This window comes from Scyliorhinus canicula, chromosome 28, assembly GCF_902713615.1.
Source record: "Scyliorhinus canicula chromosome 28, sScyCan1.1, whole genome shotgun sequence".
Classification (NCBI taxonomy): Eukaryota; Metazoa; Chordata; class Chondrichthyes; order Carcharhiniformes; family Scyliorhinidae; genus Scyliorhinus; species Scyliorhinus canicula.
In genome coordinates this window covers 5115894-5171044 of record NC_052173.1, presented here as the reverse complement: position 1 = coordinate 5171044, position 55151 = coordinate 5115894, and the positions used below count along the sequence as shown (strand labels likewise).

General features: G+C 52.0%; 1 protein-coding gene across 3 annotated transcripts; it reads right to left on the bottom strand.

Moving 5' to 3' along the window:
- Positions 1-3429: 3429 nt before the first annotated feature.
- On the bottom strand, positions 3430-44677 carry LOC119958218 (tachykinin-3-like). Of its 3 annotated transcripts, none has more exons than XM_038786611.1 (7): positions 44570-44677; positions 38884-39019; positions 17628-17730; positions 16834-16863; positions 11076-11129; positions 5765-5833; positions 3545-3662 (listed from the first exon to the last, which is right to left on the bottom strand). In XM_038786611.1, exons 2-6 carry the CDS (start codon positions 38980-38982, stop codon positions 5766-5768), a joined length of 354 nt encoding a protein of 117 aa, XP_038642539.1. In that variant the 5' UTR covers positions 38983-39019; positions 44570-44677; the 3' UTR covers positions 3545-3662; position 5765. The 3 variants fall into 3 exon arrangements, with proteins under 3 accessions (XP_038642541.1, XP_038642539.1, XP_038642540.1); XM_038786612.1 differs by having other exon boundaries at positions 44575-44666; XM_038786613.1 differs by lacking the exon at positions 5765-5833 and having other exon boundaries at positions 3430-3662.
- Between the last annotated feature and the right edge of the window lie 10474 nt (positions 44678-55151).

Genomic DNA, 55151 nt, shown 5'->3' with positions numbered 1-55151 from the left:
CACACACACTCATCCCAGCCGCACACACACATTACACTCCCCACACACGCTCATCCCAGCCGCACACACACATTACACTCCCCACACACACTCATCCCAGCCCCACACACACATTACACTCCCCACACACACTCATCCCAGCCGCACACACACATTACACTCCCCACACACACTCACCCCAGCCGCACAGACACATTACACTCCCCACACACACTCATCCCAGCCGCACACACACATTACACTCCCACACACACTCATCCCAGCCGCACACACACATTACACTCCCCACACACTCTCATCCCAGCCGCACACACACATTACACTCCCCACACACACTCATCCCAGCCGCACACACACATTACACTCCCCACACACACTCATCCCAGCCACACACACACATTACACTCCCCACACACACTCATCCCAGCCTCACACACACATTACACTCCCCACACACACTCATCCCAGCCGCACACACATTACACTCCCCACACACACTCATCCCAGCCACACACACATTACACTCCCCATACACACTCATCCCAGCCGCGCATACACATTACACTCCCCACACACACTCATCCCAGCCCCACACACATTACACTCCCCACACACACTCATCCCAGCCGCACACACACATTACACTCCCCACACACACTCATCCCAGCCCCACACACACATTACACTCCCCACACACACTCATCCCAGCCGCACACACATTACACTCCCCACACACACTCATCCCAGCCACACACACATTACACTCCCCATACACACTCATCCCAGCCGCGCATACACATTACACTCCCCACACACACTCATCCCAGCCCCACACACATTACACTCCCCACACACACTCATCCCAGCCGCACACACACATTACACTCCCCACACACACTCATCCCAGCCCCACACACACATTACACTCCCCACACACACTCATCCCAGCCGCACACACACATTATACTCCCCACACACACTCATCCCAGCCGCGCATACACATTACACTCCCCACACACACTCATCCCAGCCCCACACACATTACACTCCCCACACACACTCATCCCAGCCGCACACACACATTACACTCCCCACACACACTCATCCCAGCCGCACACACATTACACTCCCCACACACACTCATCCCAGCCCCACACACACATTACACTCCCCACACACACTCATCCCAGCCCCACACACACATTACACTCCCCACACACACTCATCCCAGCCGTACACACTCATTACACTCCCCACACACACTCATCCCAGCCACACACCCACATTACACTCCTCACACACACTCATCCCAGCCGCACACACACATTACACTCCCCACACACACTCATCCCAGCCACACACCCACATTACACTCCTCACACACACTCATCCCAGCCGCACACACACATTACACTCCCCACACACTCATCCCAGCCCCACACACACATTACACTCCCAGACACACTCATCCCAGCCTCTCACACACATTACACTCCCCACACACACTCATCCCAGCCGCGCACACACATTACACTCACCACACACACTCATCCCAGCCCCACACACACATTACACTCCCCACACACACTCATCCCAGCCGCACACACACACACATTACACTCCCCACACACACTCATCCCAGCCTCGCACACACATTACACTCCCCACACACTCATCCCAGCCGCACACACACATTACACTCCCCACACACACTCATCCCAGCCTCTCACACACATTACACTCCCCACACACACTGATCCCAGTCACACACACATTACACTCCCCCCACACACTCATCCCAGCCACACACACATTACACTCCCCACACACACTCATCCCAGCCGCACACACACATTGCACTCCCCACACACACTCATCCCAGCCTCACACACACATTGCACTCCCCACACACACTCATCCCAGCCGCGCACACACATTACACTCCCCACACACACTCATCCCAGCCGCACACACACATTACACTCCCCACACACACTCATCCCAGCCGCACACACACATTACACTCCCCACACACACTCATCCCAGCCGCACGCACACATTACACTCCCCACACACACTCATCCCAGCCTCACACACACATTACACTCCCCACACACACTCATCCCAGCCACACACACACATTACACTCCCCACACACACTCATCCCAGCCGCACACACACATTACACTCCCCACACACACTCATCCCATCCGCACACACACATTACACTCCCCACACACACTCATCCCAGCCGCACACACACATTACACTCCCCACACACACTCATCCCAGCCGCACACACCTTACACTCCCCACACATGCTCATCCCAGCCGCACACACATTACACTCCCCACACACACTCATCCCAGCCGCACACACACATTACACTCCCCACACACACTCATCCCAGCCGCACACACATTACACTCCCCACACACACTCATCCCAGCCGCACACACACATTACACTCCCCACACACACTCATCCCAGCCGCACACACATTACACTCCCCACACACATTCATCCCAGCCGCACACACACATTACACTCCCCACATACACTCATCCCAGCCGCACATACACATTACACTCCCCACACACACTCATCCCAGCCACACACACACATTACACTCCCCACACACACTGACCCCAGACAACAAGATGGCACTGGTGCTGGAGCGCGTCCATACAGCTGATGGGTCGGCTGGGGTCAGAGGGCACCTAGGGGGGTGTCCTGGGGGGGGGGGGGGGGGGGGGGAGGATACCTACACACCCCGTGACCCTAAGTTCACAGTGGGCAATCAGTGAGGTGCGCAGCTGCATGGCTGCCTTGCTGGCTGCAGCAATGGTGCTCTGTGCACAACTGTCAGCAAACTGTGGCGATGTTGGACACCTTCCGTACCCCCCCTCCCTGAGCAGCCACGGTACTTTTTTCTCTCCTCTGTTGAAAGCATCTTGGAGACTCTTCGAATTGTCGCCATCGGCGAGAATGAGAGAGCCCGTGTGGGTATGAATGGGAAAGGAATCGCGTAAATGTGACTGCCTGCGTTAGAATGGAAGGGAAATTCGACGACCCTTTGAAATTCGGCGGGGAATTGAAGCTCAAATGGAAATGTCTGTCGGGGTGATGCAAGTGTGCTGGCCAATTTCTGGAAAATTAAATGCCTAAATAGGCCATTGTGTGGAAAGGCAGTGGTCAGGAGGTGTGATTGGGGTGTGGAAGATCCTATTCTGTGTGACACTGGGGCCGGGGGGGGGGGGGGGGGGGGGGGCAATAGCTGTCCGCAGAAATCAAAGCAATACTCATCTCCAGATTGCTAGAGGTACAAGGACGAGCGGCAATAACGAGCTTGGGAATTTTAGCGCTGAATTTCAAAACCAAAAACATTAGTTGGGAGTCGACAACACAGGAGGGGGGGGGGGGGGGGGGAAGCAGAACACCAAGTCAAACTGCCAAGTGATAAATATTTGGCTCCGAATCCCCCTCGCCTGTGTCTGTCAATTCGAATCGGCTTTGAATACAAATGCAAATCTACTGCCAACATACTGTACAGAACAAATTTCGGGGTTTATTTAGAACGGTGCGCGCTTTGGTAGATGGAGCCCATCGCTTTATGTTTAATTCTTCGAATGGTCCCAATTTCTTTGAAGGTTTAGAGGACCTGCAAATCCGAAAGACAGAAAAATACTGTTTAGTTGATCTTTGTCTGTGAGAAACATCCCACTTCAACCTCGTTTTTTATTTATTTCACAGAATCACACAGTGTAGCAGAGGCTCTCCAGCCCATCGAATCTGCACTGACATGAAAAGCACCTGACCTGTCTGCCTAATCCCATTGGCCAGCACTTGGCCCATAGCCTTGAATGTTATGACGTGCCAAGTGTCCATCCAGGTACTGTGTAAAGGATGTGAGGCAGCCCCCCTCTACCACCCTCCCAGGACGTGCGTTCCAGACCGTCACCATCCTCTGGGTACATAAGAACATAAGAACTAGGAGCAGGAGTAGGCCATCTGGCCCCTCGAGCCTGCTCTGCCATTCAATGAGATCACGGCTGATCTTTTGTGGACTCAGCTCCACTTTCCTCAAAGGTTTTTCCTCAAATCCCCCCTAAACCTCCCACCCCTCACCTTGAACTTGTGTCCCCCTCATAACTGACCCTTTAACTAAGGGCAACAGCTGCTCCCTATCCACCCTGTCCATGCCCCTCATAATCTTGTCCACCTCGATCAGGTCACCCCTCAGTCTTCTCTGCTCCATTGAAACCCTCCCATCAACACGTACGCACATGCTTACACGTATGCACACGCGTAAACATGCGCACACGTATGCACGCGCACACTCGTACACGTCCATATGTACACGTGCACACACAGACACATACACACGCACACATGTCCAAGTCCCACATACGATTGGTGCTGACATATGAAAAAGCAAGCCACAAGTCAATCTGCAACCGTATGCAACTCTAACTGACCAACCTTGGATATGCTCTGACAGAGATTCATGACTAGAGCTCTGAGCACTTAGTGACCTGAAACATCAACTCTCTTCACACGTGTATGGTGAATGTAAGATTTTTCAAATATAGATTGTAAATATATGATATATCTGTTGCAGTAATGTTATTTAAAAACCTGGGTTGAGGTGTATATATGCAGCAATATATTTTTTTAAAATCTTGGTTTGACCTACAGGCAGTCTGTGTCTGCAAAAGGTGCAATTAAAATGCTTTAAAAGTAAGTCCATCATTCATTCCAACCGTGTATGTGTCAACAAAGAGAGGCCTAATGAAATTTAGTTATGTTTGCTGGAGAGTCCCTGGAGAGTAGATAACATGAGACGTTGTGTTTAGACTTGGGTAAGCAGGTCAGGGGATCCGAGTGAGATGAAGATAATGTCATTAATGGGAGGAGCCAGGTCTGTAGCAGGCAGTTTAGCTGGGAGTGTGCTCGGAGATTTAAGGTGAGCAGCAGCTTTTGCTCAAGTCTGTCAAGATTAAGTAGTAGTGTGGCAGCACGGTGGCGCAGTGGTTAGCATTGCTGCCTCACGGCGTTGAGGTCCCAGGTTCGATCCCGGCTCTGGGTCACTGTCCGTGTGGAGTTTGCACATTCTCCCCGTGTTTGCGTGGGTTTCACCCCTACAACCCAAAGATGTGCAGGCTAGGTGGATTGGCCACGCTAAATTGCCCCTTAATTGGAAAAAATGAATTGGGTACTCTAAATTTATATTAAAAAAAAGATCAAGTAGTAGTCTGACGCAGGCAGAAGGTCGTTTCCCTCCCTTCAAGCAGTCTTTCCACAAAATCTCTATTCAAGTATACAGCAAGTAGCCCTGTGTTTGCGAACTTTATTTATAAGTGGCTTTTGACATGTGATGTGCTTGGCTTGATTGGAGGTAGAGTATAAGTTAGTCCTAAAAAGGGTTTCCTTTAATTATTGAGAATTGTTTAACTGTTAATTGTAAGCTATTTTCTATGATGTGTTTCATCCTGTGTTAATAAAAGTTTGTTTTAAATAAAAGATACCTATTAGTCAGATGCATCACTGCCGGAGCGAAATATCTTTTCCTCACGGTTTAAAATTTAAAAAAAAATATTTGTGGTTCTTGTCCGGTATCCGAAACAAGTGTTAGTGTGTGGACCGGGAATTTAACAAGTGCTGCCTGATTCTCCGAGTATTTCCAGCATTTTCTATTTTCATAATGGTTTGCTGTCAAATTGTCACTTTTAATGAAACATTTGAAAGATGTAAAATAATTACCTCAGTGCTTGGACGGAGTTCTGGGTCCTTTTCTCTCTGAAATATCTTTATTTAGAGTTGTTGATGTATCTGTTTAAATGTGACATTTGAAATTATTATTTCAATGTTTTTTTTTGTTAACCACCCCTCAAAGTTTTCAGCTGTGCATCAATGCGACCACACTTGCCTCTGAATCAAAAGGTTGCAGATTCCTGTGCTATTCCTAAGCTTTTGTGCACAGATCGAAGGCCGGCGCTCCGTACTGAGGGAGTGCTGGGCTGTCTGAGGCACTGACTTTCAATGAGACGTTAAACTCAGCTGATGGCTCTTGTAGATGTTACGGATCCTCGCGCACCATTTGAAAAGCAGGAATTTCTGTCTCCGAGCCAGGAGACCCCTTTGTTAATCAACACGATCAAAACAAATCGCAACTCTCACTGAATATGGCTGGCACAGTGGTTGGCACTGCAGCCTCACAGCACCAGGGTCCCAGGTTCGATTCTGGCCTTGGGGGACTGTGCGGAGTTTGCACGTTCTCACCGTGTCTGCGTGGGTTTCCTCCGGGTGCTCTGGTTTCCTCCCACAGTCCAAAGATGTGCAGGTTAGGTGGATTGGCCATGCTAAGTTGTCCCTTAGTGTCCCAAAACATTAGGTGGGGCTACGGGGATAGGGTGGAGGTGTGGGCTTAAGTAGGGTGCTTTTTCCAAGGGCTGGTGCAAACTCGATGGGCTGAATGGCCTCCTTCGGCACTCGGTGATGAGGCCGCACGTAACACTGTTTTATGGACTAAGGAGGTCCAGCCGCTGAAACACCTCAGTGCACTGAGAGATCGGGGGTCCTGATCTCTCAAGCCCCTGACAGGATCCACAAACCCCACACTAATTATAAGGGGGTCTCCAGGCCCCCCACACCTAATCAGGTCACCCCCACCGTCCCAGTCCGATCACTGCCGCACAAAAAGTACCAGCTTGGCACCTTCAGCCGAGCACCCTGCCCAAAGGGCATGCACCTGGGGCTCTCCTGTCCCCTGGTAGACCCCCATGAGTGCTGTTCCATCTCATTCTCATCACAACGTCGCAGGAGATCGCGTTGGACCTAGTGAGGTGTGGCGATCCGGGTAGTTCCCGGAAGTTGGATCTCCCGGTATCTACCGGTCTCATTGCGCTGTACTGCACTGCTTTTTGGGCACAACGCGACAGGTAGATCCTGCCCTATATGTTTTATTAACTGCCCTCACCAGCTGCCCTGCCACCTTTAATTACTTATTCCCATATATATGCACATCACTCTGTTCCTGCATCCCTTTAAGAATTTTACCCCTTATCTCTCCATGTTCTTCCTCCCCAAATGCATCACCTCACACTTCTCCGCATTGAACTTCATCTGCCATCTATCTGCCCACTCCAACAACCTGTCCATGTCCTTTTCAAGAGCACCCTACCTAGGCTGACTCCCCCACCCTATCCCTGTAACCCCTCCTAACCTGCACCTCTTTCGTCACTAAGGGACAGTTTAGCATGGCTAATCCGCCTAACCTGCACATCTTTGGACACTAAGGGACACTTTATCATGGCTAATCCGCCTAACCTGCACATCTTTGGACACTAAGGGACACTTTATCATGGCCAATCCACCCAACCTGCACATCTTTGGACACTAAGGGACACTTTATCATGGCCAATCCACCCAACCTGCACATCTTTGGACACTAAGGGACAATTTAACATGGCCAATCCACCTAACCTGTACATCTTTGGACACTAAGGGACAATTTATCATGGCCAATCCACCTAACCTGCACATCTTTGGACACTAAGGGACAATTTAGCATGGCCAATTCACCTAACCTACACATCTTTGGACACTAAGGGACAATTTATCATGGCCAATCCACCTAACCTGTACATCTTTGGACACTAAGGGACAATTTAACATGGCCAATCCACCTAACCTGCACATCTTTGGACACTAAGGGACAATTTAACATGGCCAATCCCCCTAACCTGTACATCTTTGGACACTTAGGGACAATTTAACATGGCCAATCCCCCTAACCTGTACATCTTTGGACACTTAGGGTCAATGTAACATGGCCAATCCACCTAACCTGTACATCTTTGGACACGAAGGGACAATGTAACATGGCCAATCCACCTAACCTGCACATCTTTGGACACTAAGGGACAATTTAACATGGCCAATCCACCTAACCTGCACATCTTTGGACACTTAGGGACAATTTAGCATGGCCAATCCACCTAACCTGTACATCTTTGGACACGAAGGGACAATGTAACATGGCCAATCCACCTAACCTGCACATCTTTGGACACTAAGGGACAATTTAACATGGCCAATCCACCTAACCTGCACATCTTTGGACACTTAGGGACAATTTAACATGGCCAATCTACCTAACCTGCACATCTTTGGACACTAAGGGACAAATTATCATGGCCAATCCACCTAACCTGCACATCTTTGGACACTAAGGGACAATTTAGCATGGCCAATCCACCTAACCTGCACATCTTTGGACACGGGGACAATTTATCATGGCCAATCCACCTAACCTGTACATCTTTGGACACTAAGGGACAATTTAACATGGCCAATCCACCTAACCTGTACATCTTTGGACACTAAGGGACAATTTAACATGGCCAATCCCCCTAACCTGTACATCTTTGGACACTTAGGGACAATTTAACATGGCCAATCCCCCTAACCTGTACATCTTTGGACACTTGGGGACAATGTAACATGGCCAATCCACCTAACCTGTACATCTTTGGACACGAAGGGACAATGTAACATGGCCAATCCACCTAACCTGTACATCTTTGGACACGAAGGGACAATGTAACATGGCCAATCCACCTAACCTGCACATCTTTGGACACTAAGGGACAATTTAACATGGCCAATCCACCTAACCTACACATCGTTGGACACTAAGGGACAATTTAACATGGCCAATCCACCTAACCTGCACATCTTTGGACACTAAGGGACAATTTAACATGGCCAATCCACCTAACCTACACATCTTTGGACACTAAGTGACGATTTAACATGGCCAATCCACCTAACCTGCCCCATGACATTCGATGGCATTACCATCGCTGAATCCCCCACTATCAACATCCTGGGGGTTACCATTGATCAGAAACTGAACTGGACCCAGCCATATAAATACTGTGGCTACCAGAGCAGGTCAGAGACGAGGAATCCTGCGGAGAGTAACTCACCTCCTGACTCCCCCAAAGCCTGTCCACCATCTACAAGGCACAAGTCAGGAGTGTGATGGAATACTCTCAACTTGCCTGGATGAGTGCAGCTCCAATAACACTCAAGACGCTCAACACCATCCAGGATAAAGTAGCCCCGCTTGATCAACACGCTAACCACCAACATTCACTCCCTCCACCACCGACTCACAGTGCCAGCCGTGTGTACCATCTACAAAATGCACTGCAGGAACTCACCAAGGCTCCTTAGGCAGCACCTTCCAAACCCACAACCACTACCATCTAGAAGGACAAGAGCAGCAGATACCTGGGAACCCCACCACCTGGAGGTTCCCCTCCCAGTCACTCACCATCCTGACTTGGAAATATATCGGCCGTTCCTTCACTGTCGCTGGGGCAACATCCTGGACCTCCCTCCCTAACAGCACTGTGGGTGTACCTACACCACACGGACTGCAGCGGCTCAAGAAGGCAGCTCACCACCACCTTCTCAAGGGGCAATTAGGGATGGGCAATAAATACTGACTTAGCCAGCAACGCCCACATCCCGTAAAAATGAATTTAAAAAAAGGCAGGTTAGCACAGGAGAGGCAGGAAAAGATGGCAAAACTACGTTGGTGCCTTTTTCGATACCAACCTGCCCCCAAACACCAGGCTGACATTTAATGGGCGCTGATTGAGGCCTCCTGTGGCCGACCCTCTCACTGGTTTCCATTTAATTGGTTAGTGCCGCCCAACTGCAGATTCCCAGCCAATGGGGAGGGGCAGGAGGTCACCATTGTGTGGGAGGTCAAATTGGTGGTCAGTGGGTGGGGTGGGGGGGACGGGGAGGAATAACCCATTCTCCAATGGGTGGGGTGTGTGGTCCCACCTCTCCTCCCCCACCCCAGGGAGAAGCTGAGAGCTTTCCCAACAGGTCCCTGGCTCTTTGCTACAACGGGCTACATTCCGAGCGAAAGGCCACCCCCCCCGCGGGTGCTATGCCAATCCGGTTTGTTGGAAGCTCCTGGGAGACGGGACTTCTACCCATTGTGGGAGGGTCTCGCCTTGAGCCACTTAAAGCTCCAAGCAGAGGAATGGCCCATGGCAACGGGAGGGCTGGTTTCACAGTGATCCTTTGGCAGAAAGGGGGGGGGCAGATGTTCCCCCCCCCACCTGTGAAATCCTGCCCATCTCTGCAAGCTCCAATTTGCGTGATCGATGGCTGGCTAACTCTACGTCAATGCCTTAACAATACACCACGTGCATTGTGGGCTTTAACCTTGCCTGCTTATTGGTAAAATAGTACGGTGAAAATTCAAGTGAGCGAGGGCCATTTGATCATCGGGTTACTGAGTGGTGAGAGACGGTTGTCAAGTACATGTGCACGTGTTACGTTGTGTGAACACGCGAGGCATTTTCTCCCAGAATTATTGCACGTGGTTAAAATGGTGTCCGCGATCTCTGGCCAACACCAGGTTTCAATGCCAATTCAACCAAGTATGAAACGTGATTAGCTAATCGGAAATTTGTGCAACTTTCTGCGTACTAAATGAGGCCGGGTCAACACTGGACAAATGGATGGAGCAAATCGGCCCTGTGTACTCTACAAGTGGCATACAGATGACTATGCTTCCATGTTCACTAGTCACACAGCGAGAGAGAATATGTATTGCTTGTGGGAAGATGACATATCTAGGTCACACTCTGATGTTTTCCTAGATTGGAGAGGATGGGTGAATCATGCCTGAAGATCATAGAATCCCAACAGTGCAGAAGGAGGCCATTCGGCCCATTGAGCCTGCACCAACCCTTTTCAATGAGCTACCTATTTGCACTCCCCCGCCCTATCCCCGTGACCACACACACCTGCACATCAAGGGGCAATTTAGCTTTTGTCGGGAACCTTTGCCGTAGTTTTAGTCATGAGTGTGGTTTGCTGTAGTTCATCGAGAGTATCGTCTCCCACAAGCCCCGCCCCACCTCCAGCCCATTGGCTGATACAGCATTGCCGATGCTCAAAGATTTTTCAGATCGAAACACAAAACTGCCAAGGAATTGAAAAGTTAGAGCGAATAAAAAGCATCGAGTTTCATCCTCACCATATTCCAGGTTCCGCCTTCCCATCAGGCTAACAAAGAAATCATTCATGTCCCCTGCAGAGAAAAAGGACATTTAATTCCTGTAATAAAGTATTACTTTCCCAGTGGGCTCCTCTTTTGTGCTTTTTCTTCCCAATTGCACTCGAGTTTGCCAATATCCATTCCAGGTATGATCAGTGTTAACAGGTCAGAGGTCAGCTGCGAGTGACCTCGCAATCCGACAAATACCCGAGGGGTCAATTTCCCAATCCCACTCATTGTGGAAATCATCGCGGGCAGAGCGGATGACATAGGCTGCTTTCCCCTGTGAGAGGGGAGAGCTGACAGGTGGTAATTTAACCTCAGGGTCACCACACCTCAGGCAAGGGTCAAGGTTGAGAAGGCGGGGCCTTCATGAATAACCTCAGCCGGAGCAGGGAATTGAACCTGTGCTGTCTTATAAAGGCAGTTAGCGAATTAAAATTTGCTTCGTTAATACATTTGTAATGGGAAATCTAGTCCCAGATATGGTTAACATGAAATTGTCATTAAAAAAACATCTGCTTCAATAATGCCTTCATGCTAATGTGGTTGACTTGTGTTCCAGAACTTGCCACAACCCCAGCCAAGCTGTTCCAGTGCAGCTACAACACTGGCATCTACCTGGCAATGTGGGAAATTGCCCAGGTGTGTCCTGTACACAAGAAACAGGTCAAATCCAACCCAGCCAATTACCGCCCTATCAGTCTACTCTCCATCATCAGTAAAGTGATGAAGGAGTCATCAGCAGAGCTATCAAGCGGCACTTACTCAGCAATAACCTGATCACAGACACTCAGTTTGAGTTCAGCCAGGGTCACTCAGCTCTGACCTCATTACAGTCTTGGTTCAAACATGGACAAAAGAGCTGAACGCCAGAGGTGAGGTGAGAGTGACTGCCTTTGACATCAAGGCAGCATTTGACCGAGTGTGGCATCAAGGAGCCCGAGCTAAACTGGAGTCAATGGGAATCAGGGAAAACTCTCCGCTGGTTGGAGTCATACCCGGCACAAAGGAAGATGGTTTTGGTGGTTGGAGGTCAATCATCTCAGCTCCAGGACATCACTGCAGGAGTTCCTCAGGGTAGTGTCCTCGGCCCCAACCATCTTCAGCTGCTTCATCAATGACCTTCCTTCCATCATAAGGTCAGAAGTGGGGATGTTTGTGGATGATTGCACAATGTTCAGCACCATTCAGAATTCAGATAATGAATCTGTCCTTGCTTGCAAGCAAGACCTGGACAACATTTATGCTTGGACAGATGTGGCAAATAGTATTAATGATGTACAAATGCCAAAGAATAACAAAATAGCACTACCATTGCTGAATTCTGCCATCATTAACATCCTGGGCTGCAAGAGCAGGAATCTTCTGGCGAGTAACTCACCTCCTGACTCCCCAAAGCCTGTCCACCATCTACAAGGCACAAGTCAGGAATGTGATGGAATACTCTCCACTTGCCTGGATGAGCGCAGCTCCAACAACACTCAAGAAGCTCAACACCATCCAGGATAAAGCAGCCCCGCTTGATTGCTCCTCCTTCCACAAACATTCACTCCCTCCACCACCGACTCACAGTGGCAGTCGTGTGTACCGTCTACAAGATGCACCGCAGCAACTCACCAAGGCTCCTCAGGCAGCACCTTCCAAACCCACGACTGTATTATTCCTTGTGTCTGAATAAAGCTCGTAGTCTTACAAGTAGATGCTTTGTTGTGAGTTTGTTCTCTCTCCAGTGCCTGTGTCCTGCTCACCAGCTACCGTTCCTATTTGTCTATGCATATATACATCTCTGGTGCTCCCTCTAGTGGCTACTTAGTTGTAGTGTATTTACCTTAACCTCTTGTGTATATACAGTGATGCAGATCACTACATCCCCCCATTTTTCTTTTTACATATTTTCTGTACTTTGTTAAAGAAAATTGTACAAAACAGGTAGATAAATGATGATATGTACAAGTTGTGATGATATTGATGATTATACAAAGCCAATTAATATTTATGAGTCCAATCTTAATTAAAAAAAATTATGAGTCCAAACTTTATGAATTTATTCGGTTGAGTTGCTTTCTTCTTCTGTTGTTGAAGTGGTGATGGCGATCTTGTCATTTCTTTGTGAACGTCGTCAGTGTTCTTGTGTTCAAGTAACCAAGAAGTCATCATGAGGTGTTCGAATGGTCGAATCACTTTGTTGTCTGATTTAGACTATTTTTCCTGTGTTTGTGGTATTGATTCTGTATGTCATCTTTGTTGTCTGACATGGACTTTTCCATGTGCTTGCGGTATTGATTCTGTATGTCATCTGCCTTGAAAGCTGGTTTGCTGGTTTGTAGTGGAGCAAATGTGAACTTGTGAGATTTGTTGTCATGCCGTGGTATTTTGGACTCTTACCATTGATTTGATCTGTGGCTGTTACATTGTCCTTCATGTGCAGAGTTGTACCATGTTGTACAAGTTGTTGTTTCATTGTTGTTGTTTTTGTCGTTTCTGTCTTTGTTGTTTCCGTTGTTGTTCTTGTTGTTTTTGTCGTGTTTGTTTTTGCTGTTGTTGCCTTTGTTATGCTTCTTGTTGTTGTTTTTGTTGTTCTTGTAGTTTTTGTTGTTGTGCTTGTAGTTTTTGTTGTTGTTCTTGTGCTTCTTGGTGTTTTTGTTGTTGCTTTTTTTGTTCTTGTTTCTGTTGTGCTTCTTGTGGTCTTTGTTCTTGTTGCGCTCAATCACTGTTTGTTTCGTGTGGATAATTCGAGTCATTCTCAAAGTTGTTTGTGTCAGTGTCCTTTGTGAAATCTGATGTTTCATTGAGCGTTTCTTCTTGAGGATTGTGAGAATGATCTGATGTTGCATTGATCTTGGTGACCTCACTCTTTTGTGGTTGATGTGATTCCTCTTTGATTCTAGAGTCATTTCTGGTTCACTTGAATCATCATTGATTTCTTGGTGCTCCTCTTCTGGAGTAAAAATCTTCAAGATTTCATTTTCTTGTGGGTAGTTAAGAGTAGATGAGGTTTTAATTGAAGTGGTCTCACTGGACTCATGAGTAGCAGTCCTCTGATTATTGAGGGCTTCTGTACATACAAGCTGAGATCTGTCAGTCTTGCCGTGATCTTGCACATCCTGTATGGGAATTGTGATTTCTTCGTCACTTGTCTCACATACAGTGGGTAGACTTTCAGTGTCTTCTTGTTGGTTAAATGAGCTGGGTAGACTTTCATAGTCTTCTGGTGGCTCAAATAAGCTTGGTCGACTTTCATAGTCTTTTTGTTGTTCACGTGAGCTTGGTAGACTTTCATAGTCTGCTGCTGGTTGCTCAGATAAGGTTGATAAACCTTCATAGTCTTGTTCATGCATGGACTTCACTCTGGAGTCTTTAGTTGCTTCCATTTTGGAGTCTGTCACCGAACTCTCTGTGGAGGTTTGTATCGCTCTCTCCGTGGAGTCTTTCATCGCTCTCTGTGTAGAGTCCTGCAGTGGCCTCGCTGTGGAGTCGATCTGTGCTCTCTCAACGGAATCGTTCAGTACTCGCTGTGTGGCATCGTTTTCTTCTTGGGTATTTGACAGGTTGCTGTCATCCAATGTATTGACGATCTCCCATTGCATCATGGTATTGGATTCATCTATCATGAGTAGAGTCGTGTTGCGCTTTTCAACCGCGGCACTGATGCTTTTATGATCATATCCGAATAACTCAGCCATGTCTGAGTAGTATACTTCGATAAACAAATCATCTTTTTTTGTTTTGGATTTGTTATCGTTCTCTTCACTTTGGGTGGTGCAAACTGCTTGTTCCAGGGTGCTGTGGAGATTATTTTCAACTGCTGGTAGAAGTTCAGGCATTGTTGTGCCTTTTGAGGTTACATTTGTTTGTTTTGTGCCTTTAAGAGTCTTGTTTGCGATTTTCGGGTATTTCCCCTTTAAGTGGGCGTGGTCTGAGTTGTCTGACATCAGGCATGCGCAGACCCAGATTTGCGTCTTCTGTTCCCCGGGCAGTTTAAAATGTGCTCAGACGCCATTTTAACTTCTTCAGACCTGTGGAAAAAAACTTTATCAGCGTTTTTTCTTGTTAAAAACTTAAGGTTATTTGTTTCTTGCGATCTGCACTTGTCAATCTTAATTTCCAGCATTAAACCTCTATGTTCTGATGATTGTTTGGGTTTCACAACACTCATTCCCTGTGCAATTTGGTCTCTGAGCATCGGATGTCTTAAAGCAGCATTGTTACTGGTGTTACAGTAATCTTCAAATGTTTTAAGTATTACTTCTAATTTGGTGTTGTCCTCACCTTTCAAGTAATTAAAGCAGTTATAGATTTCTCGAGCTTCATGTCCTGCTAGGATAAGTGCTATTTTCATTTCTTCTGACGCCGTGCTCAACTCATTAGCTATGATATACAGTTCAAACGTTTATTTAAAGATTTTCCATCTATGACTCAAATTACCAGTTGTTTTCAGCTGCGGTGGAGTTCCAAGGAGTTTCATCGACTCAGTGAAGTCTCCCGACGTCCGAGTTTTCTTCTGTTTTCTATCTTGCTTTGACTGCATCTTGTATAAACTTTCTAGTAAGCGTTCTGAAGGCACCTGGTACCATGTATTATTCCTTGTGTCTGAATAAAGCTCATAGTCTTACAGTTGAAGTAGATACTTTATTTGTATCAGTTTATTCTCTCTCCAGCGCTTATACTATGTTACATCTGAGCTGCCTGTCTGTGTCCTGCTCACCAGCTGCCATTCCTGTGAAGAGAGCTGACTTCCTGTTTGTCTATGTATATGCATCTCTGATGCTCCCTCTAGTGGGTACTTAGTTGTAGTGTATTTACCTTAACCCCTTGTGTACATGCAGTGATGCATATCACTACAACGACCACTACCATCTAGAGTGACAAGGGCAGCAGATACCTGGGAACCCCACCACCTGGAGGTTCCCCTCCAAGTCACTCACCACCCTGACTTGGAAATATATCGGCCGTTCCTTCACTGTCGCTGGGGCAACGTCCTGGAACTCCCTCCCTAACAGCACAGTGGGTGTACCTACACCACATGGACTGCGGCGGTTCAAGAAGGCAGCTCACCACCACCTTCTCAAGGGGCAATTAGGGATGGGCAATAAATGCTGGGGCCAGCCAGCGACGCCCACATCCCATAAATTAATAAAACAATTCAAATGCCCTATTTACCTATACCTCAATTTATTAAAAATCTGGATTCGTCTAGCTTTTGTTCATCCCTGGTGAAATAAATACATTTTCCACCCATTAGAAACTTGATCTGGAAAAATTTCTCCAGAACTACGTGCAGCCTTGTTTTCCTGCCTTCTCGAGTATCTGCTGACAGATTCCCGAAGCTGGACCAAATTGTGGAAATGAAGCTGGGGCAAGCAAAACCTGCCCCAATGGGTGTGGGAGTGTGATGCGCAATCGATGGACACGGAAACGAAGGAGTAGTCCGAACCGAAGGCTTTAATCTACAAGAAGTGAGCCCAGCAACACGAGTACAGAAAGAACGATGGCTGCTGGGGTACACGGGTTCTTATACCCCGCCTCGTAGGCGGAGCTACCTTCCTCTCGACCAATGAGAATGCAGAGAACACAACACTTGGGCCAATGGGCAACGAGCCCTCTGCACCAATGGCAGCTCACACTCCCAGGTACCGTAATACCCCTAGTCATACTACCACAGAGTGGACGGCTCTGCGTTGCGAAACAATGATTGACCAGCGACTAATAGAAAAATCTGTGCAGGCAGACTTACGTTTCTGCGCCCCAGGAATTTCCTTTGCACCTGCAAGAAGTAATAAAGTTCTATTTGTGCACAATCGCCGCATTTCTGTGAGCATTTTTACAATTTTTATCATCTCTTTTTTGCGCAACGAATATGATACTGGTTTCAAATGTATTTTTCTCTCCTTTATCCTGAAGGCCTTGATTTCTTGGAAGAGATCACTTATCTCCATTAGCTCACCCCTGAATATCTATTCTTCCTGTATGAACCTTGACCTTGACCCATGGTGGGTTATGGCACTGTGGGACATTAATGCAAAAGTTCGACTTGTCTTCACAGCACGCTACCAGCAGGTGTCGCTAGAGAGCAGTCAGGAGTGGGAAACTTGGAGGAGCCGCTGACTGCAAAAGTTTGCTGCATCACTAGGGGGAGCCACATGCACTGCCTCTCAGGGGTCCGCTGCTCTCTGTCCAGTTTTTGTCACATGCTTGGTGACGGCGCACTCCCCTGTGCCCAGTTAAAGGTGACAACCTGAGGGCATCCAGTGGCCCATACATCCAAAACAGCCACAGTGAGCCAAGCTGCATAATGTTAGCAATGCCAGATACTTTTCCCTTTTAATGTGCCATCTTTACGCAGTGACTCCAGTCAATCACCAACTGCCTGAACTGCCCTCTGAATTGGCCAAGTGTGCCACTTTGTGCCAGTGGCGTAGTGTGCCACTCAGTTTGAGCGCTGGGCAATTGACTACAGCCAGTCAGGTCCGCTCCAAGAATGAATTGAAAACATTTGATTCTCGACTTGCGACTTGATTTTGTACTTGCCAGCCATTCGCCTTCCCATCAACCCCACAAACCCATCGTAGGAAAGACCATCGTAGAAACGCTTCAGGAAGAGGAGAGGCAGTTTGTCAGCATTCACGTTCCCCTGTAACAAAAGGATGGGAGATTCAGTGCGCCAGAGTGTACACACCTCCCCCAGAGTGTACACACCTGCCCCCAGAGTGTACACACCCCCCCAGAGTGTACACACCCCCCCAGAGTGTACACACCCCCCCAGAGTGTACACACCTCCCCCAGAGTGTACATACCTCCCCCCAGAGTGTACATACCTCCCCCCAGAGTGTACACACCTCCCCCAGAGTGTACATACCTCCCCCCAGAGTGTACATACCTCCCCCCAGAGTGTACATACCTCCCCCCAGAGTGTACATACCTCCCCCCAGAGTGTACATACCTCCCCCCAGAGTGTACACACTTCCCCCAGAGTGTACACACTTCCCCCAGAGTGTACACACTTCCCCCAGAGTGTACACACTTCCCCCAGAGTGTACACACTTCCCCCAGAGTGTACACACTTCCCCCAGAGTGTACACACTTCCCCCAGAGTGTACACACTTCCCCCAGAGTGTACACACTTCCCCCAGAGTGTACACACTTCCCCCAGAGTGTACACACTTCCCCCAGAGTGTACACACTTCCCCCAGAGTGTACACACTTCCCCCAGCGTGTACACACTTCCCCCAGAGTGTACACACCTGCCCCCAGAGTGTACACACCTCCCCCAGAGTGTACATACCTGCCCCCAGAGTGTACATACCTGCCCCCAGAGTGTACACACCCCCCCAGAGTGTACACACCCCCCCAGAGTGTACACACCCCCCCAGAGTGTACACACCTCCCCCAGAGTGTACATACCTCCCCCCAGAGTGTACATACCTCCCCCCAGAGTGTACACACCTCCCCCAGAGTGTACATACCTCCCCCCAGAGTGTACATACCTCCCCCCAGAGTGTACATACCTCCCCCCAGAGTGTACATACCTCCCCCCAGAGTGTACATACCTCCCCCCAGAGTGTACACACTTCCCCCAGAGTGTACACACTTCCCCCAGAGTGTACACACTTCCCCCAGAGTGTACACACTTCCCCCAGAGTGTACACACTTCCCCCAGAGTGTACACACTTCCCCCAGAGTGTACACACTTCCCCCAGAGTGTACACACTTCCCCCAGAGTGTACACACTTCCCCCAGAGTGTACACACTTCCCCCAGAGTGTACACACTTCCCCCAGAGTGTACACACTTCCCCCAGAGTGTACACACTTCCCCCAGAGTGTACACACTTCCCCCAGCGTGTACACACTTCCCCCAGAGTGTACACACCTGCCCCCAGAGTGTACACACCTCCCCCAGAGTGTACATACCTGCCCCCAGAGTGTACATACCTGCCCCCAGAGTGTACACACCTGCCCCAGAGTGTACACACCTGCCCCAGAGTGTACACACTTCCCCCAGAGTGTACACACTTCCCCCAGAGTGTACACACTTCCCCCAGAGTGTACACACTTCCCCCAGAGTGTACACACTTCCCCCAGAGTGTACACACTTCCCCCAGAGTGTACACACTTCACCAAGAGTGTACACACTTCCCCCAGAGTGTACACACTTCCCCCAGAGTGTACACACTTCCCCCAGAGTGTACACACTTCCCCCAGAGTGTACACACTTCCCCCAGAGTGTACACACTTCCCCCAGAGTGTACACACTTCCCCCAGAGTGTACACACTTCCCCCAGAGTGTACACACTTCCCCCAGAGTGTACACACTTCCCCCAGAGTGTACACACTTCCCCCAGAGTGTACACACTTCCCCCAGAGTGTACACACTTCCCCCAGAGTGTACACACTTCCCCCAGAGTGTACACACTTCACCAAGAGTGTACACACTTCACCAAGAGTGTACACACTTCACCAAGAGTGTACACACTTCACCAAGAGTGTACACACTTCCCCCAGAGTGTACACACTTCCCCCAGAGTGTACACACTGCCCCCAGAGTGTACACACTTCCCCCAGAGTGTACACACTTCCCCCAGAGTGTACACACCTCCCCCAGAGTGTACACACTTCCCCCAGAGTGTACACACCTCCCCCAGAGTGTACACACCTGCCCCCAGAGTGTACACACCTGCCCCCAGAGTGTACACACCTGCCCCCAGAGTGTACACACCTGCCCCCAGAGTGTACACACCTGCCCCCAGAGTGTACACACCTGCCCCCAGAGTGTACACACCTGCCCCCAGAGTGTACACACCTGCCCCCAGAGTGTACACACCTGCCCCCAGAGTGTACACACCTGCCCCCAGAGTGTACACACCTGCCCCCAGAGTGTACACACCTCCCCCAGAGTGTACACACCTCCCCCAGAGTGTACACACCTCCCCCCAGAGTGTACACACCTCCCCCCAGAGTGTACACACCTCCCCCAGAGTGTACACACCTCCCCCAGAGTGTACACACCTCCCCCAGAGTGTACACACCTCCCCCAGAGTGTACACACCTGCCCCAGAGTGTACACCCCCCCCCCCCAGAGTGTACACACCCCCCCCAAAGTGTACATACCTGCCCCCAGAGTGTACACACCTGCCCCCAGAGTGTACACACCTGCCCCCAGAGTGTACATACCTGCCCCCAGAGTGTACATACCTGCCCCCAGAGTGTACACACCTGCCCCCAGAGTGTACACACCTGCCCCCAGAGTGTACACACCTGCCCCCAGAGTGTACACACCTGCCCCCAGAGTGTACACACCTGCCCCCAGAGTGTACACACCTGCCCCCAGAGTGTACACACCTGCCCCCAGAGTGTACACACCTGCCCCCAGAGTGTACACACCTGCCCCCAGAGTGTACACACCTGCCCCCAGAGTGTACACACCTGCCCCCAGAGTGTACACACCTGCCCCCAGAGTGTACACACCTGCCCCCAGAGTGTACACACCTGCCCCCAGAGTGTACACACCTGCCCCCAGAGTGTACACACCTGCCCCCAGAGTGTACACACCTGCCCCCAGAGTGTACACACCTGCCCCCAGAGTGTACACACCTGCCCCCAGAGTGTACACACCTGCCCCCAGAGTGTACACACCTGCCCCCAGAGTGTACACACCTGCCCCCAGAGTGTACACACCTGCCCCCAGAGTGTACACACCTGCCCCCAGAGTGTACACACCTGCCCCCAGAGTGTACACACCTCCCCCAGAGTGTACACACCTCCCCCCAGAGTGTACACACCTGCCCCCAGAGTGTACACACCTGCCCCCAGAGTGTACACACCTGCCCCCAGAGTGTACACACCTGCCCCCAGAGTGTACACACCTGCCCCCAGAGTGTACACACCTGCCCCCAGAGTGTACACACCTGCCCCCAGAGTGTACACACCTGCCCCCAGAGTGTACACACCTGCCCCCAGAGTGTACACACCTGCCCCCAGAGTGTACACACCTGCCCCCAGAGTGTACACACCTGCCCCCAGAGTGTACACACCTGCCCCCAGAGTGTACACACCTGCCCCCAGAGTGTACACACCTGCCCCCAGAGTGTACACACCTGCCCCCAGAGTGTACACACCTGCCCCCAGAGTGTACACACCTGCCCCCAGAGTGTACACACCTGCCCCCAGAGTGTACACACCTGCCCCCAGAGTGTACACACCTGCCCCCAGAGTGTACACACCTGCCCCCAGAGTGTACACACCTGCCCCCAGAGTGTACACACCTGCCCCCAGAGTGTACACACCTGCCCCCAGAGTGTACACGCCCCCCCCCCCCAGAGTGTACACGCCCCCCCCCCCCCAGAGTGTACACGCCCCCCCCCCCCAGAGTGTACACACCTGCCCCCAGAGTGTACACACCTGCCCCCAGAGTGTACACACCTGCCCCCAGAGTGTACACACCTGCCCCCAGAGTGTACACACCTGCCCCCAGAGTGTACACACCTGCCCCCAGAGTGTACACACCTGCCCCCAGAGTGTACACACCTGCCCCCAGAGTGTACACACCTCCCCCAGAGTGTACACACCCCCCCCAGAGTGTACACACCCCCCCCAGAGTGTACACACCCCCCCCAGAGTGTACACACCTCCCCCAGAGTGTACACACCTGCCCCAGAGTGTACATACCTCCCCCCAGAGTGTACACACTTCCCCCAGAGTGTACACACCTGCTCCAGAGTGTACACACCTCCCCCAGAGTGTACACACCTCCCCCCAGAGTGTACATACCTGCCCCCAGAGTGTACATACCTGCCCCCAGAGTGTACACACCTCCCCCAGAGTGTACACACCTCCCCCAGAGTGTACACACCTCCCCCAGAGTGTACACACCTCCCCCAGAGTGTACACACCTGCCCCCAGAGTGTACACACCTCCCCCAGAGTGTACACACCTCCCCCAGAGTGTACACACCTCCCCCAGAGTGTACACACCTCCCCCAGAGTGTACACACCTCCCCCTGGGTGTAACTATCTGCCCCTGGGTGTATGTGCCTGGCCCTGGGTGTATGAGCCTGCCCCTGGGTGTATCTATCTGCCCCTGGGTGTATCTATCTGCCCCTGGGTGTATCTATCTGCCCCTGGGTGTACGTGCCTGCCCCTGGGTGTATCTATCTGCCCCTGGGTGTATCTATCTGCCCCTGGGTGTAACTATCTGCCCCTGGGTGTAACTATCTGCCCCTGGGTGTATCTATCTGCCCCTGGGTGTATCTATCTGCCCCTGGGTGTAACTATCTGCCCCTGGGTGTATCTATCTGCCCCTGGGTGTATCTATCTGCCCCTGGGTGTAACTATCTGCCCCTGGGTGTAACTATCTGCCCCTGGGTGTATCTATCTGCCCCTGGGTGTAACTATCTGCCCCTGGGTGTATCTATCTGCCCCTGGGTGTATCTATCTGCCCCTGGGTGTAACTATCTGCCCCTGGGTGTAACTATCTGCCCCTGGGTGTAACTATCTGCCCCTGGGTGTATCTATCTGCCCCTGGGTGTATGTGCCTGCCCCTGGGTGTAACTATCTGCCCCTGGGTGTATCTATCTGCCCCTGGGTGTATCTATCTGCCCCTGGGTGTAACTATCTGCCCCTGGGTGTATCTATCTGCCCCTGGGTGTATCTATCTGCCCCTGGGTGTATCTATCTGCCCCTGGGTGTATCTATCTGCCCCTGGGTGTATCTATCTGCCCCTGGGTGTAACTATCTGCCCCTGGGTGTAACTATCTGCCGCTGGGTGTATCTATCTGCCCCTGGGTGTATCTATCTGCCCCTGGGTGTATCTATCTGCCCCTGGGTGTATCTATCTGCCCCTGGGTGTAACTATCTGCCCCTGGGTGTATCTATCTGCCCCTGGGTGTATCTATCTGCCCCTGGGTGTATCTATCTGCCCCTGGGTGTATCTATCTGCCCCTGGGTGTATCTATCTGCCCCTGGGTGTATGTGCCTGCCCCTGGGTGTATCTATCTGCCCCTGGGTGTATGTGCCTGCCCCTAGGTGTATCTATCTGCCCCTGGGTGTATCTATCTGCCCCTGGGTGTATCTATCTGCCCCTGGGTGTATCTATCTGCCCCTGGGTGTATCTATCTGGCCCTGGGTGTATCTATCTGCCCCTGGGTGTAACTATCTGCCCCTGGGTGTAACTATCTGCCCCTGGGTGTATCTATCTGCCCCTGGGTGTATGTGCCTGCCCCTGGGTGTATCTATCTGCCCCTGGGTGTATCTATCTGCCCCTGAGTGTATCTATCTGCCCCTGGGTGTATCTATCTGCCCCTGAGTGTATGTGCCTGCCCCTAGGTGTATCTATCTGCCCCTGGGTGTATCTATCTGCCCCTGGGTGTATCTATCTGCCCCTGAGTGTACGTGCCTGCCCCTGGGTGTATCTATCTGCCCCTGGGTGTATCTATCTGCCCCTGAGTGTATGTGCCTGCCCCTGGGTGTAACTATCTGCCCCTGGGTGTATCTATCTGCCCCTGAGTGTACGTGCCTGCCCCTGGATGTATCTATCTGCCCCTGAGTGTATCTATCTGCCCCTGGGTGTATCTATCTGCCCCTGGGTGTATCTATCTGCCCCTGGGTGTATCTATCTGCCCCTGAGTGTACGTGCCTGCCCCTGGGTGTATCTATCTGCCCCTGGGTGTATCTATCTGCCCCTGAGTGTATGTGCCTGCCCCTGGGTGTAACTATCTGCCCCTGGGTGTATCTATCTGCCCCTGAGTGTACGTGCCTGCCCCTGGATGTATGTGCCTGCCCCTGGGTGTATCTATCTGCCCCTGGATGTATCTATCTGCCCCTGGGTGTATGTGCCTGCCCCTGGGTGTATCTATCTGCCCCTGGGTGTAACTATCTGCCCCTGGATGTATCTATCTGCCCCTGGGTGTATGTGCCTGCCCCTGGATGTATCTATCTGCCCCTGGGTGTACGTGCCTTCCCCCTGGGTGTATCTATCTGCCCCTGGGTGTACGTGCCTGCCCCTGGGTGTATCTATCTGCCCCTGAGTGTACGTGCCTGCCCCTGGGTGTATCTATCTGCCCCTGGGTGTATCTATCTGCCCCTGGGTGTATGTGCCTGCCCCTGGATGTATCTATCTGCCCCTGGGTGTATCTGTCTGCCCCTGGGTGTATCTGTCTGCCCCTGGGTGTATCTGTCTGCCCCTGGGTGTAACTATCTGCCCCTGGGTGTAACTATCTGCCCCTGGGTGTAACTATCTGCCCCTGGGTGTAACTATCTGCCCCTGGGTGTATCTATCTGCCCCTGGGTGTATCTATCTGCCCCTGGGTGTAACTATCTGCCCCTGGGTGTATCTATCTGCCCCTGGGTGTATCTATCTGCCCCTGGGTGTATCTATCTGCCCCTGGGTGTATGTGCCTGCCCCTGGGTGTATGTGCCTGCCCCTGGGTGTATCTATCTGCCCCTGGGTGTATCTATCTGCCCCTGGGTGTAACTATCTGCCCCTGGGTGTATCTATCTGCCCCTGGGTGTATGTGCCTGCCCCTGGGTGTAACTATCTGCCCCTGGGTGTATCTAACTGCCCCTGGGTGTAACTATCTGCCCCTGGGTGTATCTATCTGCCCCTGGGTGTAACTATCTGCCCCTGGGTGTATCTAACTGCCCCTGGGTGTATCTATCTGCCCCTGGGTGTATCTATCTGCCCCTGGGTGTATCTATCTGCCCCTGGGTGTATCTAACTGCCCCTGGGTGTATCTATCTGCCCCTGGGTGTATCTATCTGCCCCTGGGTGTATCTATCTGCCCCTGGGTGTATGTGCCTGCCCCTGGGTGTAACTATCTGCCCCTGGGTGTATCTATCTGCCCCTGGGTGTATCTATCTGCCCCTGAGTGTATGTGCCTGCCCCTGGGTGTAACTATCTGCCCCTGGGTGTATCTATCTGCCCCTGAGTGTATGTGCCTGCCCCTGGGTGTAACTATCTGCCCCTGGGTGTATCTATCTGCCCCTGGGTGTATCTGTCTGCCCCTGGGTGTATGTGCCTGGCCCTGGGTGTATCTATCTGCCCCTGAGTGTATGTGCCTGCCCCTGGGTGTAACTATCTGCCCCTGGGTGTATCTATCTGCCCCTGAGTGTATGTGCCTGCCCCTGGGTGTAACTATCTGCCCCTGGGTGTATCTATCTGCCCCTGGGTGTATCTATCTGCCCCTGGGTGTAACTATCTGCCCCTGGGTGTATCTATCTGCCCCTGAGTGTATGTGCCTGTCCCTGGATGTATCTACCTGGCCCAGCGTGTGCCTATCGTGGAACCTCGCGAGGCCAGCATCGATTCTGTTTTCAATGCCAAATTTCCGCTTTTAATACTTCAACGAAAAAGGAAGTGAAAGTTATATTGCACTTTTTACAACCATTACAGCCAATTAGCAGAGCCAATTTACACACGAAAACCTCTCAAACAGTGGGCGGCATTCTCCCCACCGCGGCTGCGTCGCGCGCTGTTCTCTGGCAGCAGGATTCGCTGCCCCCGCCGCTTGGCACTGGGATTTCCCATTGTAACCATCCCATGCTGCCAGGAATCCCGCTGGCGGGGGTGCACTGCTGGCTGGAAAATTGAATCGCAACGTCCAGAGAATTGCGGCCAGTAATGTGTCATGTGGTGAATCACAGTAGCGTAATTCACACTGTATTACTGTCTCTGTAAGCTCGGCACACGAGCAGTTGTGCTGCTCTGCCACTAGGGGGAGATGCACTGGGAGTGTACGGGAGTTTGTACTGGGCTCCACCCTTGGCTCCACCCATGACTCCTCCCCCCTAACCGGAAGTATAAAGGTTGATGCTGAGAGCCTGCCTACCAGTTCATCTGGAGTTCATCGTGTCACAGGCAGGCTCTGTTGTAAGACGGTTAAAACCACTGTTCGTTTCTAACCACGTGTCGCGTGAATTGATGGTCTCATCATGTCAATAACCACATTCTGCTTTTATGATGTTGATTGAGGGATAATTATTGGGCAGGACGCGGATTTCCCAGTTTGCAGTCTGAGTGGGAATGGGGGGCGGTCGAGACGGCCCTCACTCGGTCACTCGCCCACCTGCCCCTGGCAACCGCATAACGTGGAGCCAACACGTTCCATAAAGTGCTGTTGGGTGGATTAATTAGTGTTGACTTGGACACTAAAGGCAATTTATCATGGCCAATGTGGGAGGAAACCGGAGCAGACACGGGGAGAACGTGCAGATTCCACTCAGACAGTGACGTAGCCGGGAATCGAACCCAGAAATTACCACCAGCAACGTTTTCGCCAGCATTTTGTCGTTGGAGTGCCTTTTCCAGAGCTATTTCCATGCAGTTCGGTACGAGATCTTCCCAAGTGAATTCTTCTGAGCAGGAATCTCCATTCTGTACAAAAGTGCGTTCAAACTGAGCGCCTCCCTGATTGGCCAATTGGAGCCCTCTGACCTAATGCCAAATCAGGGCACTGAACGTTCTCCAATGCCGAAGCAATCCGGGGAAGAAAGATTCACAGTCGGCCCACCCTCACACTCCGCTCTTTTTCAAAGTAGCTTTATGGGGTTTTTTTTGTTTATACCCACCCGAGCAGGCGATTTTATATCTCGCCTGAAACGGGGGTACCTCTGACAGTGCCGCACCCCCTCAGTACTGCACTGGGAGGGATGGCCTTGGTTTACTTTTTGTGTTCAAGACCTGGAGCAGGGCTTGAACCCAGACCCTTGTGGCTCAGAGGGGAGTACAAAATCCCCAGGAAAACCAGCCACCTGAAACTGGAACTCCTACCGCCCTGTCCCCATGAGTGTTATCGGCTATCGCCATGCCGACTTCTCCCAGACTCTGGCTGGGATTTACCAGACCTATCATGGTGGGGTTGCCATGGGCGATTTGAGGCCCAGTCAAAGGCCCATTGACGTTCGGCAGGAGCGGGGAACCCTGCCATCTCACCGCACAGTCACGTGATTCTTCGGGGGGAGGGGGGGAGATACTATTTTCACAGTCCCACATTAATTGATATTTGGCCAAATACCCTTATACTAAATGTGGGATATCTTCCTTTACTTTGAAAGCTTTTGAAACACATCTCTGGCAAATTAAGTCCACTCGGAAAGTGTAAATAGATCGAGCATTCACAACGTGAAATGCCAATCCATTTCTTAGGCAATGCTTTTCTAAAGCCACAATTGTGAAATTATTATGATGATATTTGTGGCTTCTGTTCAATTCTCTCGAATTGCTTCTTCCGATAGCGAATCCGATGCATTCCCCACAGCACGAGCAACAAGCCCAACTTCATGGGATTGTTCGATTGAAACTTCATTTCCCGTCCACTTCAAACAATGCAGATATGAAAAAGAGCCTGAAGTACTGACCCCCCCCCCCCCCCCCCCCCCCCACTCACCCACTTACCAGTCCATGACCCTGACATTTGTGGGGGAGGTGCAGAGTAGATCAAAACTGGACGGAAAACCTGCCAAACTGCGGATGTGGAGATGTTGCCAAATTTAAGGACACCAACCGATATTTAACATAAGCCTTTCACATAATGAAACTTCCTGTGGTGAACGTGTAACCACTATAATTCACACTGTACATTACTGATGTGGGCTCCATCTGTGAGCCGTTGCGTGGCTCTGCCCACAGGGGGAGATGAGGAGCATGTACAGGGCTCCGCCCCCTACAGGAAGTATAAGTGCTGCGGTCCTGCGAGTCTGCCCTCAGTTCAGTTTCGTCGCAGGCAGGCTCAGTTGTAAGCCGATTAAAGCCACAGTTTACTCCAACTAGTGTCTCTGGTTGAATTAGAACATAGAACAGAACAGGCCCTTCGGCCCTCAATGTTGTGCCGAGCCCTGATCACCCTACTCAAACCCACGTATCCACCCTATACCCGTAACCCAACAACCACCCCCTGACCGACTGGAACTCGATCCACAGGCCGCAGAGGCAAAGGAAATTTTTTTGAATTGGCTTTGGTGCTTCAAGGCCTACCTGGCTGCGTCGACGATCTCCTCTGTTACAGATGAACAGAAACAAAATCTTCTCCACGCACAGGTGAGCCATCGTATTTCTACTCAACTTAATGAAGCTGACTCTTACACCAAGGCCCTCGCGATGCTCGACCGCCTGTACGTGCGGCCTGTGAACGAAGTCTACGCGCGACACATCTTCACAACTCGTCGCCAGCGCCCTGGGGAGACGCTAGATGATTATCTACGCGACCTCAAAGCACTAGCACGCGACTGTAACTTCCAGACCGTGACAGCCTCTCAGCACATGGAACTCGCCGTCCGAGACGTGTACGTTGCGGGGGTCCGATCAAATTATGTGCGGCAGCGTCTCCTTGAGAAAGGGGCCCAGGACCTGGAGGACACAGCAAAACTGGCGACCTCACTGGAGTTCGCTTTCCAAAGCCTAACTGCGTTCACGGCCGATCACGCGACCCCATCGTGGACCCCCGACCAAAGGCTGCCCCAGGCCTGCGCCGCGTGGCCACCTGCCCACCATGGACGGCTATCGTGCCATTTTTGCGGCCAGCGCCAACACTCCCGACAGCAATGCCCGGCCCGCAATGCGACCTGCCGCAGCTGCGGGCAAAAAGGGCACTTCGCTAAGGTCTGCCTGGCCAAATCCAAAATCTCAAACCCCAACTCGAACACACGCTCCTCCGACTCTCAGGCTCGCAGACCCTGTAACGTGGCAGCGTGTCTGCCGACTCCGCCTCCGCACAACGTGTGCGACTCACGGGGGCTGCCATCTTGGCCATCCTCCCCCACGTGGCCAGCCACGTGCGATCCATGGGGGCCACCATCTTGGACGTCATCTTCCTCGCCGCCCACCACGTGCGATCAACGGGGGCCGCCATCTTGGCCATCACCTGCTACCCAACTTGAACAGTAATCGCGAGGGGCCACTCCAACACCGCCGACCACGCCGCCGTTTGCCCTCAACTCAGCGCCATCACCTTGGACCAGTCGTGGCCCAAACACCTCAAAAGTTCCATGATGGCCGTCCGGATCAACAGCCACGAGACACCGTGCCTCTTCGACTCCGGGAGCACCGAGAGCTTCGTTCATCCGGACCTGGTAAGACGCTGTTCGCTCTCGGTATTCCCAACGTGGCAAACAATCTCCCTCGCCTCGGGGTCGCACTCAGTCCTAATACAAGGGCTCACCTCAGCGACTCTAACAATACAGGGCGCCAATTATACGAATTTCCAATTGTACGTGCTCCCAGACCTCTGCGCCCCGCTCCTCCTGGGACTGGATTTCCAGTGTAACCTCAGGAGCCTCACACTCAGCTTCGGCGGGCCCCTGCCCCCACTCACTATATGCAGCCTAGCAACCCTGAAAGACGACCCCCCCCTCCCCCCCCCCCTCACTCTTCGCTAATCTCACCGCCAACTGCAAACCAGTGGCCACTGGCAGCAGGAGGTACAGCCTGCAGGACAGGGCCACTCGCAGCAGGCGGTACAGCCTGCAGGACAGGGCCACCCGCAGCAGGCGGTACAGCCTGCAGGACAGGGCCACTGGCAGCAGGAGGTACAGCCTGCAGGACAGGGCCACTCGCAGCAGGAGGTATAGCCTGCAGGACAGGGCCACTCGCAGCAGGAGGTACAGCCTGCAGGACAGGGCCACTCGCAGCAGGCGGTACAGCCTGCAGGACAGGGCCACTGGCAGCAGGAGGTACAGCCTGCAGGACAGGGCCACCCGCAGCAGGCGGTACAGCCTGCAGGACAGGGCCACCCGCAGCAGGCGGTACAGCCTGCAGGACAGGGCCACCCGCAGCAGGAGGTACAGCCTGCAGGACAGGGCCACCCGCAGCAGGCGGTACAGCCTGCAGGACAGGGCCACTCGCAGCAGGAGGTACAGCCTGCAAGCCAGTGGCCACTGGCAGCAGGAGGTACAGCCTGCAGGACAGGGCCACCCGCAGCAGGCGGTACAGCCTGCAGGACAGGGCCACTCACAGCAGGAGGTACAGCCTGCAGGACAGGGCCACTCGCAGCAGGAGGTACAGCCTGCAGGACAGGGCCACTGGCAGCAGGAGGTATAGCCTGCAGGACAGGGCCACCCGCAGCAGGAGGTACAGCCTGCAGGACAGGGCCACTGGCAGCAGGAGGTACAGCCTGCAGGACAGGGCCACTGGCAGCAGGAGGTACAGCCTGCAGGACAGGGCCACTGGCAGCAGGAGGTACAGCCTGCAGGACAGGGCCACTGGCAGCAGGAGGTACAGCCTGCAGGACAGGGCCACTGGCAGCAGGAGGTATAGCCTGCAGGACAGGGCCACCCGCAGCAGGCGGTATAGCCTGCAGGACAGGGCCACCCGCAGCAGGAGGTACAGCCTGCAGGACAGGGCCACTCGCAGCAGGAGGTACAGCCTGCAGGACAGGGCCACTCGCAGCAGGAGGTACAGCCTGCAGGACAGGGCCACCCGCAGCAGGCGGTACAGCCGGCAGGACAGGGCCACCCGCAGCAGGAGGTACAGCCTGCAAGCCAGTGGCCGCTGGCAGCAGGAGGTATAGTCTGCAGGACAGGGCCACTGGCAGCAGGAGGTACAGCCTGCAGGACAGGGCCACTCGCAGCAGGCGGTACAGGACAGGGCCACCCGCAGCAGGCGGTACAGCCTGCAGGACAGGGCCACCCGCAGCAGGCGGTACAGCCTGCAGGACAGGGCCACTCGCAGCAGGAGGTACAGCCTGCAGGACAGGGCCACTGGCAGCAGGAGGTATAGTCTGCAGGACAGGGCCACTCGCAGCAGGAGGTACAGCCTGCAGGACAGGGCCACTCGCAGCAGGCGGTACAGCCTGCAGGACAGGGCCACTCGCAGCAGGCGGCACAGCCTGCAGGACAGGGCCACCCGCAGCAGGAGGTACAGCCTGCAGGACAGGGCCACTCGCAGCAGGAGGTACAGCCTGCAGGACAGGGCCACTGGCAGCAGGAGGTATAGTCTGCAGGACAGGGCCACTCGCAGCAGGCGGTACAGCCTGCAGGACAGGGCCACCCGCAGCAGGAGGTATAGTCTGCAGGACAGGGCCACTGGCAGCAGGAGGTACAGCCTGCAGGACAGGGCCACCCGCAGCAGGCGGTACAGCCTGCAGGACAGGGCCACTCGCAGCAGGAGGTACAGCCTGCAGGACAGGGCCACTCGCAGCAGGCGGTACAGCCTGCAGGACAGGGCCACTCGCAGCAGGCGGTATAGTCTGCAGGACAGGGCCACTCGCAGCAGGAGGTATAGTCTGCAGGACAGGGCCACTCGCAGCAGGAGGTATAGTCTGCAGGACAGGGCCACCCGCAGCAGGCGGTACAGCCTGCAGGACAGGGCCACCCGCAGCAGCAGGCGGTACAGCCTGCAGGACAGGGCCACCCGCAGCAGGCGGTACAGCCTGCAGGACAGGGCCACCCGCAGCAGGCGGTACAGTCTGCAGGACAGGGCCACTGGTAGCAGGCGGTACAGCCTGCAGGAGAGGGCCACTCGCAGCAGGAGGTACAGCCTGCAGGACAGGGCCACCCGCAGCAGGCGGTACAGCCTGCAGGACAGGGCCACTCGCAGCAGGCGGTACAGGACAGGGCCACCCGCAGCAGGTGGTACAGCCTGCAGGACAGGGCCACCCGCAGCAGGAGGTACAGCCTGCAGGACAGGGCCACTCGCAGCAGGCGGTACAGCCTGCAGGACAGGGCCACTCGCAGCAGGCGGTACAGTCTGCAGGACAGGGCCACTCGCAGCAGGAGGTACAGCCTGCAGGACAGGGCCACTCGCAGCAGGAGGTATAGCCTGCAGGGCAGGGCCACTCACAGCAGGAGGTATAGCCTGCAGGACAGGGCCACTCGCAGCAGGAGGTATAGCCTGCAGGACAGGGCCACCCGCAGCAGGAGGTATAGCCGGCAGGACAGGGCCACCCGCAGCAGGCGGTACAGCCTGCAGGACAGGGCCACTGGCAGCAGGAGGTACAGCCTGCAGGACAGGGCCACTGGTAGCAGGAGGTACAGCCTGCAGGACAGGGCCACTCGCAGCAGGAGGTATAGTCTGCAGGACAGGGCCACCCGCAGCAGGAGGTACAGCCTGCAGGACAGGGCCACCCGCAGCAGGCGGTACAGCCTGCAGGACAGGGCCACCCGCAGCAGGCGGTACAGCCTGCAGGACAGGGCCACTCGCAGCAGGCGGTACAGCCTGCAGGACAGGGCCACCCGCAGCAGGCGGTACAGCCTGCAGGACAGGGCCACCCGCAGCAGGCGGTACAGCCTGCAGGACAGGGCCACTCGCAGCAGGCGGTACAGCCTGCAGGACAGGGCCACTCGCAGCAGGCGGTACAGCCTGCAGGACAGGGCCACCCGCAGCAGGCGGTACAGCCTGCAGGACAGGGCCACCCGCAGCAGGCGGTACAGCCGGCAGGACAGGGCCACCCGCAGCAGGCGGTACAGCCTGCAGGACAGGGCCACCCGCAGCAGGCGGTACAGCCTGCAGGACAGGCCCACCCGCAGCAGGCGGTACAGCCTGCAGGACAGGGCCACTGGCAGCAGGCGGTACAGGACAGGGCCACCCGCAGCAGGCGGTACAGCCTGCAGGACAGGGCCACCCGCAGCAGGAGGTATAGCCGGCAGGACAGGGCCACTCGCAGCAGGAGGTACAGCCTGCAGGACAGGGCCACTGGCAGCAGGAGGTACAGCCTGCAGGACAGGGCCACCCGCAGCAGGCGGTACAGCCTGCAGGACAGGGCCACTGGCAGCAGGAGGTACAGCCTGCAGGACAGGGCCACCCGCAGCAGGCGGTACAGCCTGCAGGACAGGGCCACTCGCAGCAGGCGGTACAGCCTGCAGGACAGGGCCACCCGCAGCAGGCGGTACAGCCTGCAGGACAGGGCCACCCGCAGCAGGCGGTACAGCCTGCAGGACAGGGCCACCCGCAGCAGGCGGTACAGGACAGGGCCACCCGCAGCAGGCGGTACAGCCTGCAGGACAGGGCCACCCGCAGCAGGCGGTACAGCCTGCAGGACAGGGCCACCCGCAGCAGGCGGTACAGCCTGCAGGACAGGGCCACCCGCAGCAGGCGGTACAGCCTGCAGGACAGGGCCACTCGCAGCAGGCGGTACAGCCTGCAGGACAGGGCCACTCGCAGCAGGCGGTACAGCCTGCAGGACAGGGCCACTGGCAGCAGGAGGTATAGCCTGCAGGACAGGGCCACTCGCAGCAGGAGGTACAGCCTGCAGGACAGGGCCACTCGCAGCAGGCGGTACAGCCTGCAGGACAGGGCCACCCGCAGCAGGCGGTACAGCCTGCAGGACAGGGCCACTGGCAGCAGGCGGTACAGCCTGCAGGACAGGGCCACTCGCAGCAGGCGGTACAGCCTGCAGGACAGGGCCACCCGCAGCAGGCGGTACAGCCTGCAGGACAGGGCCACTGGCAGCAGGAGGTATAGTCTGCAGGACAGGGCCACCCGCAGCAGGCGGTACAGCCTGCAGGACAGGGCCACCCGCAGCAGGAGGTACAGCCTGCAGGACAGGGCCACTCGCAGCAGGAGGTATAGCCGGCAGGACAGGGCCACTCGCAGCAGGCGGTACAGCCTGCAGGACAGGGCCACTGGCAGCAGGAGGTATAGCCTGCAGGACAGGGCCACTCGCAGCAGGAGGTATAGTCTGCAGGACAGGGCCACTGGCAGCAGGAGGTACAGCCTGCAGGACAGGGCCACCCGCAGCAGGAGGTACAGCCTGCAAGCCAGTGGCCACCCGCAGCAGGAGGTACAGTCTGCAGGACAGGGCCACTCGCAGCAGGAGGTACAGCCTGCAGGACAGGGCCACTCGCAGCAGGAGGTACAGCCTGCAGGACAGGGCCACTCGCAGCAGGCGGTACAGCCTGCAGGACAGGGCCACCCGCAGCAGGCGGTACAGCCTGCAGGACAGGGCCACTCGCAGCAGGCGGTATAGTCTGCAGGACAGGGCCACTCGCAGCAGGAGGTATAGTCTGCAGGACAGGGCCACTCGCAGCAGGAGGTACAGCCTGCAAGCCAGTGGCCACTGGCAGCAGGAGGTATAGTCTGCAGGACAGGGTGTTCATCAAAGCTGAAGTCCGACGTGAAGGAGTCACACAGGCCAGTAACAGCCCCTGGAGAGCTCAGGTGGTGGTCGTCAAAACCAGGTGGTTGATTACAGTCTGACTATTAACTGGTTCACTCACCTCGATGCGTACCCCCTCCCCCGAATTGCGGACATGGTAACCAGATTGCACAGTACCCTGTGTTCTCCACGGTGGATCTGAAGTCCGCATACCACCAGCTCCCAATCCGCCCGGAGGACCGCCACTACACGGCGTTCGAGGCAGACGGCCGCCTCTTCCATTTCCTCTGGGTCCCCTTTGGCTCACAAATGGGGTTTCGGTGTTCCAACGAGCAATGGACCGAATGGTGCACCAGTACGGGCTGAGGGCCACGTTTCCGTACTTGGACAATGCCACCATCTGCGGCCATGATCAGCAGGACCACGACACCAACCTCCACCAATTTCTCCAAACTGCCCAGAAACTCAACCTCACCTATATGAAATGAAATGAAAATCGCTTATTGTCACGAGTAGGCTTCAATGAAGTTACTGTGAAAAGCCCCTAGTCGCCACATTCCGGCGCCTGTTCGGGGAGGCTGGGACGGGAATTGAACCGTGCTGCTGGCCTGCTTGGTCTGCTTTCAAAGCCAGCTATTTAGCCCAGTGAGCTAACCAGCCCCTATAATAAGGAGAAATGCGTTTTCCGCACAACCAGACTTGCCATCCTCGGCTATGTCGTGGAAAACGGAGTCCTGGGCCCCGACCCGGCCCGTATGCGCCCCATCTTACAACTCCCTCTCCCTCATTGTTCCAAGGCCCTCAAGAGGTGCCTCGGATTTTTCTCCTATTACGCCCAGTGGGTCCCCCAGTATACGGCCAAAGCCCGCCCACTATTTAAGGCCACCCTCTTCCCACTGTCAGCCGAGGCTCGCCAGGCCTTCAACTGCATCAAGGAGGACATCGCCAAAGCCGCCATGTGGGCGGTGGATGAATCCGTCCCCTTTCAGGTGGAGAGCGACGCCTCAGAGGTCGCTCTCGCTGCCACTCTGAACCAGGCAGGGAGACCAGTCGCCTTCTTCTCCCGAACCCTCTCCGCTTCGGAACTTCGACACTCAGCAGTCGGAAAGGAAGCACAAGCCATTGTGGAAGCCGTACGGCACTGGAGGCCCTACCTCGCTGGTAGGAGGTTTACCCTCATCACCGACCAGAGATCGGTTGCCTTCATGTTCGACAATTCGCAGCGGGGCAAGATAAAAAATGACAACATCTTGAGGTGGAGGATCGAACTCTCCACCTATAATTACGATATTGTATATCGTCCTGGGAAGCTCAACGAGCCCCCAGATGCCCTGTCCCGCAGCACATGCGCCAGTGCGCAAGACAACCGTCTTCAGGCGATCCACAATGACCTCTGCCACCCGGGGGTCACCCGGCTCGCCCACTACGTCAAAGCCCGAAACCTGCCTTTCTTCACTGAGGAGGTAAAAGCCATCACCAGAGACTGCCCGATCTGCGCAGAGTGCAAACTGCACTTCTATAGACCAGACAGGGCCCACCTGGTAAAGGCATCCCAGCCGTTTGAACGCCTGAGCATCGATTTCAAAGGGCCCCTCCCTTCAATTAATCACAACATTTATTTCCTCAACGTTATAGATGAATTCTCCCGCTTCCCCTTTGCTATCCCATGCCCCGATATGACCTCCCTTACAGTTATCAGAGCCCTGCACAGTGTCTTCACCCTGTTCGGCTTCCCCAGCTATGTCCACAGCGACAGGGGTTCGTCCTTCATGAGCGACGAGCTGTGTCAGTACCTACTCGACAAGGGCATCGCCTCGAGCAGGACTACCAGCTACAACCCCAGGGGGAACGGGCAGGTGGAAAGGGAGAATGCGCGGTCTGGAAGACCGTCCTATTGACCCTATGGTCCAGGAATCTCCCGACCTCCCACTGGCAGGAGGTCCTCCCCGACGCGCTCCATGCAATTAGGTCCCTCCTTTGTACGGCCACGAATCAGACTCCTCATGATCGCCTATTTGTCTTCCCTGGGGGAACTACCATGGGGGACTCGCTTCCATCCTGGTTGAGGATACCGGGCCCTGTCCTCCTCCGAAAACACGTTCGGACACATAAGACCGACCCCCTGGTAGAGAGGGTCCAGCTCCTGCACTTGGACCCCCACTACGCATTTGTTGAACACCCCGATGGCCGACAGGACACCATTTCCCTCCGGGACCTGGCACCCGCAGGCTCTACTACCACTCCCGCCGATGTACCTCCCACACTACACCCCACCCGACTTCCCATGCCCTGCGCCCCTGCGGCTATTTGCTTCCCGCGCTCCCCTCCACCCGACACACCGGTTCGCAGGAACGAAGCTCAGGAAGAACCATCCCGGGAGTCCACCCCCGGACCCGCACCGAACATCCTTCCACAGCCATCTGAGACAGCTGCAACACCAGTGCTTCGTCGGTCACTACGCACGATTCGGGCGCCGGTCCGACTGAACTTGTAGACCCGTCACCCCCGCCGGACTTGATTTTTTAACAGGGGGTGAATGTGGTGAATGTGTAACCACTATAATTCACACTGTACATTACTGTGTTCCTGTGGGCTCCATCTGTGAGCCGTTGTGCGGCTCTGCCCACAGGGGGAGATGAGGAGCATGTACAGGGCTCTGCCCTTGGCTCCGCCCCTTTCAGGAAGTATAAGTGCTGCGGTCCGGCGAGTCCGCCCTCAGTTTCGTATCGTCGCAGGCAGGCTCAGTTGTAAGCCGATTAAAGCCACAGTTTACTTCAACTCGTGTCTCTGGTTGAATTGATGGTCGCATCACTTCCCAAGATGCTTACAGGGACATTCTAAAACAAACTGTGACCCTGAGCCACATAAGGAAATATTAGGTCAGGTGATCAAAATCTTAGTTGGCTTTAAGGAGTGTGTGAAAGATGGAACGTGAGGTAGCGAGGTGGGGTGGAGAGGTTTAGGGAGGGAATTCCAGAGCGTGGGGTCCAGACCCCAGCTGAAGACCCCGGGTTGCCAATGCCGGAGCGATTAAAATCAGGAATGAACACGAGGCAGGAATTAGAGAGGCACAGAGATCTCGGAGGGTTGTGAGGCGAGAGGAGATTCCAGAGATAGGGAGGGGGAGAGGGCACGGCGAGATGTGAAAACAAGGAGGAGAATATTAAAATCAGGACCCGGGTTCAATTCTGGCTTTGGGTCACTGTCTGTGTGCAGTTTGTACCTTCTCCTGTATCTGCGTGGGTTTCCTCCGGGTGCTCCGGTTTCCTCTCACAGTCCAAAGATGTGTAGGTTAGGTGGATTGTCCACGTTAAATTGTCCCTTAGCGTCCAAAGATGTACAGATTAGGTGGATTGGCCATGATAAATTGTCCCTTGGTGTCCAAAGATGTACAGGTTAGGTGGATTGGCCATGTTAAATTGCCCCTTGGTGTCCAAAGATGTGCAGGTTAGGTGGATTGACCGTGTTAAATTGCCCCTTGGTGTCCAAAGATGTGCAGGTTAGGTGGATTGGCCATGATAAATTGTCCCTTAGTGTCCAAAGATGTACAGGTTAGGTGGATTGGCCATGTTAAATTGTCTCTTAGTGTCCAAAGATGTGCAGGTTAGGTGGATTGGCCATGTTAAATTGTCCCTTAGTGTCCAAAGATGTGCAGGTTAGGTGGATTGGCCATGTTAAATTGTCTCTTAGTGTCCAAAGATGTGCAGGTTAGGTGGATTGGCCATGTTAAATTGTCCCTTAGTGTCCAAAGATGTGCAGGTTAGGTGGATTGGCCATGTTAAATTGTCCCTTAGTGTCCAAAGATGTACAGGTTAGGTGGATTGGCCATGTTAAATTGTCCCTTAGTGTCCAAAGATGTGCAGGTTAGTTGGATTGGCCATGTTAAATTGTCCCTTAGTGACCAAAGATGTGCAGGTAGGTGGGTTTACAGGGATTGGACGGGGGAGCAGGCCTGGGTAAGGTGCTCTTTCAGAGGTCACTGCGGATCTGATGGACCTTCTGCATTGCAAGAATTTTATGGTTCTATGGATGGTTTAGCACAGGACTAAATCGCTGGCTTTTAAAGCAGACCAAGGCAGGCCAGCAGCACGGTTCAATTCCTGTACCAGCCTCCCCGAACAGGCGCCAGAATGTGGCGACTAGGGGCTTTTCACAGTAACTTCATTTGAAGCCTACTTGTGACAATAAGTGATTTTCATTTCATGGGGACACGAGGGAAATAAACTTGTAGGGATACAATGGGGAGGGTGGAATGGGACTGACTGGATTGTCTGCAGAGAGATAGCATGAACTCAATGGGCCAAATGGCCACCTTGTGTGCTGTAAAGACTGTGACATGAATTCTCAGATGCAACCATATTATCATCAGTGGCCCAGAGGGGATTAGTAGCGATTGACAATGACCCGGCATTACAAATTGTGACTGACCCCACAAATGACCTTCTCCGCTTTTGATCCATTCGGACATTGCATTTATACCGTGTCTTTAAAGGAGTTAAATATTCCACGGTGACTCAAACAAAAAGTGGCATCAGGCTTCAGCAGGGGATATTAGGACAAGCGATTCAAACGTTTGGCCAAATAGGCACGTCGGCTTTCCAATCGTTTACTGAGCTTCATTTTGCACAGTCAGATTCGAGCAATCTCCAGAATGGCGGAGGTGACATTGGCCTTCGCAAAATGGAGGACGGATTTTCCAGAGACATTCCGAAAGCCCCTCGGGAGGGGAGAGGGAGGGGGGGGGAGGGGGGGGGGTGCGCCCATACCTTGCTGAGAGCTCCAGAGTTTGTCAAGTGTCCATCGTGACTTCCCTGACACGTTTTCAGAGATATGGAAAGCAAAGCCAAAGCAATGAAACTTTTCATCTTGACCAGTCCTTCCGCCAGGCGACTGGAACGGCAGCTGAACGAGGGGAGAAAGAAGAAAAGAATCAAATGCCATGAACATTGACGACACTGGAGGGGGCCGGATAAAAGCAAACAGGTTAGCTTGTAAACATTGGCAGTTTTACATCGGAAATAATAATTCATCAACTTTTATGGTTTTCGTACATGTTCACCATTAAAAGAAGGGACTTTTCATAGAATTTACAGTGCAGAAGGAGGCCATTCGGCCCATCGAGTCTGCACCGGCTCTTGGAAAGAGCGCCCTACCCAATGTTAACACCTCCACCCTATCCCCATAACCCCACCCAACACTAAGGGCAATTTTGGACACTAAGGGCAATTTATCATGGCCAATCCACCTAACCTGCACATCTTTGGACTGTGGGAGGAAACCGGAGCACCCGGAGGAAACCCACGCACACACGGGGAGGATGTGCAGACTCCGCACAGACAGTGACCCGAGCCGGGAATCGAACCCGGGACCCTGGAGCTGTGAAGCGATTATGCTATCCACAATGCTACCGTGCTGCCCCTAATTTTCATCCCTACTTTGTTCCCAAGTCAGAGGAATGTTTAGTATCTGTTTTAAAATTCTCCAACTTGATCGAAAATGTTCCAATTTTTCGAGGTTTTCCTTTGCTCCAAGAAGCTGCTTTGTAAGGGCCAAGTGACATCCATCCTGGACACTCCTATGAATTAATATTCAGGCTGCACTCACAGTTCGCAGCTTGGGGCATTTCCTGGTGACCCGAATGTCTCTCAGCTTTTCCTACTTGACTCAGGATGGTGTGCGAGCAGTAGGTGGTCCTGTCAGAACTCCAAGCTGCCAACATCGGCTGATTCTGTAGCCAACTGGCAGAGCTTTGACAAAGGGTCATCTGGACTCGAAACGTTAGCTCTTTTCTCTCCCTACAGATGCTGCCAGACCTGCTGAGATTTTCCAGCATTTTCCCTTTGGTTTCAGATTCCAGCATCCGCAGTAATTTGGTTTTATCCTCGGGCAAACCACGACCTCTACCATCTCGAAGGGCAAGAGCAGCAGATACCTGGGAACCCCACCACCTGGAGGTTCCCCTCCCAGTCACTCACCACCCTGACTTGGAAATATATCGGCCGTTCCTTCACTGTCGCTGGGGCAACATCCTGGAACTCCCTCCCTAACAGCACTGTGGGTGTACCTACACCACATGGACTGCAGCGGTTCAAAAGGGCAGCTCACCATCACCTTCTGATGGGGCAATTAGGGATGGACAGTAAATACCAATGCCCAATCCCGTGAATTAATAAATAATAAAACAAAAAGCAGTCACATCATAGGAGATCTCTCCAAGCGAAGGGGTGGGTGCAGCAGCCGATTACTCAAAGGGGGGGACGTGCTCAGTGTGGACCAGTGACTTGGAAACGATGAGCTCTCAGATCTTCTGTCCAATATGGAATCAAACTTTTTCAGCACCGGTGTGTCTATTAATACGTCTGAGCCGTTAACCATTATGCTTCCCGTGATACATTCCACTTCCTCAACTGTTTGTGGCACAACCATTTTCTCCTCCGCGTCCTCCCCCTCCCCCACCCACTCCCCTGGCACCTTAAGCGCCAACCATACTTTGATCCCGGTGGCACATCGCTGGAAATTCTCCCTGAAGGTGCCACACAGTATTAACATTTCGCATGCCCAACGTTACCGAAACCTTAGCAACGAGAGAGCGTCCGCTCAAAACGGAGCAACTTCCAGAATTTTCACCCAATTCACCTAACAGCACGTCTTTCGGGACTTGTGGGAGGAAACCGGAGCGCCCGGCAGCACAGTAACACAGTGGTTAGCACAGTGGCTTCACAGCGCCAGGGTCCCGGGTTCGATTCCCGGTTTGGGTCACCGTCTGTGTAGAGTCTGCACATCCTCCCCGTGTCTGCGTGGGTTTCCTCCGGGTGAACATAGAACATACAGTGCAGAAGGAGGCCATTCAGCCCATCAAGACTACACCGACTCGCTTAAGCCCTCACTTCCACCCTATCCCCGGTAACCCAACAACCCCTCCTAACATTTTTTGGACACTATGGGCAATTTAGCATGGCCAATCCACCTAACCTGCACATCTTTGGACTGTGGGAGGAAACCTGAGCACCCGGTGGAAACCCACGCAGACACGGGGAGGATGTGCAGACTCCACACAGACAGTGACCCAAGCTGGGAATTGAACCTGGGACCCTGGAGCAGTGAAGCAACAGTGCCAACCACTGTGCTACCGGTGCTCCATTTTCCTCCCACCAGTAGTGAAAGACATTAGGTGAATTGAACATTCTGAGTTCTCCCTCTATGTACCTGAACAGGCGCCGGAGTGTGGCGACTAGGGGCGTTTCACAGTAATTTCATTGCAGTGTTAATGTAAGCCTACTTGTGACAATAATAAAGATCATTATTATTAGCAGTGAGGTAAGAGTGATTCTTCACCAGTAAACTGATTCCGATCGAGGAGAGGCTCAGGTCTTGGAGTTTGGGAACACAATGGTTATATTGGGAGGGAACAGGGAACTTGAAACGGAAAGAATTGATGCTGTCTTTCTCCCTCACTGTCAGGCTCAAACAGAGGAAAGAATGCACCCCTGTTGATCCCACATTCCCAGACTTCAAATTGTCTTACCCACGGGCTTGTTTGCTACAGAAGGAAACATCGCTTTAACAGTAGGGGGTTACATTCAGGGAATCAAAAGAAACACATGCTGGAGAGCTGAAAAGAATGGAAAGCTCAAAGTCCGCAGCAGGTCTGTGGGGAACTGAAAGAGAAACAAGACAGGTTAATGGTTTGGGGCGGGTCAGGACGCCCTCATGTATTTCAGTTAATTCAAGGTGTTCAAACTGTGCTTTTCCCTGACTTTTATCATCCAGTACGCAATTTCCACTTTGGTTCGAGGCAAATAGTAGAGATGTATTTTCGAGGAAGCTAGATAAATATACAAGGCAGAAGGGATTAAAAAGGTTATGCAGCTAGTTAGATTGGGGAGGACTAGAGGAGGAGATTTGACGGAGTGGTCTCGATGAATGGTCTGTGCTGTGGATTCTGTTTAACCCTTCGCCTTCCAGGGAAACCACAAACCCCTAATCCTGTTTCTTTTAAAAGAGCTTTTTGGATTACCTGATATTAAGAAATAAAACATCAATATTACAATAATAAGCTGCACAATAGTTTCCTGAATATTACAGTCATAAGCTGCACGGTGAGGAATAGTTTCCTGATTAAAATCACAACCTGAAACTTCTTAAAGAATGTGCCTGTGCCATCCTCATTTTCCCCAATCCATGCCCTCTTTGCATTATTTAATGCCACGTTCCTCCCGTCGCAAATCTCCTTCATCGTTCGATGTTAACCCTTTCGCTGTGTGAGCAACTTGGACACACACCCCTCACCGTTGCCTCCATCCTGGCCCATTCATCTCAGAGCCGAGAAAAAAAAGAATTGGTCTTTGATTTTGATTGACTTACAATTGTCTCCCAAAGGGTTGCCTATCAGATGCCAAGAGCGCCAGGCGAAAGCAGCAGATGTGCCAACCCACGCCATGCCCCAATGCGATCATTTATTTGCAGCTTTGCGACATTGAAGCTTGTGTCGTCTCATTCAAAAGACAATTCTTTGAAGTTTGTGTTGAACGTGTCGCATTGTTTTCCTTTCACATCCCCCCCCCCCTCCCCTCCAGTCGCACACTTGCATTTCAATGGCGCCTGACACATTCGCTTGTCCCTCAAAGTGCACACAGCGGTAGACTGCCTGAAGTCCAGTTGCAAGCAAATACAGCAGCCAATTTGCGCACAGCTAGGCCCACGCGCAATAACTGGGTAAACCAGCAGTTAATCTGCTTTTACATGTGTTGCTTGAGGGAGGAATGTTGGCCAGGACGCAGGAAGGCACCGTCAGCTTTCCTAGTGGTGTGGGGCAAACTGTTTTCCTTCAACATTCTGCCCCTTCAGTTCCACACTTGCATTTCAATAGCGCTGTCTGAAGTCCAGCTGCAAGCAAACACAGCAGCCAAGTTGCTCACAGCAAATTCCACGCGCAACAAAATGGTCGAACGACCAGTCAATCTGCTTTTTTTTTAAACATGTGTCGTTTCAGGGAGGAGCATTTAAAGAAATGTATTCACCTTTCCAAAATTACCTAACAATTGTGAGTAACAGCTATACTTCTGACCAGACGTAACGATCAATGTTACAGCATATAGGGCTGTATAGACCCTTGTTAGTACAATAACACGGTTTTATTTGAAAAGGACCTTTCTTCAGACAGCAAGACAGTCGTCATACATCCCACATAGAACATAGAACATAGAACAGTACAGCACAGAACAGGCCCTTCGGCCCTCGATGTTGTGCCGAGCAATGATCACCCTACTCAAGCCCACGTATCCACCCTATACCCGTAACCCAACAACCCCCCCCCCTTAACCTTTTACTTTTAAGGATACTACGGGCAATTTAGCGTGGCCAATCCACCTAACCCGCACATCTTTGGACTGTGGGAGGAAACCGGAGCACCCGGAGGAAACCCACGCACACAGGGGGAGGACGTGCAGACTCCGCACAGACAGTGACCCAGCCGGGAATCGAACCTGGGACCCTGGACCATAGCGTCATTAGCAGGGGGAAACGAGACAAAGGGGATACATCACTCACACCTCGGAGAGTGTGGGTTAACTGGACTCCGTCGAAAAATAAGGGGGAGGATTCTCTGAGACTCGGTGAGACTATTTGTCATTTAAAACGTCTTTTGAGAGTAGAGCTAGCCTTTAAAATCTGAAATCGAAAGCAGAAAGTGCTTAAATCCTCCCCCCCCCCCCCCAACCCCCCTCCAAAACCTGCACTTCAGGCGAGATGTTGCATGAGAATTTGGGAGTTGGTGGAATATTGTTAATTTTTCTGTTTGGGTTTTACAGTCGTGGTTCTATCATTCTTTCACAGATCCAGCCTGCTGAACTGCAGCGCGACTCTCAGAGCTGAGGTCTTGCTACTTTTACAAAGAAAAGCTCCCAGCAGAATCCACTTTTCTGTGTTAGGACGGCATTAAGGGAGTGAATGACTGCCTTGTTGCTGACATCCTCACGCCCCAGCGGATGACAGAGAGAGGAAACCAACGTTACTGCTGCACAGAACAGTGTAGTTCGGAAGCTAAGAGGGTCTCCACCTGAATGGATCACCCTGCTTTGCCTCCGCTGACTGCTCTCCAACCCCTCTCCAGCATTCTCTTTCAGCTGTCTGGCACAAATTCAAATTCACATCAGCTACAACAATCAAGATTTTCTGTTTCTTAAAGAAAAACACGAAATCCGAAATCGCAGCAAACCTGTCAACACACACATACGCACACACATGTAAACAACTTTATTTTGTAACATCACGTCTTCAAAATCAAAAAGTAAATCACTAATAATTTAACATGGCAATTTTAAATAGAAATTTGCACAACACAGCAAGGGGAAGCACAATTTTCTTCAGGCTTTTCCTGATTTTGTATCTATATATTTGAAGAATGCACATCACTTTATATCAAATAACTGTTGCAATTATTATTCAGCAAACCTCACAGATGGCACAGTGCAAACTTTCTTCTGGTAGATTCACTGCTTCTAAGCTGCTCTCTCGCTCCAGTTGGGTTAGATGTGGGACACTAATCCTTCCTTCCCCTGCTTTTATATCACTCTGGCTTCACAGCTAGCGTTGCTGGGTTCCTGTCTGTCCTCTGCTTCTGCTTGAAGATTTAGGGACCAGCCAATCACAGCCTGCTGTGGGGAAGTGAAAGAGCCACTTAGAGACTGGAGGAGAAGTTCAAGTGTGACCTCTCGTTCAGTCTGTTGGTGCCTCCCAACTTTTCGTATGTCATGGCACACCCTCGATACTAATAGAACAAATGTTGAGGCAGATTTTCTCTGCCATCTTCCCTCCCTGGGAACTTTGTTTTTAGCATTGCTCCCTTTTTCTCCCCCTCTCTCTTCCCCTCTCTCTTCCCTCTCTCTCTCACTTCTTCCACCCTTTTTACAGTTTTTTGCTTTTTGTGCAGGCTCCAAGCCATGGGCCTGGCCAAAAAAAAATCTAGACTACACATGTGCAGCTTGTTACTGATGTGTTGGGTATGCTGGGTCTGCGTTTACCAGAGCAGTGAGAGAGACAGGCTACCAACACTTGTAGAAGTACAACTCTATTTTATTGAACTATGAGCTGTTAAACATACTTGCACTGTGGGTTGACACTCTGTTGAGGTGACTGGAGACCTGAGGCTAACCTGACCAGACTATACAGCTAGCACATGGTGGATGTTCGTGTTGCTGATCACGGGCTCTGGCTGTCTCAGAGGCTGCATCCCGAGAGAGCGGGAAAACTAGTGCCCTCTGGCTTTATAGTGGCCGTGTCCTGTCTGGTGATTGGCTGCTGTGTTCTGTGTGTTGATTGGTCATTCAGTGTGTCAATCAGTGTCTCTCTATGCACCATCATATGCTTGTGTGTATGTTATGACAGTAACCAGTCAGCGCAGGCCCAGGATTCATCAGCTCTTAGAGATGTCAACCACAGATTAGCTTTTGGCTAATTATGTGAATTTTGAATTTTTTTTGACATTAGAAACACACTTTCTCAGGTCTTGAGGTGGTACTTGAACCTGGAAGCTCCTGATTCTGAGCTAGGGACACTACCTACCACACCACGAGACCTCCCGAATAGCAGGTGTACAGCAAAGAGTTTTAAGAGACCTCAGATTGCGGTTTATTTAATGGAGGGACCCAAATGAACAAGGCGTTCGCCTTCTTGATCTGTGGAATGGAATTAAACATCCCAAGGTTGGCGGCACGGCGACAGAGTGGTTAGCACTGCTGCCTCACATCGCCAGGGACCTGGGTTCAATTCTGGCCTTGGGGGCTGTCTGTGTGGAGTGTTCTCCCCGTGTCTGCGTGGGTTTCCTCCAGGTGCTCCTGTTTCCTCCCACAGTCCAAAGGTGTGCAGGTTAGGTGGATTGGCCATGCTAAATTGTCCCTTAGCATCCAAAGATGTGCAGGTTAGGTGGATTGGCCATGTTAAATTGTCCCTTAGCATCCAAAGATATGCAGGTTAGGTGGATTGGCCATGATAAATGGTCCCTTAGTGTCCAAAGATGTGCAGGTTAGGTGGATTGGCCATGTTAAATTGCCCCTTAGTATCCAAAGATGTGCAGGTTAGGTTGGGTTATTGGGTTACGGGGATAGGGTGGAGGTGTGGGCCTAGGTAGGATGCTCTTTCAGAGGGTTGGTGCAGACTCGATGGGCTGAATGGCCTCCTTCTGCACTGTAAGGAGTCTATGGTTCAATGATTCGCTGAGGATTCTCCACAGGAGCATTATAAAACAAGATATAACACTGAGCCACACAAGGAGATATAGGTCGGGGCTCTCCGTTGCGACTCCGCCCGCTCCTGCTACTCGTGAGGACGAAGAATTTGGTGCTCAGCAAAATCTCCTTTCCCCTGCAGCGGGAACAGAGAATCCCGCTACTGTGAACGGACGGAGAATCCCGCCCATTAGTTCTGAACGTACGGGGCGGGATTCTTCCCGACCCTGTGGGACGGGCGGTTCCAGCGCCAAGGAGTGGCGTGAACCGCTCCAGCGTTGGGCCTCCTGGAAGGTACAGAATCCTCCACACCTTCAGGGGCTAGGCTGGCGCTGGCGGGGTTGGTGCCACGCCAGCCAGCGTGAAGGGCCTCCGCCGGCCGGCACGAGTTGGCGCATGCACGGGAGCGCCAGCGTGTGCTGGCATCATCCCAGCGCATGTACGGGGGTTCGTTTCCACACCGGCCATGGCGGAGGTCCACAGCAGCTGGTACGGAGGGAAGGAGTGCCCCCACGGCACAGGCCTGCCCGCGGATCGGTGGACCCACGATCGTGGGCCAAGCCACCGTGGGGGCACCCCCCGGGGTCAGATCCACCCCCGCACCCACCCCGAGGACCCCGGAGGCCGCCCGCAGAGCCAGGTCCCGCCGGTAAGTAATTTACCCCGGCGGGTCCGGCCTAAAACAGGCGGCTGCTCTGCCCATCGCGGGCCGGAGAATTGCCGGTGGGGAGGGGGGGGGGGGGGGGCGCTGCTAACAGCCGCTGAACGGTGCAGCGTGATTCCCGCCCCCGCAAAAACCCCGGGGCCGGAAAATTCGGCAGCTGGCGGGGGCAGGATTCACGCCGCCCCCCCGGCGATTCTCCGGGGGGGTTCGGAGAATCCCGCCCACGAATTATGAGCAGAAATAGGCCATTCGGCCCCTCGTGTCTGCTCAATTTCTGGCACAAGATGGCGGCTCCTGTCAGCCGCTTAAAATGGCCACCCGCACTGAGACCGTTTTTCTGATTGAACTGCGTCACAGTGCTGATGGTGCTGGCGTCCTCTTCCATGTTGCCGCCAAAATGCTTCTGAGTGGGTGTACTGATTTGCTGTGCAGCCAATTCACTCACATGACAAACCTTTATCGTGCCTCCCAATGTCAGGTCTTCCTCTCGCACCAAGCTTTCACAGAGCATTTCATTTGATACGCCAAATATTACTTGGTCACGTATCATCGATGATTTAAGTTTGCTGAAATTGCAGGACTGGGCCTTCGCCTGGGTACGCATACGCAAAACGTAGCTTTCACGTGTTACATTTTTCTTCGGAGAGCAATGTTGATCGACGTCCTTGATCACTTCATCTTCACTCTCCTCCTCACTATCAAAAGCCAAAGTGTTATATATTTCAATTACTTGTGGAGCCGCCATCGTGGGCAGCAACGCAATTCGCCTTTCGTCAGGCTGTGCCTGCAGGCCGAGGGCTGACACATAGACGTTAAACTGCTGTTTGAAAATGTGCCAGTTTTCATCTACGAGACTTGAAGCTGGTGGGGAGCCGTTCAACCTTCCAACTCCAACTTCATCCTCGTTTACTGCGTTGAGTCGCTAATGGTCACAGTTCATCAGATCGATTTTTCAGCCGATTCAACTTTGCCTGTTCTGCTGTCGCCCTCAAATCTTCAACACCCCTGGTACCATGTTGTGTTCTGTGATCTCATCTGTGCAATTATTTTATAGAACTGCGAATGACTAAACTAGAATGATGATTTAGTGATGTACATGTGATAAGTTAACACTCAGAACGCTATACAGACCAAGTTATCATAGTTACATTAGACTCTCCTGGAACTGCCCTTGTGTGCGCCTGTCCTGAAGAGAAAAAAACTTGGAAGGCTACGGGGAAAAGGTGGGAGAATCTGACTGGGTGAGTAGCTCCTCCAGACACGATGGGCTGAATGGCCTTATCATTCTATGATTCTATTGCTGGAAATGTTATAATTCAGTAATAATGGTTTAATATTCATGTCTAATACATTAATATTTACTTGAGTGCTGATTTCCTAATGAATTATAATGAGTATATCCATACATTTAATAATATTTGCATAGTTTAACCGCAGTAGCAATAGGGGGGGTTTGAGCGAAATGATCCCACTGAGAATTAATTCTTATTATTTTTCTCTTCAAAGGGCTCACTTCAGGCCTGTGGCATTGAAGTCTATTCATAAAGATCAAGTCCTGCCCTTTTAAAATGGGCAACCCCCCCCCCCCCCCCCCACCCCCTCACTACGTCCCCCCCCCTCACGGCCTTCCTCAGCAGCTGCTTCCAACTGAGCTGGCATGACTGCGGGTTTGCAAAACTAAAACTATGCAAAAGTTCAGCGTAGTTTCTCGGAAGAGGAGAGAGTGGAGGGAGCAAGTGGTGGTTTGGGCGGGGGGGGGGGCTTTCTCCCTCTGCCGCATGTTTAACAGATTGATGCTGCAATTTTAATGTGGTTCATGGGTGGGATTCGGGCGAAGTGTTATAATGAAGCATTCACCCGACATCCGATGCAAATATACAATTTTCCATTTTGCACCAGGGTGAAGGGGTGAAGGGGTGAAGGGGTGAAGGGGTGAAGGGGTGAAGGGGTGAAGGGGTGAAGGGGTGAAGGGGTGAAGGGGTGGAGTGAACAGTGCCCCCCACCGCTGGGCACAAACACTGGGTTCAAGCTCCTCTCCCCGAGACCGGATGGACAAGGAAGAGGTGCTCATGGTGTGGCCAAAAAGGCTGACGATCAATCGGAAAATCTTTCCGATATACTAAGTGGCAGGTGGTGAGTCTCCTGGTCAACCTGCCGAAGTTGATGCCAAATCATAGCAGTACCTTGCCAAGCGGACCCACGGACCAGCCCATGAATGCCAGCGGCGCCTGAAGAACATAAGAACATAAGAACTAGGAGCAGGAGTAGGCCATCTGGCCCCTCGAGCCTGCTCCGCCATTCAATGAGATCATGGCTGATCTTTTGTGGACTCAGCTCCACTTTCCGGCCCGAACACCATAACCCTTAATCCCTTTATTCTTCAAAAAACTATCTATCTTTACCTTAAAAACATGTAATGAAGGAGCCTCAACTGCTTCACTGGGCAAGGAATTCCATAGATTCACAACCCTTTGGGTGAAGAAGTTCCTCCTAAACTCAGTCCTAAATCTACTTCCCCTTATTTTGAGGCTATGCCCCCTAGTTCTGCTTTCACCCGCCAGTGGAAACAACCTGCCCGCATCTATCCTATCTATTCCCTTCATAATTTTATATGTTTCTATAAGATCCCCCCTCATCCTTCTAAATTCCAACGAGTACAGTCCCAGTCTACTCAACCTCTCCTCATAATCCAACCCCTTCAGCTCTGGGATTAACCTAGTGAATCTCCTCTGCACACCCTCCAGCGCCAGTACGTCCTTTCTCAAGTAAGGAGACCAAAACTGAACACAATACTCCAGGTGTGGCCGCACTAACACCTTATACAATTGCAACATAACCTCCCTAGTCTTAAACTCCATCCCTCTAGCAATGAAGGACAAAATTCCATTTGCCTTCTTAATCACCTGTTGCACTTGTAAACCAACCTTCTGTGACTCATGCACTAGAACACCCAAGTCTCTCTGAACAGCGGCATGCTTTAATATTTTATCGTTTAAATAATAATCCCGTTTGCTGTTATTCCTACCAAAATGGATAACCTCACATTTGTCAACATTGTATTCCATCTGCCAGACCCGAGCCCATTCACTTAACCTATCCAAATCCCTCTGCAGACTTCCAGTATCCTCTGCACTTTTCGCTTTACCACTCATCTTAGTGTCATCTGCAAACTTGGACACATTGCCCTTGGTCCCCAACTCCAAATCATCAATGTAAATTGTGAACAATTGTGGGCCCAACACGGATCCCTGAGGGACACCACTAGCTACTGATTGCCAACCAGAGAAACACCCATTTATCCCAACTCTTTGCTTTCTATTAATTAACCAATCCTCTATCCATGCTACTACTTTACCCTTAATGCCATGCATCTTTATCTTATGCAGCAACCTTTTGTGTGGCACCTTGTCAAAGGCTTTCTGGAAATCCAGATATACCACATCCATCGGCTCCCCGTTATCTACTGCACTGGTAATGTCCTCAAAAAATTCCACTAAATTAGTTAGGCACGACCTGCCTTTTACGAACCCATGCTGCGTCTGCCCAATGGGACAATTTCTATCCAGATGCCTCGCAATTTCTTCCTTGATGATAGATTCCAGCATCTTCCCTATTACCGAAGTTAAACTCACTGGCCTATAATTTCCTGCTTTCTGCCTACCTCCTTTTTTAAACAGTGGCGTCACGTTTGCTAATTTCCAATCCACCGGGACCACCCCAGAATCTAGTGAATTTCGGTAAATTATCACTAGTGCATCTGCAATTTCCCTAGCCATCTCTTTTAGCACTCTGGGATGCATTCCATCAGGGCCAGGAGACTTGTCTACCTTTAGCCCCATTAGCTTGCCCATCACTCCCTCCTTAGTGATAACAATCGTCTCAAGGTCCTCACCTGTCATAGCCTCATTTCTATCAGTCACTGGCATGTTATTTGTGTCTTCCACTGTGAAGACCGACCCAAAAAACCTGTTCAGTTCCTCAGCCATTTCCTCATTTCCCATTATTAAAACTCCCTTCTCATCCTCTAAAGGACCAATATTTACCTTAGCCACTCTTTTTTGTCTTATATATTTGTAAAACCTTTTACTGTCTGTTTTTATATTCTGAGCAAGTTTACTCTCATACTCTATCTTACTCTTCTTTATAGCTTTTTTAGTAGCTTTCTAAAGAGTATCACCATCTCCAAAGGGAATCCTGTTGGCACCTCCCTTGGCCTAGCAACTTGGTCCCTCCCACCCCCATGGCCAACCCACCTAACCTACACATCTTTGGACACTAAGGGACAATTTAACACGGCCAATCCACTGAACCTGCACATCTTTGGACACTAAGGGACAATTTAGCATGGCCAATCCACCTAACCTGTACATCTTTGGACACTAAGGGACAATTTAGAATGGCCAATCCACCTAACCTGTACATCTTTGGACACTAAGGGACAGTTTAGCATGGCCAATCCACCTAACCTGCACATCTTTGGACACTAAGGGACAATTTAACATGGCCAATCCACCTAACCTGTACATCTTTGGACACTAAGGGACAGTTTAGCATGGCCAATCCACCTAACCTGCACATCTTTGGACACTAAGGGACAATTTAACATGGCCAATCCACCTAACCTGTACATCTTTGGACACTAAGGGGCAATAGATCATGGCCAATCCACCTAACCTGCACATCTTTGGACACTAAGGGGCAATTTATCATGGCCAATCCACCTAACCTGTACATCTTTGGACACTAAGGAGCAATTTAACATGGCCAATCCACCTAACCTGTACATCTTTGGACACTAAGGGACAATTTAACATGGCCAATCCCCCTAACCTGTACATCTTTGGACACTAAGGGACAATTTAACATGGCCAATCCCCCTAACCTGTACATCTTTGGACACTAAGGGACAATTTAACATGGCCAATCCACCTAACCTGTACATCTTTGGACACTAAGGGACAATTTAACATGGCCAATCCACCTAACCTGCACATCTTTGGACACTAAGGGACAATTTAACAGGGTCAATCCACCGAACATTAGTAATTGGGGACTCAATAGTCAGGGGCACAGATAGGAGATTTTGTGGGAGCGAGAGAGACTCACGATTGGTATGTTGCCTCCCAGGTGCAAGGGTACGTGATGTCTCGGATCGTGTTTTCCGGGTCCTTAAGGGGGAGGGGGAGCAGCCCCAAGTCGTAGTCCACATTGGCACTAACGACATAGGTAGGAAAGGGGACAAGGATGTCAGGCAGGCCTTTAGGGAGCTAGGATGGAAGCTCAGAGCGAGAACAAACAGAGTTGTTATCTCTGGCTTGTTGCCCGTGCCACGTGATAGTGAGACGAGGAATAGGGAGAGAGAGCTATTAAACACGTGGCTACAGGGATGGTGCAGGCGGGAGGGATTCAGATTTCTGGATAACTGGGGCTCTTTCTGGAGAAGGTGGGACCTCTATAGACAGGATGGTCTACATCTGAACCTGAGGGGCACCAATATCCTGGGGGGGAGATTTGTTAGTGCTCTTTGGGGGGGTTTAAACTAATTCAGCAGGGGCATGGGAACCTGGATTGTAGTTTTGGGGTACGGGAGATTGAGAGTATAGAGGTCAGGAGCACAGATTTGACTTTGCAGGAGGGTGCCAGTGTTCAGGTAGGTGGTTTGAAGTGTGTCTACTTCAATGCCAGGAGTATACGAAATAAGGTAGGGGAACTGGTAGCATGGGTTGGTACCTGGGACTTCGATGTTGTGGCCATTTCAGAGACATGGATAGAGCAGGGACAGGAATGGTTGTTGCAGGTTCCGGGGTTTAGGTGTTTTAGTAAGCTCAGAGAAGGGGGCAAAAGAGGGGGAGGTGTGGCGCTGCTAGTCAAGGACAGTATTACGGTGGCGGAAGGATGCTAGATGGGGACTCTTCTTCCGAGGTAGTATGGGCTGAGGTTAGAAACAGGAAAGGAGAGGTCACCCTGTTGGGAGTTTTCTATAGGCCACCTTATAGTTCTAGGGGTGTAGAGGAAAGGATGGCGAAGATGATTCTGGAAAAGAGCGAAAGTAACAGGGTAGTTGTTATGGGAGACTTTAACTTTCCAAATATTGACTGGAAAAGATATAGTTCGAGTACATTAGATGGGTCGTTCTTTGTACAATGTGTGCAGAGGGTTTCCTGACACAATATGTTGACAGGCCAACAAGAGGCGAGGCCACATTGGATTTGATTTTGGGTAATGAACCAGGCCAGGTGTTAGATCTGGAGGTAGGTGAGCACTTTGGAAACAGTGACCACAATTCGGTGACCTTTACGTTAGTGATGGAAAGGGATAAGTATACCCCGCAGGGCAAGAGTTATAGCTGGGGGAAGGGCAATTATGATGCCATTAGACATGACTTAGGATGTGTAGGTTGGAGAAGTAGGCTGCAAGGGTTGGGCACACTGGATATGTGGAGCTTGTTCAAGGAACAGCTATTGCGTGTTCTTGATAAGTACGTACCAGTCAGGCAGGGAGGAAGGGGTAGAGCGAGGGAACCGTGGTTTACCAAAGAAGTGGAATCTCTTGTTAAGAGGAAGAAGGAGGCCTATGTGAAGATGAGGCGTGAAGTTTCAGTTGGGGCGCTTGATAGTTACAAGGAAGCGAGGAAGGATCTAAAGAGAGAGCTAAGACGAGCAAGGAGGGGACATGAGAAGTCTTTGGCAGGTAGGATCAAGGAAAACCCAAAAGCTTTCTATAGGTATGTCAGGAATAAAAGAATGACTAGGGTAAGAGTAGGGCCAGTCAAGGGCAGTGGTGGGAAGTTGTGTGTGGAGGCTGAGGAGATAAGCGAGATACTAAATGAATACTTTTCGTCAGTATTCACTCAGGAAAAAGATAATGTTGTGGAGGAGAATGCTGAGACCCAGGCTATTAGAATAGATGGCATTGAGGTGCACAGGGAAGAAGTGTTGGCAATTCTGGACAAGGTGAAAATAGATAAGTCCCCGGGGCCTGATGGGATTTATCCTAGGATTCTCTGGGAAGCCATGGAAGAGATTGCTGAGACTTTGGCTTTGATTTTTATGTCATCATTGGCTACAGGAATAGTGCCAGAGGACTGGAGGATAGCAAATGTGGTCCCTTTGTTCAAGAAGGGGAGTAGAGATAACCCCGGGGGGTTTAAACTAATTCAGCAGGGGGATGGGAACCTAAATTGTAGTCCCAGTGTACAGGATGTTGAGAGTAGTGAGGTCAGGGATAGGGTTAAAAGTTCGAAAGAGGGCACCGGCAAGCAGGACGCTGGTTTGAAGTGTGTCTACTTCAACGCCAGGAGCATCCGGAATAAGGTGGGTGAGCTTGCAGCATGGGTTGGTACCTGGGATCTCGATGTTGTGGCGATTTCGGAGACATGGGTAGAGCAGGGACAGGAATGGTTGTTGCAGGTTCCAGGATTTAGATGTTTCTGTAAGAACAGAGAAGATGGTAAAAGAGGGGGGGGTGTGGCATTGTTAATCAAGGAAAGTATTACGGCGGTAGAAAGGACGCTTGAGGACTCGTCTACTGAGGCAGTATGGGCCGAGGTTAGGAACAGTAGAGGAGAGGTCACCCTGTTGGGAGTTGTCTATAGACCTCCGAATAGTCCCAGAGATGTAGAGGAAAGGATTGGAAAGATGATTCTTGACAGGAGCGAGAGTAACAGGGTAGTTGTTATGGGGGACTTTAACTTTCCAAATATTGACTGGAAATACTATAGTTCGAGTACTATAGATGGGTCAGTTTTTGTGCAGTGTGTGCAGGAGGGTTTTCTGACACAGTATGTAGACAGGCCAACAAGGGGCGAGGCCACATTGGATTTGGTACTGGGTAATGAACCCGGCCAGGTGTTAGATTTAGATGTAGGTGAGCACTTTGGTGATAGTGATCACAACTCGGTTATGTTTACTTTAGCAATGGGCAGGGATAGGTATATACCGCAAGGCAAGAATTATAGCTGGGGGAAAGGCAATTATGATGCTATTCGGCAAGATTTAGGAGGTATAGGATGGGGAAGGAAACTGCAGGGGATGGGTACAATCGAAATGTGGAGCTTTTTCAAGGAACAGCTACTGCGTGTCCTTGATAAGTATGTACCTGTCAGGCAGGGAGGAAGTTGTCGAGCAAGGGAGCCGTGGTTTACTAA

Coding starts and splice junctions, on each gene's coding strand:
- LOC119958218 (XM_038786611.1), bottom strand. CDS start 38,982: ATGAAAAGTTTCATTGCTTTGGCTTTGCTTTCCATATCTCTGAAAACG. Junction 16,864..17,627: donor GATGGGAAGGCGAATGGCTG/GCAAGTACAAAA, acceptor TACTTCTTGCAG/GTGCAAAGGAAATTCCTGGG. Junction 5,834..11,075: donor AAGGCGGAACCTGGAATATG/GTGAGGATGAAA, acceptor ACATTTAAACAG/ATACATCAACAACTCTAAAT.